The sequence below is a fragment of the Dreissena polymorpha genome, chromosome 5 (genome assembly GCF_020536995.1).
Source record: "Dreissena polymorpha isolate Duluth1 chromosome 5, UMN_Dpol_1.0, whole genome shotgun sequence".
NCBI lineage: Eukaryota > Metazoa > Mollusca > Bivalvia > Myida > Dreissenidae > Dreissena > Dreissena polymorpha.
Genome location: NC_068359.1, coordinates 77,742,589 through 77,814,677, shown reverse-complemented (window position 1 = coordinate 77,814,677; position 72,089 = coordinate 77,742,589). Strand labels below are relative to the sequence as shown.

At 35.4% G+C, this 72,089-nt stretch overlaps 3 protein-coding genes across 12 annotated transcripts in view; 1 reads left to right on the top strand and 2 right to left on the bottom strand.

The window, feature by feature from the left end:
- Positions 1 to 1,390: 1,390 nt before the first annotated feature.
- On the bottom strand, positions 1,391 to 2,308 carry LOC127881933 (complement C1q-like protein 3). Its single transcript, XM_052430160.1, has 2 exons — positions 2,002 to 2,308; positions 1,391 to 1,856 (listed from the first exon to the last, which is right to left on the bottom strand). The coding sequence occupies exons 1-2, from the start codon at positions 2,237 to 2,239 to the stop codon at positions 1,438 to 1,440; spliced, it is 657 nt and encodes a 218-aa protein (XP_052286120.1). The 5' UTR covers positions 2,240 to 2,308; the 3' UTR covers positions 1,391 to 1,437.
- A 9,213-nt stretch (positions 2,309 to 11,521) lies between these two features.
- Positions 11,522 to 61,242, top strand: LOC127882060 (ubiquitin carboxyl-terminal hydrolase 5-like). Of its 5 annotated transcripts, none has more exons than XM_052430468.1 (20): positions 11,522 to 11,618; positions 16,656 to 16,770; positions 17,854 to 17,979; positions 19,801 to 19,971; positions 20,285 to 20,391; positions 22,565 to 22,800; positions 23,171 to 23,265; positions 31,494 to 31,687; positions 33,831 to 33,902; positions 34,387 to 34,459; positions 37,358 to 37,480; positions 38,285 to 38,438; positions 39,593 to 39,650; positions 40,133 to 40,255; positions 41,495 to 41,583; positions 52,975 to 53,091; positions 53,839 to 53,985; positions 54,710 to 54,840; positions 57,689 to 57,812; positions 60,977 to 61,241. In XM_052430468.1, the coding sequence occupies exons 2-20, from the start codon at positions 16,675 to 16,677 to the stop codon at positions 61,147 to 61,149; spliced, it is 2,409 nt and encodes an 802-aa protein (XP_052286428.1). In that variant the 5' UTR covers positions 11,522 to 11,618; positions 16,656 to 16,674; the 3' UTR covers positions 61,150 to 61,241. The 5 variants fall into 5 exon arrangements, with proteins under 5 accessions (XP_052286428.1, XP_052286427.1, XP_052286425.1 ...); XM_052430467.1 differs by lacking the exon at positions 11,522 to 11,618 and adding an exon at positions 15,895 to 16,000 and having other exon boundaries at positions 52,975 to 53,076; positions 60,977 to 61,242; XM_052430465.1 differs by lacking the exon at positions 11,522 to 11,618 and adding an exon at positions 15,895 to 16,000 and having other exon boundaries at positions 60,977 to 61,242.
- Positions 61,243 to 67,525: 6,283 nt separating this feature from the next.
- Positions 67,526 to 72,089, bottom strand: part of LOC127882432 (G-protein coupled receptor 157-like) — a 68,446-nt gene continuing 63,882 nt past the window's right edge. The window contains exons 1-6 of one of the 6 annotated variants that reach the window (XM_052431066.1): positions 71,434 to 71,594; positions 70,841 to 70,897; positions 70,196 to 70,425; positions 69,629 to 69,847; positions 68,966 to 69,180; positions 67,526 to 68,774 (exon numbers count right to left, since the gene is read on the bottom strand). In XM_052431066.1, the coding sequence (XP_052287026.1) occupies positions 68,271 to 68,774; positions 68,966 to 69,180; positions 69,629 to 69,847; positions 70,196 to 70,391 (1,134 nt within the window). In that variant the 5' untranslated portion in view covers positions 70,392 to 70,425; positions 70,841 to 70,897; positions 71,434 to 71,594 and the 3' untranslated portion in view covers positions 67,526 to 68,270. Of the gene's footprint in view, positions 68,775 to 68,965; positions 69,181 to 69,628; positions 69,848 to 70,195; positions 70,426 to 70,840; positions 70,898 to 71,433; positions 71,600 to 72,089 lie in introns of those variants that run through there. The other 5 variants (XM_052431068.1, XM_052431065.1, XM_052431067.1 and 2 more) reach the window with 5 other exon arrangements.

Below are 72,089 nucleotides of genomic sequence, written 5' to 3'. Positions count from 1 at the left end.
TTATCAATATAAAGCTTTTGATGACAAACTTCTATACACGCCAAACTCTGTGAAAAGGCGCCGTTAACACCAAAATGCTTTACATTGACCGTTCTTATGAGGTGATCCCAGCTTTGATCACTGTATGTTTATATTTGGTTTTCATTTAAGGTAGCGCCACTAAAATGATTTTCCGCGATTTCTTATAAGATTGAAGAGCCTTATTAACTGTTTACTTATGGAGATCCAATTTAAGCAAGCACTAATGTGAATAAGTCGTGGACGAGTGGTTAAGGCGATAGAAATGTTCTGGGATCTTCCCGCGCAGGTTCGAATTCTGCAGACAACGCATACTTTTTTATTGTTAAATATGTTCCAATTATTATGCACAATCTTCAAATTTTTAAATTAAAACAACGTTATTGCTAAATTGGGTGATTTACTGCTGAAAATAATAATTATGCATGTTTCATTTTTATTTTTATTTCAAAAAGTAAACGGTAAATCTGTCTATTTCTTGGTATTTTTGCTGTATTTATAATGTATCTATAAAAACTAAATTCAAAATATTACTTACATGATAATGTTTATTTTTATAACAATTTGGTTTTAACCAACCCAATTTCTACTTGGCTGAAACCACGTACATTTCATGACGCTCTTTCATAGATAACAAGTTATAAAAAAATAAATGTAAAAGAATACTTATTTCATCTGGTTTAAACTTAATTGCATCTGTACACACCGACTGCATGTCCATATTTTAAATCTGGATGAATTATGGAACTTTTATATACCCCAGGGGTGCAAATAAACTGGACAAAAGCCGAGCGTGGGGGTGGTTTTCAACAAATCAGTATATTTTTTAAAAAAGCACGGAAAGCCTACCTAAAAATTTGCATGTAGTTCAGTGAAATGATGCTGATTAAGAAAATAATACATTCGATAATATTTGGATAGGTGTTCATTACAGTGGCGCTACCTTAAGTAAGTATTGGATTAGAACAATAATTTCTCTCCTGATAGAGTGTTTGGAGTTTCGTTTTTTGTTGTTGCTTTTTAAAATATTTGTATTGACTGGATCTTGAAAGAAGTCATACAAAAATTGTTTAACAATGTTGAAGCCATACTTTAAGAATTTAAGCACTTTTGTTACAGTGAGAACAGTGCGTTAAACGTCATTGTTACTATAAAGTTACTTTTTATATAGCATATGGTCATAAAGGGGACAAAACAAATACAAGTATCTTTTTTTTCAAGAAACAAACTGTATATGTTGAACGACTTTCACAATGTAAGAGATATAAGGATATAACCATCGTTTATTTTTTTATGTACATGCATACATCACATCATTTCGCGTTAGTTGTATCTTGCTTTGTAGTGCTACATATAATAAAGAAGCCATTAATCAAGCTTTAATGTTCCATTTATTTGTCTCTCGCGATATATAAGTAATTATTCGTAAAGATAAAATCCTGAAAACGTTGTGGATTTCAGGTCTGGCCAGCCTTGAAGAGAATTTCCGGACTCCCGAGAATCTACCGCGACCCAGACAGCCTGTCCTTTTCTGAGACGAGCCAACACGGTGTTGCTTCCCATAGCATTGCCAGCGGATGGTACAAACACCACGTTCGAGTACAGCTGCCCGTCAACGACTAATTTTAACCATTGGCGGTGAGGTCGATGATCTTCAGCGGTAAATGTAAGGAAATAGACGCCATTCAGTGGGACAGTGAATACGCCCGTGTGAGGGTTGTAAGCGTTCCCTTCATTTAAGGTAACGCTCTGAAATTGAATGGTGTGGTCTGGACCGAGGTTTGACAGTTCACTATTCAACCATGCGGAAAATGCGATTGTACCACTTATTTGCCGCTCTGAAAAAAGGCATTCGTATTATTTACTTAACTATTAATTGCATTTAAAGATTTCAGATTGTAATATGAAAACATGTATTGGATGGACTTAAAACAATCAATACGTTCGTAAAAGTAATTAAATAATAATGTACATTCCACGTACTTGAACTGCTGTGCTGTTCGTTCTTCGCCGCTTGGTCTAGTTTGGATTCTAGCGCACTTAGACGAAGACTAAGCTCATGGTATCTAGCATTCTCTATCTCAAGGTATTCTATTTTCTTTTTCAAAACTTCCACTTCATTTTTAAGTTCCTCAACTTCGGCTCCAGTTTCAGTGGGCCCGTGTGAATTACAAACCCAAGAAACAGCAGCAAGCAACGTGATTATAACTACGCGATTCATTGCGTATCTATGAATTATCAAACGGTGGTTCCACTCGTGTATGTGGTTCTTCCCAGTGCTGATAAGAGAATCGACCAAGTCATGGCATAGTTTGCCCTTTGCCCTTTTCCTTTTATACCAAATATAAATGCTATGAACATGTAGTTATCATTCGTCTGTCACGTTAGACCAAACAGTTATTTGTTTCCACTAACATATACTTGTTCGCTTGCCTATTTACGACAAAAATGTATTTCCCACTTAAACATGGGTTTACAACGACTTGTAGAAATTTAGTGGTAATCTATTTTGAATAGTTTTTCTAAATTTTATTTTAGTTAATTAAAAGATATTTGAAAGAATAATATAAAATGCAGCAAATAGTATTGACCGGTCGGGTTATTGGAAACAAAAAATGTTTTACGCCTTGTGCTTCCATGAACGACATAAATGTCTGTAAATTTTGAAACTGTGTGCAAAGAGTCAAATATCAAGCAAATAACGTGCACAACTTGCAAAGTAAAGCATGTTTGATAAGTATGTAAAGATAAGTATAAGATAATTACAACCACTGTAAAAACCTACTAAGATTCTATCAAATACAATAAAGTAATAATGGATGTCGTAAGATTTGAATTAAGCTTCTGGCTCAGACGTATTAGAATTACCTGTTAAGTGGAAAGGCAGTTTATCAGTGTTTTTTGTCATTTACTTGCCACGGCAATTTTAAGTCTTAAATAAGAACAAAAGGCCAAACATTTAACACTTGATTTTCAACAAAGTAGGAGGATAACAAACAAGCTATATATCGACAAGGAGCAGACTGTAGATCCAGATATTTTCTTTACAAAGGCAACACGCCCGATATGTAACATTTTACGTATCTTTAAAGTTACAGTGCTGTATAACATATAGCTACCGCATACACAAGAAACAATCGAATTGCAGCATCCAATGTTTGTAAGGTCTGGACTTATTTGATTTATACTTGAATTGAGGTACATCTGTTTAAAATCTGGACAACGAGGCATGACACAACAACATATACGAGTAGTTTTCTGACTTCATCCATTCCATTCATAAATGCCTATGGAAAGTCCGATCCTACTAAAGGTTGATGTTGGTGAGGCAGTGCGCAGTCTGATTGAAGGAAATTCTCCGGGAGTAGACAACTTCTCTTCTGAGCTGATTAAGCACGGAGGAAAGGCAACGACGTCAGCAATAACTGTATTATGAGCTGCAACAGAAGACATGAAAGGAAAAAAAGTAGCCGAAGGAGTGGACCACGTCTCTCGTGATCCCTCTACCAAAACATGGCAACCTAAAGCTGTGTGAGAATTACCTTTCCATCAGTCTAATAAGCCGTCCCAGCAAAGTTATCATACGCATCATCCTAAACCGACTTAAAGTAAAGCAAAGGAACTGCTGGCGAAAGAACAGACTATATTCAGAGCTGTTCGAAGAACATTTGAACAAATCTTTGAACGAGTCTTTATTGAGAAACACCTGCAACAACAAAGTGAGCTCTTCCACAACATCATCGACTTCAAGAAAGCTTTCACCAGCGCGTGACATGATGGACTATGGCAGGTTCTGAGAGGATTAAACATCGATGGATGTCCGTCAGTGATGGGTGCTCTTCTCCGTGCTGTTAAAATTTTTTCTTGAAAATATAATGCAGGAGACCCTCCAAGACCATCACGCCTCGATCTCCAACTTGATATTCGCGGATGGGATTGACATCATGGGTAAATCAAGCAGTGAACTTCAAGACAAGCAACAAACTCTATAAACGAGCAGTGCAGATATCACCATGAACGGCTAATCGTGTTTGAGAGCAACCCTATCCATCTGAAGGATGGTACCAGTACCGTTGAGGTTCAAATAAGAATTGCCATGTCGACGGCGGCGATGGTCAGACTAAGCAGGTGTGAAAAGACAGCTTCATCAGCTTCACCACCTCCTCGTTGTCGCCTTTCTACTGTATAGCTGCGAGACGTTGACAATTCACGCTACCACATAACGCAGGATACAGGCCTTTGAACACAAGTGTCTTCGAAGGACCTACGTGTACGTCCGGCACATGGCAGCAGTACTTGTTGGCCCACAAGAACTCCGCATGGCGACCGTCAACAACGAAGTCCGCTTGGTTTGGACACGTCAATATACACGACTCTCTGTGCAAGACTGTTCTCAATGGCCCGCTAGATAAGATCGCCGTCGAGGCCGTCAGAAGAAAAGTTGGATGGACAATGTGAAAGAGTGGACGTCCCTACCGATCAATGAGCTACTCCCAGCAGTCCACAGTAGACCTGTGTCGTCGATGCTGGGCAGTCAACAATAAGGCAAAATAACTATTTATGTCATTAAGAAAAATATTTGTATTGCACTAATCGATATTTGGTAGGTCATTTAGTAAATATATATTTATTTTAAAAATAAATAATATGTACTTATTCCTAAATTGTGACCCACATAAATGACAAGTTTACTGCGACACAGATTTAACTTACGATAACCAACAAGGCTCGAAACAGATTTGTACTTTTTGTGGGTTTATTCCTGTAAGATATTTTATAACTATATTTTACTTAATCGCATTCAAGCGCCGAAAAGCTATATACGTTACATTTATTGGGACTTTTGCTCATCAAATATCAATCTTAATTAAGTGTATCGTGATGTTTATCCTACAAAGACAATCGCATAGTCGGAACCAAAGCTATATTTATATTACAAATAAATTACCTTGTGAGAACTGGTAGACACAAAATCCGCCTGCATGTTACGGTTTAAATAACGCGTCGTTTAATTGGTTGAAAATAAGTACGGCATTGGACACGGAACTTAATTGATGAATAGGACATTTTTTAACCTAATAACCCACGCAATTCGAGAAGCATACCTTTAATTGAGTGAACGTGGCTTTCGACGATGAATTAATAGTAACACAATTATCTTATTTATTAATAATATATTATGCGCTCAAGATGTTTCGCAATACCTGAACATGCGTGTTTTTTTAATTGATTATATACTTACGTAAATCAGTCTACACGGTATACGCCTTGTTAACTAATGTGTGCGTCAGGTCTTTCGCTAAATCTTACATGTTTTGAATTTCCCCTCGATAATTTTATTTACAAAGCAAAAATATAACACGTGTTTATTCCTTTTAATATATTCTTATGGTATTTTGTTTTCAGAAAATCATCGTGAACGCTACCTAGAAACGGTTCGGCTATCTCCGTTAGAAGATTGCTGGGTTACACATATGAGAATCGCTGGTCTAGATTCCTGTCCTAGCCAATTAACTTTAGTGGACAATGTATTGAAATTCTTTTTCGGCCATTTCCCCCTACCTCAGTTGCCAGCTCATGTGGTAAGCTTACGCAATTAATACTGGTAAAAAGGTTGCAATAGAAAAATTGTGAGTAAGTTCAATAACCAATGAATTATAAGTGAAATACTTAAAAAAAAGAGACCGAAATACTAATTAAATCCCAGCTTGAATTACCCCTCCCCCCCCACAAGCTTTTCCACTATAATGTACTGATGAAATATCGAGTTAAACCGTTTTTTTCGTAGATAATTGTGTTGAAACCAGAACTTCACTTTTGTAAAGTAAAGATCGTATACGAGTAGGGTTGACGATTGTGAAAACAAAACTTGTTGTGTTTTCACAAAAATGAAATGAACATATCTATTTAAAAACAAGAGGATTTAAGCAATTCTAAATCAAAGATTAATAAACCTAAATAAACTAGACACATGTAAATAAAATGTTTATTAAATACAAGCGTATGGCATTCATTTTACCCCCTGCAAAATAAACTAGGTAGACTTCAACAAACAGCTAGTTTTCATCATGATAGGATCGTAAAACATTTTTGTTGGAACATCTTTTCCAGGGTCCATATAATGATTTCATCCAGGGACACATAGAACAGTGTCGACTTAACGTGATTTCGATCTTTTATGTTTATGCTTTGTGTAAAATTGGTAAACTACTAAAATGAATGCTAACATGCTTCACATAGTTCCTTATATTCAAGATTAATAGGTTATTAACAAATCATTTTTTTAATATCTAGAGTTACTAACAGCTTATCAGTAAAATGTACAGTTAATGGAGTATAAGGCTTGATTGGTCATTGTCGGCTCGGTTACAACTTTAATGTACCCCGTGTAATCTTTCATACCCCTGGTACGGAAAATATACCTAAACGTACACGGGAAGTATAACGCTAAATTGGTCGTTGTCGCCTTTTTTCAAATTAATTGTGTTCAAAGTTATGTCAATATTCTGTAAAATGGCCTCTACCCAGCAAACATAGAACGTTGAATAGACGTTGAAAAGACGTTGTACCATGACGTTGAATGACCGTTGAATTTTGGTTGTAAATGAAGGTTTTTAACAGGTCATTTTATGACGTTGATTCAACGTCATATTACAACAAAAATTCAATCATTTTTCAACAAAAATCCAACCATTCTACAACCACTTTGCAACCAAAATTCAATCACTTTGCAACCAAAATTCAACCACTTTGCAACGTTATTATTTAATGTATGGTTCGCTTAACGTTCGCGAAACGTTGCAGAATAACGTTAACCTTAAACGAACTAAATCTAATTTTCATATTGAGGTTGAAAACCAACTCTTTATTATACACAAGTTTATTGCATGAATGTAATTTATACAAATACATATCATCGCATTGTTGTTCTGTTTTGTCTTGAAATCGGATCTGTACGGATGTCTTCCCAGTTGTCCTGGAAGTACAAAAAATAATCAGAATGACCAACTGTTCTTTTTTTTAATAAAAAGGAGAAACAAGAGGGCCATGATGGCCCTGTATCGCCCCACTGTTTTTTATGCGAAAAAAAAACGTGCAATGCGCATGGGTTGATATGTACTCATTCTCAAGCATGTGACTTCCTCTTTCTATCCCTCGTCCCACTGGGCGCTTAAAGATGGAAGGGTGAGCATTTATATATGGAAAAAGTTACTACCGTGTTAACTAAACAGACTATAAAGCCCGGGAATTGTTGCACAGGTCCTTTGCTTATAACGTAGGTACATTTATCTCTCTAAAAGGTATTGTCGTTCTTTCTATTTCACATATTTTTAGATGCTTAAATAAAATCTACGCATTTGATTTGAAACAGATTCACAAGACACATATGAATCAAATTGCCTTAACCCTTTACCAAACGACACATTTTGGACTTTCCCAATTTGAAAGAGGTTGCAGACGACAATTAAATTGTAATGGAATCTGAAGGAAATGATCAGGTAGGGAAGAAATAATTGTGATAAAAGGAGAAATTGCTCATCTTGAGCAATTTCTCCTTATATCACAATTATTTATAAAGTCGTCAGCTACAAACCTGTAAAATCCTGTTAGTGTTTGGTAAAGGGTTAATAATCTCTGGTTCCTTCTTAAGAGCCTTTCACACATTTATAACAAATACAATAGTAGCATCTTTCTTTGTAAAGAATCATCTCAAAATATAACAAGGGCTGTTTGTAAAACATGCATGCCCCCCCCATATGGGCTGTCAGTTGTAGTGGCAGCCATTGTGTGAATACGTTATTTGGCACTGTGACCTTAACCTTTGACCTAGAGACCTAAAAATCAATAGGGGTCATCCGCGAGTCATGATCAATGTACCTATGTAGTTTCATGATCCTAGGCGTATAAGCTTTATTGAGGTATCCTTCGGAAACCATTTTACTGTGTTAAGTCACCGTGACCTTGATCTTTGACCTAGTTACCTGAAAATCAATAGGGGTCATCTGCGAGTCATGATCAATGTACCTATTTAGTTTCATGATCATAGGTGTAAGCCTTCTTGAGTTATCATCCGGAAACCATTTTTCTAAGTTGAGTCACCGTGACCTTGACCTTTGACCTAGTGACCTGAAAATCAATAGGGGTCATCTGCGAGTCATGATCAATGTACCTATGAAGTTTCATGATCCTAGGAATAAGCGTTCTTGAGTTATCATCCGGAAACCATTTTATTACTTCGGGTCACCGTGACCTTGACCTTTGACCTAGGGGTCATCTGCGAGTCATGATCAATGTACCTATCAAGTTTCATGATCCTTGGCATAAGCGTTCTTGAGTTATCATCCGGAAACCATTTTACTATTTCGGGTCACCGTGACCTTGACCTTTGACCTAGTGACCTGAAAATCAATAGGGGGTCATCTGCGAGTCATGAACAAATTTGGTAGAGGACTATTAGATATCACTACATATCAAATTTAGTAGCCATAGGCTCTATTATTATGAACAAGAAGATTTTTAAAGTTTGCACAAAATAGGCCTTATTTAAGCATATGTTCATTTTTGTGACCCCGGGCAGGGTAAAATTTGTCCCAATGGGCATAATTTGAACAAACTAAGTAGCGACCTATTAGATGTCACTACATACCGAATTTGGTAGAAATATGCCCAACAGTAATGGACAAGAAGATTTTTAAAGTTTGCACAAAATGGGCCCAATATAAGCATATGTTCACAAAATAGGCCTTGTATAAGTAAATTTTCAACATTTTGACCCCCCGGGGCAGGGTCAAATTTGACCCCAGGGGCATATTTTGAATAAACTTGGTAGAGGACTATTAGATGTCACTACATACCAAATAGGCCTTGTATAAGCACATTTTCAATTTTTTGACCCCCCCGGGGCGGGGTCAAATTTGACCCCAGGGGCATAAGTTGAAGAAACTTGGTAGAGGACTATAAGATGTCACTGCATACCAAATTTGGTAGCCCTAGGTCCAATGGTTATGGACAAGAAGATTTTTTAAAGTTTTTACAAAATAGACATTATATAAGGAAACTTTCAATTTTTTGACCCCCCGGGGCAGGTTCAAATTTGACCCAAGGGGCATAATTTGAAGAAACATAGTAGAGGACTATAAGATGTCACTACATACCAAATTTGGTAGCCCTAGGCCCAATGGTTACGGACAAGAAGATTTTTAAAATTTTCACAAAATAGGCCTTGTATAAGCAAATTTTCAATTTTTTGACCCCCGGAGCAGGATCAAATTTGACCCCAGGGGCCTAATTTGAAGACACTTGGTAGAGGACTATAAGATGTCACTACATACCAAATTTGGTAGCCCTAGGCCCAATGGTTATGGACGAGAAGATTTTTAAAGTTTTCACAAAATAGGCCTTATATAAGCAAATTTTCAATTTTTGACCCCCCCCCCGGGCCGGGTCATATTTGACCCCAGGAGCATTATTTGAACAAATTTGGAAGAGATTCCCCCCAGGAACATTTTTGAGAAATTTCATCAGAATTGGACCAGTAGTTTAGGAGAAGAAGATGTTTAAAGAAAAGTCAACGCACGGACGGACGGACGCACGGACGCACGCACGCACGACGGACACAGGACCATGACATAAGCCCCGCTGGCCTCTGGCCAGTGGAGCTAAAAATGACAAGAAATACATGTACCGCATGAATAACACCAAGAAAACATACATATATGCGTCATATTGAACATACACATAATTATATGAAACCGAATTTTGTATCATACATGGTAAAATAATCAAGCGCTACAACCTTAAAATTTTTTTAATGTATTTTAGGGCTGTATCAATTCAAAAGTTATTAACTAAATTTTAAATTAACCTACAAGATCAATATTTTAATCATGTCATGGCCAACAAACACTTTTTATAAACTACATTTTACATAATTATATATTTCAATTTAAGAATTTAATAAAATTGATTAATACAAACATGTAATTGAAGTAAAGATAAAATTTTGAGTTTTATTTTTTTTTTCAATTAACGGTGAATTCGGATTGGTGTTCGAAATAACGGTGTTGAAGTGTACATATTTATGTTTTCACGTAATTACGTGTGTTTTCAAGAATGTTTTCAACAACAAATTTCTACCAAAAACTGACTTCAAGTGAACGTTAATTTATTCAAAAGTGGTACGAAGTCTCCATGGTACGAGTTTCCGAATTTGAATTTAAAACAAATGCATTATGATATCAATTTTAATATTACAAGTCGAAAAAAAAACAATAAAAACCTACCTCGCAAACAATTGTTAATCGTCTATTGTAGGTTCCAACTTTTCTTATTATTGAACAAAAATGTTTACATTCAACAATAACAAAGTTTGAAAGTCCAATAATGAATTAGCCAGTATGTCAGTGAACAAAGGAATCGAGTGGCGCGCACGCGGGGGATCTGCTGGTTTAGATTATAAGGGAATCGCTTTCTATACATAGATGGTGAGGTCACTACATTATTTTCAGTAAGACCGGTGTGTACACAATGAGAGAATCGCGCTTGCAAACATTCGAAGCTACACAAACGGGTCAAAAATGAAAATCAACTTATAAGCGTATTTTGTTTAAAAAAACACGTCAAATTCTTTATGCAAACATATTTAATGTACATGTTTATATTGCGTTATTTTTATACATTCTTATAACGTTTGCAGAACGTTAGGAACGTAACGTTGAAATTTCAATTTACAGGATTGTTACACTTTTAAAGTCATACATCATAGGATTGTAGAAATATACTGTTCAAATGTGACTTTCATAACATATATTTCATATAACTAAAATAAGTTACGAATACTGATAGTTGGATTTTTGTTACAACGTTCTGAAAAAGTTCTGTGTGATCATAACCTAAATAAACTTAAGCGTAACGTTATTTGAACGGTACATGCTAGCTAGGTAGACATTTCTTTAACATAGTTATTTTATGACCAAAACACAACGTCGTATAGATGTTTTTTCCAGACGTTGTTTAAACGTCGCCATTCTAACGTTGAATCAACGTTGTATTTTGGTTGCCGACGTCGCGACCGAAATTCAACCAATATTCGACGTCTATTCAACGTCTGGTGTTTGCTGGGTATATTATCGAAACGCCTACTCAAAACACATGCCGAGGCAGCTTTTGTTCAAAGAGATTTGGCGGGCATAAAACTCGGGCACAGTTCAAATGAGTCGGGTACATGTTAGTATATCTTCTGTACCGGGGTACATTTACGTATACTTAAGAGTAACCGGGGTACATTTAAGTAGTACCCGAGTCGACAATGACCAATCGAGCGTTAATAAGATTCTGAAATATTAAATTTTTTTAAAGAAAAAAGACGCAAGCTCTGGAACAAACTGCTAACAACAACATTCATTTAACAAGTGGAAAACACCATAGTAGAGGATACCGCCAGATTGTTAAGTATGCAAAGAACGGGAACCAGAGCACATGGGATTCTATTTCTGAATTTAGTGTTTTGCAACCTGAATAAAAACATTCAAGGGAAGTAATTAGCCGGCGTTTACGTTTTTCCTGTCAAAATCGAAACATTTCTGTGATTTTGAAATAAAGTAAGTATAAGGTTTAGAAAACCACAACCTTAAGTGTGTGTTATTTACTTTTAAATGAGGCGGAGCTCACATTTCTGTATGCCGACATATTCGTCGAGTCAAACTGACGCCAGTCATTTTTTCGGTATCGGAATTCGTTTGCCGTTCATCGGATTCGGAGATTGGGGAATTATTTCTTCTTGAATGCTTTGAGCTTTTATGAGCTGATACGTACAGCTAAAAGTTCTTCGTGTTATGGGAATGTGATTTGTTTTCCTTCTTTATAAAGTACCCATAGAAGGTATTTTCCCAATAAGGAAAAACTACCAAATTTCTAGTCCAACTTGTTGACGCTCTCAAATATTAAGCTACTTTTTATACTGGTAATATTTGGACTTCAGAAGAATTTAGCCCGTATAAAAAGTATCTATAAATTCTTTGAGCGTCTTATAGATAAGACTACCAAATTTCCTAGTTGCAATAATCAAACTCCCAGCTATAGACCCTCTGGGTCACAGGGAGTTGCAACTGGTAACAAGCAATTTATAGAAACATGCCGTCCTGATTCAAGGCGGTACTTTAATCTGTAATTTTAGGAACATAAACTAATTTCAAGCATAAATAAACACAAACAGATCATAAATGTATCACTTATGCGCGAATTAAAACAAATTACCTGATATGGTGTGCTCGCATAGTAATGATATTAATCCAAAGATTCAAACATGTCAATGGTTCATGAAAATGTGTAAGTTTTTGCAATGGAAAAAGCCAAGTATTCCCAATTCCAAATATGCTATTGACTTTCTCTGGAATCCTCCGCATGTCTAATCAACCAATCATAATAAAACGACTTCCTCAGGAACCTCTGTAAGATATAACAAATTTTCAATTCAAAACTTTGGCTTTCGGTTTGATAATGGTTTTTGTGTGAAGTTATTGTTTTGAGTATTTCTCTACAAATTACTCGCTAATTGATATCGATGATGACAGGTTTTGTGTTTGTAAAAATGTAATAGGTTGATTAAACTCGATTTTATAGACATACAGTTAAGTCCGGTAATCTTGCGCGTCTGGTAATCTTGCGCACTTCGCATTTGCGAATCTCGCAGACCACAAATGGTTTTCTTTAGTGATGAAAGATGGAATTTCACATTTTTAATAATTAACGGATTTAAAAGGTACGTAAAATTCGATCATAATTACATTTAAACACAGGTTGCGTCATGCATCTTAAACACTGGCCCACTTACGAAAATTTCGAAATGAATCACAAATTCCCTGCAGTCTTTAGCGTTTTCATACTTTAAATTAAGAATTCATACATCCAACGTGTAATTTAGCATTCCATTGCACAATATCCGATCAATTATGTTTTTTTTGGACATGAAAATATATCGCACCAGACTGACATTGTCAATTATTTCTGGTAGTCATTATTTCCGCCATTCTGTCGAACCAATTTGGTATGATCTCCGCATGCGCAATGGCCAAGTTTTGATATTTTCTGTAAACTATGTAAGCATGATCGTGGTAAAATCAAACCCGTTGTGCATAAACTTTTTTTTCACGCATACCGGTACTTTTTCATGAATTGTACACTATCACTAGTGACTATATTATTTGTTGATATGTAGTGAACAAAAACTGCACTAGAAATCCACATTTAATTTCAATGGTTTTACAAACTGATTTTAAAAATATTTTTCTGGAATGTTTTTTTGTCAATAATTGGACACCATATGTCTACAATTTTGCCTAAACGAGGTCATTACAGAAAGTGCGCGAGATTACTGGACACTGTGATAGTTTGAAAATGAGGTGAGTCATGTTTGTTTTGAAATCAAATCGGACAGTTCTTCACTGAATTAATCAGATATTTTTGTGTTAATAAGGACATAAATTTCATAATAAATTTAGATATTATGTTGTCAATTTATAAAAGAACATATTTTTTAACCAATTGACCCTTAACTGCACAAGATTACGGGACAGCATCGTACGTGAGACGTATTTTTTTACATGGAATTTTGTTTTATCAAGAAGAACGCTGAGCTGTACATATGTACTCTTAAAAACTCAGAGCATTCAAGAAGAATTACAAAATTTGCTTAATTGCCCTCTGAAAAATTCACAAAACAAACAAACAATTTTTGTATAATTCACCCCAAAAGTGCATTATCTGCAAGTGAACAAATGAAAAGAGCACTGAAACTGAACATTTGAAGCCAAAATGCATGTTAATGAATATTTGAATAGGTTTGTGCAATTTATATAAAGCAATTTAAAAAACCCATTATTCCTGGTTGCAATAATTCAGCTCTCAGCTTTATAAGAGACGCCGTAGAAAAAATTATCAAAGGCTCTTGGAGTCCGTTTAAATGGACTACATTATTCCCAATCTGAAGATTTAAGGACACGAATTTTCCCAATGTCAGGGGTTTTCACACTAGTTTTCCCAATTGAGCTAAAAAATAACTGTAAAGCCAAAAACCGTGTAAAAAGTGTCTTTTGTTTGTCAATTGTAAATAGCATGGGTTCCTTAATATTACAACTAACAAGGCGTTAAGTTTTAAGGGATCATTATTTTACTCTAAATTGTAATTATACTAATAAACAGACCGGACATTATCCTGATTCAGCCTCAGGATTGCACCAAAGAGCTTGACTCCAAAGTACAAACACGTAACACTACACATGTCTTTCTAATATCATGTGTCTTAGACTCTTTCGTACTATAAGTAAATACAACAATTATACAATTTGCATTTCCGCATAGATGATAACACGTTAATACAAAATGTTCAAGTGATGGATGATCATTTAAAAACAACATATTATTATAACATATTGTAACTAATTTAATAACTTCAGGGAAATACATATAAAGGTAGTTCACATTTAAAGGGCGCCAACTTGAATGCAGGGCTCGACACTAACGGTGGTCCATTGACTCGGGGTCAGTAAAAAAAGGGAGAACCAGTGAAACTAGAAATTTGGTTGATTCGTCGGACCAGTTAAAAATCCTGAAAGACTTATTGTGAAATACTGGTGGAAAGCTGTTTTCATCAATAAAACAACTTTAATTGTTAATAATAAACCAATTATTTCATCATTATTTTATGGGCCAACTTGAGACGGGGATAAAAATAGCAACATATTGGAAATTTCAATTTTTCTAGATGCCCTGATGACAAAAACCTGTTGTCGCATCAAAAAATCGATTTGCAATCCGCAAATGTCTCCAGTAAATGTCTCCGGACTTCACTGTGATTGATACACAAATTAACATAAAATTCTAATCGTTCTGATCGGGAAATGAACAAAATGGTATTTATTATTTTGAAAAAGCAGCAATAATCAGCATTTTATTGATCTTAATGCCACCAGAATATACTTTGTTTACCGTAAGAATTTATACTGGAGGGCGCCGAATAATGTTTTGATATTGCGGGAGAGTAAACCTGCGTATTTTCAAGATTTCAAGTTTTCGAGATGTGGATTTTCATTCCAGGGGTCGTTGAACCTACGCCTAAAAACCTAAAACTAATGAAGAGAAGCTTGAAGTACAGCGATAATATGAAAGGGATATTGAGATAGTTTAGTAGATAGTGTAGTTTTCTTTTTATAAATGCACAATACATTGTGTATAGTTCGGAAATTTAGTTGAAATTTAAGTAAAATAACAGAGAAATTGTCAAACCACTTGAAATCTTGGAGGACCAGTAATATCTGAAAGCTGGTGGTCCTTTAGGTCAGAAGGTAAAAATAGTTAGTGTCAAGCCCTGGAATAAAGGGAGGAAACCAGGCCTACTACACTATAAAATTAAGTTAAATCAGCCGAAGACATTGTTAAAAACATCACACCTGTCAACGGCATGGACATCAATTTGTGTGAATATGGTGGAGTAATGCTCATAACAAAAGCTGAAGTTTTCAATTTATCATTCAATCTTTAGCACAGAGGTTCCGAAGAATGTTGGTATATTATGATGGACTAATTAGACACAGTATCTATCTTGCGGATGATTCTTGTGATAATGGATGTATAATTTTTGCATGTTTTCAAATTCTTAATAATCAGCATAATAAAAAAAAATTGTTCATTTCAAACTTTTTCATGAATGGTTGAGATGTTTTCAACTAGGATTATATTAATTAATTAAGTATTCTGCAAGCACACCATATCACATAAGTTGTTTAAATTTGAGCATTAGGGATATAGTTATGATCTTTTTGCGTTTTTTTTATGACATAAAATAGCCTATGTGACTCATATAGAAGGTTAAAGTGCCACTTTGATTTTAGGCAGGGAGTTTACATGAAAAAATTCTTTGTCGGATGCTACTCCCAGCCGAGCGACCAAGAAAGTTATTAGCTGGAAGTTGGATTATTGCAACTAAGTAGGGAATATTTTTCAAGTTAAATGTCTCACCAGTTTTTTGTTTTCTTTTTAAAATTTTGGAAATAATATATTGAAAAAAATAACCAATTGTTATTTTTTTTAATTTTCTTTTTAGTTTTATTTAGCAATTCATAGGATTCTTAGTTTAGTAGGCTGTCCATTCATGATGTAAATTATCCTGGAAACAGATTTATTAGAATTCAAAAAGACTAATAGAGGAAAACAGCTGATTTTAAGGATAACTTTTACTCAATGTCACTGATAGTTGTATGAAATTTCAAATGGTAGGTTTCATATTAGGCAAAAATTATTGCATTTAATGGTTATTTGCTGAGGGAATATATCATATTTTCAGAGCTATAAAATAAAGAACCAGAATAAATAACAAACCACCAAAGATCTTTTTGATATTATATGGGGTTGGCATATTCTTATATTTATTCAGATTCTTAATTTGTTAGTGTAGTCTGATAATCAACTGTGAAGTATTAAATACTATAATCTGTCTTCCAATTTTGAGAGAACAAACATATCCTGAATTTGCATTTGCCCAAGTTAAGCTGTACAGGATAATGTGATTTGTCTGTCTGTCAAATTATTGGTAAGTCAGGCACACGATTTAAACGACCCATTTGTCTTTTATCTCATTACAGAAGTACTTGGTCAAGCACCATGTCCGTCTTCAGGCCCTACTTTGGGAAAATCCGAACACCACAGGCCGGTGATAAAGTGTACAAAGATGAGTGTGCCTTTTCGTTTGATAACCCAGTAAGTAAATGAAATTTGTAAAAAAGATGTTAGCCAATTTGCTTTACATTTATAGCAATTACAACTGAAAGGGTTTGTTTTCTAATTATTTTTTAATATCATGCCTTTTTACCCAGAATTAGTCCAATACTACTGGATATCTGCTCCTCTTTGCTTCATTACTGTTAAACACAGCTTTACACACAGTATAACTGACTACATGTAATAATAATAATGAAACTTAGGATACAGCAAGCTTTCATGGAGTTCTAGCTTGGTATTGCATTTGGGGGTACAATGTAGATGGTAAAAGCTAAGATCAATTGTTACTTAAAAAAGAAAATTATTTCTGTTAAATTGAGTTTTAGCATAGGTATTGCACTGAAATGTTGTGAAAAATGTGCAAATAATACTAATAGTTAAAGTAACATTTGTTCAAGTGCTTTTTATTAGAACAAACTATTTATAAAAGTTAAGTGAGCTCTGTTTACTATAAATGGAATTTGTTAACAACATTATATAATGAAGTAAAATTAGTGGCAAGTTTTTTTATTACATGTATACACAATTTAAAAAAATAAATACAATTGTGGCAATTTATTTTTTTTAGAATTATTATGGAGCACTTCATTTGGAAAAGTCAATTACAATGTACCAGTAATTGGATTTTGGATTTTGAATTTCAAACATCAATATTTTTTAGTAGGCCTTTGAAATCCAAGGTTAGTTGGGTTATCAGATTCATTTGTAGGCCCCCACCGATTGAGAGGTATTAAGCATGTACTTTTCTGACCATATGTAAGTACATGTACAAAGAAAGTCCTTAAGATCATGTTTTGGACTATTCTTTAACTTCTGGGTAACTCGCTCAAATAATAATGTCAGTTAATGTCAAGAAAGGAATTTTTGCTTTAACGAGTTTTGGGCAGAAAAATGGCCCTAGAATACATAGTGTATATTCCTATGTCCTAACATGTGTTGGGGGGGACATGACACATTTATAGTTTGATTAGATTTAAAAATTTCCTTTGCAACTAAGATTTATATTTTAAAAAGTGACTAGAATACATAAAAATACAACAACTATTTTTATTCTTTCTTAAGGAGAGCGAGACGGGGTTGTATGTATGCATGAATACATTCCTGGGTTTTGGCAAGAAACATGTGGAGAGGTATTTCAAGAAAACAGGCAATAGAGTGTTCCTCCATCTCAAACGGACACGCAAAGAGGTTTGTTGATTTCATTAGGCCTAGTATAGTTACAACTTCTTTTACTTTCACATATAAAAACTATATTTTGATTGGATAATGTGATCACATAACGTGTTTTTCATTACCCATTGACAACACTCTGTTTGCAAATTTAAGCTTAAATTTTGCATGAATGTACTATTATTTCATAAAAAAGTTGCAAATGAATGTCAGTATTTTTCGCAAATCTCATATGCATTGTTTTTTATTTGGTCATTAGCAAGGATATACCCTTTGTGATGATATCATAATAATTTGTTACTGTTACATTAACCCTTTCCCCATAAGAAGCAAAGTGAAAATGGCTTTTGCAACCAGCATAAAACCACAACAGCCTAAGTGTAACTCGCAGTCTGTTCAGGTTTTATGATGTTTGCAGCTCATCAGTATCTAAGGGTTTGAAATGAAGCTTTTAAAACTCGAATCTAGTAAGAAAGGTCTTTAATTAAATTGAACTTTCTAAGGGACCACAAATGCGTACAAACACGTATCTTAGTGGTAAAGGGGTTAATTAATATATGCACAGTCCCAGTATGTAAACCCATGCATTATGTTCAGCATGACTGCATTTATCAGCATATTCAGGCAGCAAGGTCTCAGTGTCAGGTACCATGCTTGCAAGCTGTATCAATGGATAAGGGATAAACAAACAGGAGAAGACCTTGCACCTTTTTGATACAATTGATTTTTATACCCCCCGATCGAAGGATCGGTGGCATATTGTTTTTGGCTTGTCTGTCTGTCATTCTGTCCCAAAACTTTAACCTTGTTTAAAGTTTTGCGATAACTTTTGCAATATTGAAGATAGCAACTTCATATTTGGCATGCATGTGTATCTTATGAAGCTGCACATTTTGAGTGGTGAAAGGTCAAGGTCATCTTTCAAGGTCAAAAGTAAAAAAATACAATCCAAGGGAAGTAATAAGCTTTAAAGGGGAGATGATTTCTTAAACTGCCAAATGATATATTTGTTACGATTGATTTGTATGCCCCCGGATCGAAAGATCGGGGGCATTTTGTTTTTGGTCTGTCTGTCTGTCATTCTGTCCCAAAACTTTAACCTTGGTTAAAGTTTTGCGATTAATTTTGCAATATTGAAGATAGCAACTTCATATTTGGCATGCATGTGTATCTCATGAAGCTGCACATTTTGAGTGGTGAAAGGTCAAGGTCATCCTTCAAGGTCAAAAGTAAAAAAATACAATCCAAGGGAAGTAATAAGCTTTAAAGGGGAGATGATTTCTTAAACTGCCAAATGATATATTTGTTACGATTGATTTGTATGCCCCCGGATCGAAAGATTGGGGGCATTTTGTTTTTGGTCTGTCTGTCTGTCATTCTGTCCCAAAACTTTAACCTTGGTTAAAGTTTTGCGATAAATTTTGCAATATTGAAGATAGCAACTTCATATTTGGCATGCATGTGTATCTCATGAAGCTGCACATTTTGAGTGGTGAAAGGTCAAGGTCATCCTTCAAGGTCAAAAGTCAAAAAATACAATCCAAGGGAAGTAATAAGCTTTAGAGGGGAGATGATTTCTTAAACTGCCAAATTATATATTCAAATTTTATTTCAAAGCGGCGCAATAGGGGGCATTGTGTTTCTGACAAATACATCTCTTGTTGATGTTTTTCACATAGACTAGTACTACAAGTAGTAGTGTATGTAAAGCAGAGATTATATTTTTCCATACAAGAATGTCAGTTGGGCTCTATCAGGAAGTTTGTAGACATAAACAAATAAAAGAACATAAAAAGATATAAAAAAAAAGATTAAAAAATAAAACCATACACATTCCAGGTAGTGACAGAAGATGCGCCTACAGAGAGCAAGGTGACCAAATTGGCCATAGGAGTGGAGGGGGGCTTCCAGACAGATGAGAAGAAGATCAAGTTTGAGGAACACAACTCGGTCGTGGTTCTGCCTGGCTGGGAGACCTTCTCCCTTCCTAATCAAGATTTGCCAGAGATAGTGAGTCTAGGAAACTTACAAAAACTATAGATTTATTTATTTATATTTTTGTTGTTTTGGATAATCTTAAAGTACCTCTGATTCAAGTACCGGGTACGCAGGTTTAAGTTACAGGCATGAGTATGTGTACTTTGTTCTAGCAAACCAGCTTACGCCAGAGCAATTATATGAAGATTAACTGACCCTCAGGGTGTTATGGATTTTAAAAAGTCAAAATGAACACCCAAACACAATTGCAGATGGAGAATACACCTATCACATGGGACTTTCATGGTTTAAATATTGTGAAATCTTGTAAATCTGGTAATTTCAGGTTCAGATGTCGGTACGCGGGTTGCTGGCAGCGGAAGATGCCTGGAAGATGGCAGAGGCAGCTGCTATGGCTGGGACATGGGATGGAGAGAAGAGGCTTGTGTCCAAGTAAGCATTGGGCTGGAGTATGGAGAAATATAGAACTATGGGGACCACCACGCGTTATCTATTTTGTGAAACATTTCAGTATTTCCATGCAGTTACATGAAGGATTTCTGGATTTTTCATGGATGTTTGTATGTTTGTCTATAGAGAGAGACTTATTTGACAAAGTACTTCTTCTTTGTAGGACATTCAAACCTGCATGAATTGTTCTCTAGAAGTTTTGCATGTGTTATTTGTTTTGGTTTAATTATGTTTTTAGCTCCACTTTTTGAAGAAAAATGAGAGCTATACTACTCGCCGACGCCATTGGTTAAAGTTTTGTATAAAGTCAAATAACTTTAACACTTTCAAAGATAATTAATTCAAACTTGGTTTACTTCTTTATGTCAATGAGACAATTGTGTAGGTCAAGGTGCATACAAGGTCTATACTTAGAAAATTGAAAATTTTGTAAAGTTTTGTGTTTAGGTCCACTTTATTCCTAAAGTATCAAAGCTATTGCTTTCATACTCGCAACACTTACTAACTAGCATAAGGGGACTGTGCAGGCAAAGTTATATAACTCTGACTGGCATTTTGACAGAATTATGGCCCCTTTTATACTTAGAAAATTGAAAATTTGGATAAGTTTTGTGTTTTGGTCTATTTTACTCCTAAAGTATAAAGGCTATTGCTTTCAAACTTCAAATGCTTTCTTACTATCATGAGGGTACTGTACCTTGCAAGTTGAATTTATTTGACCTTGAGATTTATGGTCATTCAAAGGTTAAGGTCAAATAAATTTTGCTTAAATTGCAATAACTTCTTTATTTAGGTTCAGATTTGATTCATACACAGAGCTCCAGATAAGCATCGTTTTATCGTTATTACAATTTGTTTTTAAAGAAAAATGAAAAAAAAAATCAAAACCCATCATATCAAAACGAATTAAGGCAGACAGATCCGAATTATGACCGGCAGTTTGATCGTACGGAATTTCTGAGTTCTGCGCTGCGAAAGTTAAATGATAACGAGATTTCTGATACCGGATCCTTGAATTAGTTAATTGTAAACAAAAATATTTGCATTTCTGTTTACGCTCTTCTGTTTACAAAATTAAACATGTCAGCTGCAAAGCCTGGACGAGTTCAAAAGAAACTTCATTCTGCGACAGCGCCAAGTACACTTGGTTTCATTTCGTGGCGAGAACAAAGTCCAAAGTCTATTGTTGGCAGTATATTATCTAATATAGTGTCAAAAGCGGTTGATGAGGTGGTTTTGACAATCTCCAAACCCAAACATCGCGGTATCACGCAAAAACAGATCTCGGCATGGACAAATGACTTTCCCTGGTTACAGTTGAAGGCTCGGATGCTGATATTCATTGGAAATGTTCTTCTTGTATTAAACACAATGTGGCGAGAGAGGGCTTTTAAATCCAGAAAGGGAACGGTATGCACACAGTAGCTCATGCAAAGGTCAATGGAGTTAAAAGTTCAGTTTGTTATTATATATTTTTCATTGAAAGAAAAAATAACTCATTGAAAATGGTGAACTTTGGAAACAAACTAATTGCAAAAAAAATCTTGTAGTGAAAACTAATTGACCCGAAACCTTATCTGGAGCTCTGCATACATTGACAAAACAACACATACCTGACATACCACAATGGACTCCACCCAAACCCAAAGACATATTGTTTTGTTGTCGTGCTAAAACCTCATCATTGGCTCTAAATTCAAAGTGCTTCCACCTACAACTTCGAAACTTCATTTGTAGATGCACCTTGATGATTTCTACATGCCACACCCATTTTGGTGTCACTAGGTCAAAGGTCAAGGTCACTGTGACCTCTAAAAAATAATAAAATAATAATCTGACAAGCTTTCATTTATTCAAAACTGCACCCGTAGCCGAGCGTGGCAACCGTTATGCGTTGCTCTTGTTTTCATTTATCTTGTTTGTATGAAGATGATTTGTTTATGCAATAATAGCAAAAAAGCACATCTTCTCAGACATGATCATCTGCGGGCGCTCGAAAAATCCATTCCTGCCCTCGTGATTTTTCGAGCGCCCCCAGATGATCATGCCCACGAAAACGTGTATTATCACTATAATGATTAATAAAAGCAATGTTGAATATTTAACTGTAAAACAATTTCATTCTAAGGATAATAGTCTAGGCAATACATTACAGACATGCAGAGAACCTGCTACAGCTGGACAACAGTGTGAAAGTTCCACCCACAGGCTGGAAGTGTGAGAAATGTGAGCTGACCACCAACCTCTGGCTCAATCTCACTGATGGCTCCATCTTGTGTGGGCGCAAGTTCTTTGATGGGACTGGGGGCAATAACCACGGGGTTGAGCACTACCAGACTACAAGATATCCACTGGCTGTGAAGCTGGGAACTATAACACCAGATGGTGCAGGTGGGGGATGTTTTAAGGGCTTTGATGGTTGTATTTGATGAAAATTTGTGTGCAGTTCTTAACATGATTTTAATCCTTTCCCACTTAGATACATAATTTTACGCATTTGTAGTCACTAAATCTGCATTTAGGTTTCGAAAAATGCACATAATTTCTATCAAAGCATTTTTCGGGGGCATATGTCATCTTATGGAGACAGCTCTTGCTTTTGTATTGCACTAATAATGTCACCTTTGCAACTGAACAGAGGGACTAATTTCCAAAAGGCTAAGGTCTGTGTATCATTTGTGTAAATAACCTTGAGAAATTGTTTGTAAAAGAGCTGGTTATGGTCAAAATAAAATAGAATGAGACTGAAATTTGGTTGCAGATGTGTACTCATATGAAGAAGATGATATGGTGGATGATCCCTTCCTGGCAAAGCACTTGGCACATTTTGGCATCAATATCACATCTATGCAAAAGGTATCTCAAAATGTTCTTTAATGTTGCATTCTGAAGTTAAAAATACAAATTATTTTTAAAAGTAAATTGGCATCTCTTGAAAATCTGAGAAGTGATATTTTTCATTTTAGGACATTTATAAATTGATTGCATGAAAAATATCTTTTGTTTCAGATAAAAATATAAATTTCCAAATTGAAAAAAAAGCCAGAAACATATGGATTTTTGTTTCCAAAGCAGTTATCAGTGATATTTTTTCTATTGATATGTGAACTGAATTAGAAAAATATTTCAAACAGAGGCACCTTGATTTTGACCTGAATCCTAAAAAGATTACTTAAAATGCAACAATTTTTCTATGAGCAATAAAATTAGTATAAAACGGTTTCTTTTATACCTTATGATAAAATATGACATTTCTACAGTGAAATAACACCAGTGAAAATAAACAAATTGTTATTTTCACCGATGAAAATAACAAACTTTCAGAACTACTTTTTCTATTTTTAGATAATCATAAATAATTTTATATATATTTTCTGTGATCACAAGTGAATTTAAATTGACATTCCACTGAATCAAACAATTTTTATCCCCACACTTTTTAAAAAGCGTGGGGATATTGTGGTTATCGCCTCCGTCCGTCTGTCCGTCCATCCTGGCCACTATCTCCTCCTACACTATAAGCGCTAGAACCTTGAAACTTACACCCATGGTAGCTATGAGCTTATGTGCGACCCTGCACTATTTGGAATTTTGATCTGACCCCTGGGTCAAAAGTTATGGGGGTTGGGGTGGGGCCAGGTCAGAGATTTTCACTCATGTTTTTATGTTATTAGCTCGACTATTATACATGTATATATAATATACATAGAGGAGCTATCCTACTCACCCCGGCTCCGGCATCTGATTTAGCGTTAGGGTCGGCGTCAGCGTTAGCGTGCAAATCTTAAAGTTTTCGTACTACCCCAAATATTTCTTTGTCCCTTGATATATTGCTTTCATATTTTGCATACTTGTTTACCAACATGACCCCAACCTATAAACAAGAGCAGACAACTCTATCAAGCATTTTGTCATAATTATGGCCCCTTTTCCGCTTAGAATATGCAGCAAATGTTAAAGTTTGTGTACTACGCCTACTATTTCCAATGTCCCTTTACATATTGCTTTCATATTTTGCGTACTTGTTAACCATCATGACCCCAACCTATAAACAAGAGCAGACAACTCTATCAAGCATTTTGTCATAATTATGGCCCCTTTTCCACTTAGAATATGCAGCAAATGTTAAAGTTTGCATACTACCCCAACTATTTCCAATGTTCCTTTACATATTGCTTTTATATTTTGCATACTTGTTTACCAACATGACCCCAACATATAAACAAGATCAGACAACTCTATCAAGCATTTTGTCATACTTATTGCCCCTTTTATACTTAGAATATGCATTTTATTGATAAATCTATGTTAAAGTTTGCGTACTACCCCAAATATTTCCTTTATCCTTTGACATATTGCTTTTATATTTTGCATACTTGTTTACCAACATGACCCAACCTATGAACAAGAGCAGACTACTGTATCAAGCATTTTTAGCTCATCTATTTTTTGAAAAAAAATTATGAGCTATTGTCATCACCTTGGCGTCGGCGTCGGCGTCGGCGTCGGCGTCTGCGTCGGCGTCGGCGTCGGCGTCCGGTTAAGTTTTGCGTTTAGGTCCACTTTTCTCAGAAAGTATCAATGCTATTGCATTCAAACTTGGTACACTTACTTACTATCATGAGGGGACTGGGCAGGCAAAGTTAGATAACTCTAGCGTGCATTTTGACTGAATTATGTGCCCTTTTTATACTTAGAAAATTGAAAATTTTGGTTAAGTTTTGCGTTTAGGTCCACTTTTTTCAGAAAGTATCAATGCTATTGCATTCAAACTTAGTACACTTACTTACTATCATGAGGGGACTGGGCACGCAAAGTTAGATAACTCTGGCGTGCATTTTGACAGAATTTTGTGCCCTTTTTATACTTAGAAAATTGAAAATTTTGGTTAAGTTTTGTGTTAAGGTCCATTTTATTCCTTAAGTATCAAAGCTATTGCTTTCATACTTGCAACACTTACTAACTACCGTAAGGGGACTGTGCAGGCAAAGTTATGTAACTCTGACTGGCATTTGGACGGAATTATGGGCCCTTTATACTTAGAAAATTGAAAGTTTGGTTAAGTTTTGTGTTTTGGTCCACTTTACCCCTAAAGTATCATAGATATTGCTATCATACTTGGAACACTCGCAAACTATCATAAGGGTACAGTAAAAGGACAAGTTGCATAACTCTGGATGTCATTTTTACGGAATTATGGCCCTTTTTTGACTTAGTAACTTTGAATATATGGTTAAATTTTGTGTTTCGATCCACTTTACTTCTTAAGTATCAAGGCTATTGCTTTCAAACTTCAAATACTTTCATGCTATCATGAGGTTACTGTACCTGGCAAGTTGAATTTTACCTTGACCTTTGAATGACCTTGACTCTCAAGGTCAAATTATTAAATTTCACTAAAATTGCCATAACTTCTTTATTTATGATTAGATTTGATTGATATTTTGACAAAACTACTCTTACCTGACATACCACAATAGACTCCACCCAAACCATCGCCCGTGCCCCCCCCCCCCCCACAAACCCCCCCCCCCTATTTTTTTTTTTTTTTTTTTTTTTTTTTTTTAAGATCATCTCACAAATGACCACCACACCCTCACACTATACCCCCCCCCCCCCCACCCCCTCCCCAATTTTATTTTAAACGGTTAAAAAACAAAACTATTTATTTTGATTATTTTATGTTTGAAATACCGTCCAACCATCGCACCCAAGAATCCCCCCCCCACCCCCCCTCCCCCCACCCGAATCCCCCCCCCCCCCCCTATTTTATTTTTTTTAATTTTTTTAAGATCATCTCACAAATTACCACCACACCCTCACACTATACCCCCCCCCCACCTCACCCCCCCCCCATTTTTAACCAGGTTTTCCGAAGGAAAAAACTGGTTATTAGATTGGCGAATGCGGGCGGGCTGGCTGGCTGGCGGGCTGGCTGGCTGGCTGGCGGGCTGGCGGAATAAGCTTGTCCGGGCCATAACTATGTTGTTCATTGTCAGAATTTAAAATTATTTGGCACATTTGTTCATCATCATTGGACGGTGTGTCGCGCGAAATAATTACGTCGATATCTCCAAGATCAAGGTCACACTTTGAGTTCAAAGGTCAAAAATGGCCATAAATGAGCTTGTCCGAGCCATAACTATGTCGTTCATCGTCAGATTTTAAAATCATTTGGCACATTTGTTCACCATCATTGGACGGTGTGTCGCGCGAAATAATTACGTCGATATCTCCAAGGTCAAGGTCACACTTTGAGTTCAAAGGTCAAAAATGGCCATAAATGAGCTTGTCCTGGCCATAACTATGTCATTCATTGTGAGATTTTAAAATCATTTGGCACATTTGTTCACCATCATGGGACGGTGTGTCCCACGAAAGAATCACGTCAATATCTCCAATGTCAAGGTCCCCACGACTAAAAATAGATTTAAAAAAAAAAAAAAAACTTACAAAGGGGGTTAATTTTTTTTGGTCATTTCAAAAGTTCAGTTTGAGTTTTCTCCCTTTATCAGATTTTTTTTTCACAATGAAAACCTGGTTTTGTGACAATTTTGTCCCTTGTTTTTTATGAAACGGTTAAAAAACACAAATATTTATTTTTATTATTTTATGTTTGAAATACCGTCCAACCATCGCACCCAAGAATCCCCCCCCCCCACCCCCCCCACCCCCCCACCCCCCCCCCCCCCCCGCCGATTTTTTTTTTCCTTTTTTTCGCATTTTTGGAAGAAAATGTAATAAATGTCCACACCCCCACACAATGCACCGCTCTTCACTCCACCCCTCCCTCCTTTGTGATTGAAAATGAGAGTCCCTTCACCTTTAAAAAGAAAATAGATGAGCGGTCTGCACCCGCAAGGCGGTGCTCTTGTTACATAATTATGGCCCCTTTTACACTTAGATAATTGAACATTTTGCTTAAATTGCCATAACTTCTTTATTTATTGTCACATTTTACTATTACTTTGACAAAACAACACTTACCTGAATACCACAATGGATTCAACCCAAACAATACCCCACGCCCCTACCCAGAATCCCTTCCCCCCCCACCCCCCCCCCCCAATTTTTTTTTTAAACACATCTAATAAATTACCCCACCCCACATTATACCCCCCTCTCACCCCCATACCCCCCCCCCCCCCCCCCCCTAAAAAGAAAAAATTGTTTGTTTTTTTAAACATCATCTTATAAATTACCACACCCCACATTATACCCCTCTCTCACCCCCCCCCCATTTTTTGTTCTCCTTTTTTTTATATTTGAAAAATCGTCTAATAAATGACCCCACCCCACATTATACCCCCTCTAAACCCCCCCCCAAAAAAAAATTAATTTTTTTCCTTTTTTTTTATTTTTGAAAGATGGTCTAATAAATTATTGAATATGAACAATTTCCCTATGATGGCTTACGTTATAATGTCAAGCACTCGAATAGTCGAGCGCACTGTCCTCTGACAGCTCTTGTTTTACATTAACTTCTTCATTTCTACACCGATTTACTTCAAATTGATACTGAACATCTCTTATGACAATACGGTCAATCTCAACTATGTATGGCCCCATTACCAACCCTGAGGCGCCCCCGCCCACATAGACCACGCCCACCCAAAATTGCCTTTTACTATAACTTCTTCATTTCTTCACCGATTTACTTCAAATTGATACTGAACATCTCTTATGATAATACGGTCAATCTCAACTATGTATGGCCCCATTACCAACCCTGGGGCGCCCCCGCCCACATAGACCACGCCCACCCAAAATTGCCTTTTACTTTAACTTCTTCATTTCTACACCGATTTACTTCAAATTGATACTGAACATCTCTTATGACAATGCGGTCAATCTCAACTATGCATGGCCCCATTACCAACCCTGGGGCGCCCTCGCCCACATAGACCACGCCCACCCGAAATTGCCTTTTACCATAAATACTTCATTTCTACACCGATTTACTTCAAATTGATACTGAACATATCTTATAACAATGCGGTCAATCCCAACTATGCATGGCCCAATTATCAATCCTGGGGCACCCTCTGGGTCAAACATACAGCGTGGGGATACGCGTTGGCCTCTGCCGCGCCATTTCTAGTTATTTTTATTTTATGCTTTTTCACTGTTTATTTACATTGGAAAAGAGTTTAACTGGAGAATTTCGCTGGTACATGTATAATAACATCAATCTGTAACACTAATGACATATATTTGTGTTTTGAAATGTATTGAGGCACGACATGGGAGAGAGAGACAATTTTCAGCGAAAAGGAAACAGCTATTAATTATTTTCTTGAAAACGGGGCATAAAAGAAACAGAAAATTTATTCATGTCAGTGTAAGATCGTTTGTTATTTCACTTGTGATCATAGAAAAATAATATTTTCTATGATCACTCGTGAAATAACTGGGGATGGCAATGAATACCGATTTTGGTATTCGATTATTCGGTCATCCTTCCAAACGAATATTTGGATATTCGGTCAACATCTGTTGAAAAAAGCAACGAAATCAACTTTGTTTACCGTACCATTACTAGATATGAATTCTACTTTCGTTTTAACTGAAAGTTCACCGGAAGTGACTAAATATTGACACAGCGTTGCCGTCGCCTATTTGAAGTTGATTTTGTTGATTATTTTTTATTAGATGTTGATCAAATATCGGACATTTTCTTCATTGAAAGGGAGATGGGTAGGGGAATCGAGGAATTGGAAGGTAGGTGGGTTTATTCTTGCGGGAATGTAACGGTACCAGCCACGTCTAGCTTTCATGGTTGATAATGTCAAAAATTTCAAAACGTTCATATAAATTCGATAATTTTGGGTGACTTTTGTTTATTTTGATATTGAGACTGTTTATAGCTAGATGTAATTGTTCAAATTGAATGATTAAAACTGTTTTTAAACTTTTAATATTGTACATATTGGGCGAAATAACAAAAACATTTCTTTAAGTAAAGTACCTGTTTGAATATTGAGTAATTTAATAAAGTTTTGACCTTACGATACACAAATGCTCATAAGAGGTTCAGTAAATTATTTCTAAAAGCTTTTTTTGATTGGACAAGGTGATTGTAACCATACAATACGCATTTACTCAATTTAATTAGAGCAAAAAAAAACATTTTCGATTGGAGAACGCGATTTACGTCAATCAAAAATCTTTTGCATAAGTTCTTATTTGTTTTTTACACCAAGTCGGCTTTTCCTTTACTCATTTAATCTTTGATCATTTTAAATGTAATTCGAGTCATGAGATCAAGTGCAGGTCGGCATTTTAATTGCCGATGCGATTTGCACCTATCATACTTTTGACACAAAGGGACTGTCTTTGGTCAATAAAAATTTCCTAAAGGTAGGCAATTAGCAGGATTTATGACATGTGTACTGTCATCACCATAGCGACACATTATCGTGACTACCAGAATAAACACCATGAGATGATGAACAACTTTTTTAGCCGGATTTTTTTCGAAAAAATCTCGGCTTATAGATTGATGTTGTCGGGCGGGCGGGGGGGAGGGCAGGGTGGCGGCGTGCTCGAAAATGTTAAAGTTCTTATTTCATGGTATAACTTTGGTATGCTTGGACCTAGAGTCTTCAAACTTGACATGAAGGTTGGCCAGGATTAACAGATGACCACTGGTCATTTCAAGGTCATTCATTTGAAGGTCAAGGTCACTGTGACCTTCAATATAAAAAATGTTAAAGTTGTTATAACTTTGGTATGCTTGGACCTAGAGTCTTGAAACTTGACATGAAGGTTGGCCATAACTAGTTAGTAACCACTGGTCATTTCAAGGTCATTCATTTGAAGGTCAAGGTCACTGTGACCTTGAATGTAAAAATGTTAAAGTTCTTATTTCATGGTATAACTTTGGTATGCTTGGACCTAGAGTCTTCAAACTTGACATGAAGGTTGGCCAGGATTAACAGATGACCACTGGTCATTTCAAGGTCATTCATTGAAGGTGAAGGTCACTGTGACCTTCAATATAAAAATGTTAAAGTTGTTATAACTTTGGTATGCTTGGACCTAGAGTCTTGAAACTTGACATGAAGGTTGGCCAGAACTAGTAAGTAACCACTGGACATTTCAAGGTCATTCATTTGAAGGTCAAGGTCACTGTGACCTTGAATGTAAAAATGTTAAAGTTCTTATTTCATGTTATAACTTTGGTATGCTTGTACCTAGAGTCTTCAAACTTGAAATAAAGATTGGCCAGTACTAGAAGATGACCACTGGTCATTTCAATGTCATTCATTTGAAGGTCAAGGTCACTGTGACCTTAAATGTTAAAATGTTAAAATTGTTATAACTTTGGTATGCTTGGACATAGAGTCTTCAAACTTGACATGAAGGTTTGCAAGCACACTTAGATGACCACTGGTCATTTCAAGGTCATTCATTCTAAGGTCAAGGTCACTGTGACCTTGAATGTAAAAATGTTAAAGTCCTTTTGGAGTGATCATAAGGCTGTCTGGATTTCTGTGTAGGTATGTGAAAGCAAAACAATAAATAGTATTATTTCATCTAAGTTTATTTTCTTACATTTGATAATGAAATTGATGGAAACTTCAAACAATATGTTACTAATTTGCTAATAAAAAAATTGAGATCAAACTTTCCTAATTGTCAATTCAAGTTCATATTTGTGACCTTAAATGTTATTGTTGTTCATGTATATGCATGCATTCAAAACATAACACAAGGTTTGCTCATGCCTTGAAAAGTACTTACATTTCATTTTGACCTTTGAACAATATTTCAGTAATTTAAGTATTGCATTGACAAAAACACGAAAGGTACTTTCCTGTCATTTAAATCAAAAATCCGGCTTCAATGCGGTCATCTCCGACCGCGGAACTCTTGTTTAAAACAATGTTTGAAGCAAATTTCACGAATACAAAGTCTTTGAAATTACTCGATTTTATATTTTTTCTTCAGAATATTCGATTCGTAAAATACTATTCGAATATTTGGTGCGGGACCGAATATTTGTATATTCATTGACATCCCTAGAAATAACAAACGATCTTATACTGACATGAACAAATATCCTCCATATCTTCTTATAGACAGAGAAGACGATGATAGAGCTGGAGATAGATCTGAACCAGAAGGTGGGAGAGTGGGACGTGATACAGGAGGCGGGCAGCAAGCTCACCCCCATGTATGGGCCTGGCTACACGGGACTGCGTAACCTGGGCAACAGCTGCTATATGAACTCAGTCATGCAGGTCGTGTTCACGATTCCAGATTTCCAGCAGAGGTGGGGTGTTTTAAAGTATCTACGCTCTATTGCATTGAAAGCCTTAGGCTTTTTGAATTGCTCTTGGGTCAGTTTCCTTGATAGAACTAGTATTTGGTTTCCTGTGGGAAACCAGTGTATTTGTGGGAGATTTAAAGAGGTTGATGCCTTTTGATGTGGTGTTAAATTTGCTTTGTAATTTCCAACAAGTGGATTTTGTATTTATGTAACATTCCGGTACAAAGAAAACTGCTGTTTGTCTGTCTGTAGACACAAGCATATCTGTTTTAGTACTCCTATACTTGTATAGTGTTTTTTCCAGGCTGTTTTAGCGTGGCGAATCGCCATGCCCCTTTTTTGTAGCGCCACGTTGCCCCTTTCAAAGCCATTTAGCGCACGCTGCCCTTTCATAAGGCCGTCGCCCTGCCCTTTCATGAGCACCCGCTGTTTTCTGCCCTTATTGATAACATCTTAATTGCCCCTTGACCAAGCTTCTTAGCCGACTAGTATCAGTTTATGGCCTCCGAGGCAGCGTGTTTGTGAATTAGTCATGCGTGAATAACCCCATGTCAGTATCAATCGATATGTTATACCACTAATCGGTCGGTCTAGTGTACTCCCCGAAGATAAAATCGTGGACTGTTACTTTGGAGACTTTTGATGAAAAGCTCGATGTTATCCTCGGGGCAATTGTGCATTTCATACATAATTTAGTTATATCAAAACATATTTTTACCCATAATTACATTTAAGAACACAAAAAAATTAATTATGTATCGATATCGTCTTTAAGATAATTAATTATTGAATTAATTACTTAGAGGTAAACTAATTAAACAAAATGCGAATCGCGTATTACTATTGGGCGGACGTATTAGACGATTTTACGCTGCTATGCGCACCTGTCGCTTACATCATTTGACATTTTGACAACATGGCAGATATACAGAATTAAATTGTGACTCTGCAAACATGGCAAATAACGTCGTAAACGATCGAATTAACGATGGAGATTATAAATTCCGAAGGAATAAATGAAATGTCTGTGATAATAAACGACGAATAAAATGTTTTAGATAGCAACAGCATACTTATTTGTAATCTACTCAGTGGGTGTATCATGCAACGAGTGCTTGCATATTGTTAGCGATCAGTTTACTCACAATATTAAACATCTGACAGGATTATCGTTAGAAATGGGATAAGACAAACATGGTTTCATTTATATGTTATTGGATCTGTGTATAATCAGATTCATATGCATATATTGCTTTATTATGTTTGTCATGCTGTACAGTGTATTGAAACAGCATGGAACTTAAATGTACATTACAAGGTAAATATATTAATATAAATAAAAGTAAGTTAAATACATCAATTACTATATACCATTAAATGTGCTTGTTTATATTTTATGTTTTTCCACAACTGCCTCTGATGCGATTACATGTTTCTCCCTCATTCAGGTATTCACGGAACGTTTTTGCTATTTTTTGCCTAAACTGCGCGCTAAAATGCCCTTTTTGAAAGTAATGCGCCATGCCCCTTTGCCCTCCTGGGAAAAACACTATTGTAAATAATCAACTTTTAAAGTTAACTTGCATGGATGTGTCGTTTTGAAATGAAACTTAAGTCAAGCAATCAATTACTGCCTTTTTTAAAAAGGATAAACAACCTGTCAATCAAATCTTTTGTGAGGTGGTCACTGGTATGTTGTCATAATTAAAGCCACTCAACTTATTTGGCATAGTAAATTTAAGTGTAAATAAGAAACATATTTTATCTATGCCAATAAGAATATATCTGGCGGTTACAAGGTAGAAATCGGTCTTTTTTGTGCTTTAAAACATAAAAATAACCGCTTTTGTAGAAATGAACGTTTACGTCTAGAAATCCTACTTTTGGTTTAAAAACCGGTACCGTTTTAAAAATAATAAATTACTTGTTAACTACGCTATAGATTAAATGACAATTTTGCACACTTTCAAATTGCATCTATATGTATTGATTAACATGTATTTCATTTCAAGGTCAGAGGTTTTTAGGCCTAGTTGTTTCAGGGCATGGAAAAAATTAAAAAATGGAATTGAAGTCTCTTGCAAATATGGATAAGCTGTTTTTGGTTGATTCGTCTGTTGTTAATTGTTTCTTATTTCTATTCTAGATATGTGACTCCAGTAGACGAGATCTTTGACAATGCCCCTTTCGATCCCACATCAGACTTTACTGTTCAAATGTAAGTAACTTATTACTTGTTATTTTTAAGACGGATGTCACTGTTACAAGAACATTGAAGATTGTTTCTTCTTGACGAAATTTATAGGATTTTGATGCACATTTGTTAAACTGACATTACATTTGAAAAAAAAAAAGTTTAAGACAATGATTGTGCATTGTTAGTATTGCTTAACATGTACAAGACAGAAAACACAATACATCTTTCCGTAAATCTCTCTGTTCTTCTACTTATATTTTGCATGTATGAGGCATGTCAAAAGTAGTGTTTATGCCATATGCGGCCAGCGTAGCGCCAGACCATCTTGTGCATTCACGCAGTTTGGTCAGGAGTTACCCTGTCCCCTAATGAGACAGCAAAGCTACGGCAATGCTGACCACATTTGACACAAGATTTTGTGCACGATGTATGTCATTTGATACTGGAGTGGTCTTTAGATCTTGTGTTTGAGTACAATAGCTGAATGTATAACATTTGTTTTCAGAGCAAAGTTAGGCCATGGCTTGTTGTCTGGAGATTATTCCAAACCACATGAGGGAGGTGATGAAAATGTTCAAGTAATAAAGCATACTACCTTCTTTTTATTACAGATTAATAATGAATACATTTCGAAACAAAAAACAATTCTTTCTGTTTCACCTTTTGTTGATGTACATTTTTTTTGTTTAAGTGTATACATAACAAATAATCAAATGTTTTATTGGTTTTGAAACAAAATTAAAATGACCATGAGTTTTTCACCCCCCCCCCCAAAATCACAATCTTCATAATTTGGAAAATGTGCATGGTGAAATGTTCAGATTGGGAATTATGGGTCTTGTAAATTGCTTGGTATAAATTGAACAAATCCAATTTAAACAAGAGTGCCAAACTGTCACAAGATACGCCCATTTGAAGGTTTTGGACAACTTGATAACTTTACCATGACCCATATTTGAACTTGACCTACATATCATCTAGACACTACTTCTGACCAAATTTGGTGAAGATTGGATGAAAACTTCTTCAATTAGAGAGTGGACACCATGCTAAATGCTTGAAATGCACTAAGTGACCCTGTGACCTAGTTTTTGACCCTGCATGACCCATATTCAAACTTGACCTAGATATTTTCTAGATACAACTTCTGACTAAGTATGGTGATTATCGGATGAAAACTACTTCTATTACAGAGCGGACACCATGCTAAATGCTTGAAACGCACTAAGTGACCCAGTGACCTTGTTTTTGACCCGGCATGACATATATTCAAACTTGACCTAGATATTGTTCAGATGCAACTTCTGACCAAGTTTGGTGAAGATTGGATAAAAACTACTTCAATTAGAGAGCGGACACCATGCTAAATGCTTGAAATGCACTAAGTGAACCTGTGACCTAGTTTTTGACCCGGCATAACCAATATTCAAAATTGGCCTAGATATTGTCTAGATAAAACTTCTGACCAAGTTTGGTGAAGAACGGATGAAAACTATTTGAATTAGAAAGCCGACACTGCTGTGGACGCTGCCCGCCCACCCGCCGCCAAGGTGAAACTATAATATGTCCTGTTTTTTTAAAACGGGCGTATACAAATATATTAACATGCATTTTGCCTTATCATGTTCAGTTACAGTGGTAATTTTTTGTTTTCACTTGCTGATAATGTACCTATGAAACGGCAAAGATAAATTTTTCCTTCCTTTTGGGAATTTTTCAGAAGGCAATATGGAATTGTGTAGTTTTTCCTCAATTGGGAAAGTACCTTTTATGAGTACTTTAAAAAGAAGGAAGCAGTCTGCACAGGCTAATCAGGGATGACACTTTCCACATTCATGGTATTTTTTTAGAGATGGCATCGAATACCTATATCGGTATTCGAGTATTCGCAAATCCATTCAATCGAATATTGAATATTCGCATAAAACGGCTGGATATATTTAACTTCTATTACTCAGTTTCGTATTTAGTAGGGATATTAAATATAAATTGACACAGAAATACAATTGAATATACAATTGTTGTGTTGAGAAATAGAAAGAAAATGTAGCTTAATTGTAAAAACAAACTTTGAAAAAGCCTATTTAGGCAAAATATATCAGAAAAGAGTGAAACTTGTTCTGTGTTAACTTCCATTGTTTTGTAAGTTATATCCGTTTGCTGTATACGAGGCTGTTTATTAACGTTGCTATCGAATAATTGTATCGCTGTCGGCTAATACTATGAATGATACTGTAATTGGGCACAAATAGAAGGAAAAACATCATGTCATAGAATTTTATTTTTATTTGAAATTTCAAAGGAACGATAGCATGTACGTTTATACATGTATAAAGAAACATATCAATAAGGAATGCAAAGTACACCAAATATTCAAGAACAAATATAAGGAAAAACATCAAGTCATAGAATTTTATTTTTATGTGAAATTTTAAAATAACGCTATCATGTACGTTTATAATAAGAAACATTTACTTTTTGAATTTATATCATTTGTTAAATTTGAGTAATTCACATATTTTAACGTCTGTTCAAACTGTGATCACAGAAACTAAATTATTATTCGCCAGTCAATTAAGCCCTTAATTGGCACCTAATTGACAAACAACAGTTCGGGCCCTTTCTTAGAGTGTGTATATCGAATTGCGCAATTTGAGTAATTCACACATTTTAATGGCTTTTCATACTGTGATCACAGAAACTTGAATATTATTCCCCAGTTAATTGAAGCCGTTAATTGACACCCCATTGACAAATAACAGTTTGGGCCTTTCTTAGAGTGTGTATATTGCATTGCGCAATCAACGCTGATACGGGTCGCATTATCAGTTTGACACGAAGAATGTCACATCAAACATGTTAATCCCGAATGATTTCGGGTGCCAATTAGTAAGCGGCTCGCATGTCATTAAATATTAGGGCATTGACGTTTGAACAAAAAAGTGCGAATATCAATTCTGTTATTCTGACCATTCAATCTAATATTCGAATAATTTTGTCATCACTATATTTTTTGTTTCAATGAAGCCTTCTCCCAGCTAAATTCCAGTTAAGGTAGGAAGTGTTGTCACTGATTAGCATTGAAGACTGCACTAATCTAACGAAGCTTTATGCACATGAATTTTACCCCGTTATCTCAAAGCGCAACTCAATTTTGATTCCATATTGGTAGGGCACTCTCATTGACTGCCTGCACATTTGAGTCGCGTTCTGAGAAAACTGGGCATAATACATGTGCGTAAAGTGTCGTCCCAGATTAGCCTGTACAGTCTGCACAGGCTAATCAGGAACGACACTTTCCGCTTTATATAACATTTTTCGTTGAAATTAAGTTTCTTCTTAGCAAAATCCAAGTGAGGTGGAAAGTGTAGTCCCTGATTAGCCTGTGCGAAGTGCACAGGCTAATATGGGACGACACTTTACGCACATGCATTATGCCCAGTTTTCTCAGAACAGGACACATATTGGTATTGCAGGCCCCACCTGGTATCCGTCCACAGATGTTCAAGACCCTGATAGGCCGTGGCCACCATGAGTTCTCCACTAAACGACAGCAGGATGCACAGGAGTTCTTCCTTCATCTTCTCTCTGAACTGGAGGTAAATATGTGGTCAAGTAATAGACATATTCAGGTTGTGTTTTTGCTTCATCTTTTCTCTGAACTCCAAGGTAAATATGTGGCCAAGTAAAAGGCAGATTTGGTAAAAGTAGACTTCTCTGCATAAAGTGTTAACAATAAAGTTGACATTTTCAGAGCAATTATTCCTGAAGAGCCGTAAATTGTTTTGTTAGGACCAGTCCAAAGTTGACTGTATAGTTTTGAAACTGGTCAGATGACATTTTCTCTTACTTTTCTGATCTTGCGTTTATAGTCTTATTGCATAAATTCCATGTATTTATGATACATCTATGATATATCTATCTATCTATATAAATTTATATCTGACATAAATTAGAAAATCTAGGGGTGTGTTGATTGTTGCACAAAATACAAAATCAGGGTATTTTTCCTCACCATGACAAGGTCCAGTATCAAATGAATGCACACCATTCTGATTGAGAAACATAATGACATGTAGTGGTCCTATATATCATTCCATCCTTGATATGTAATAACATGAGTCGTGTTCTGAGAAAACTGGGCATACTGCATGTTCGTAAAGTGTCGTTCCAGATTAGCCTGTGCAGTCTGCACAGGCTAATCAGGGACGACACTTTACGCTTTTATGAACTTTTCGTTAAAATGGAGACTCTTCTTAGCAAAAATCCAATTTAGGCGGAAAGTGTTGTCCCTGCTTAGCCTGTGCGGACTGCACAGGCCTATCAGGGACGACACTTTACTCACATGAAGTATGCCCAGTATTTTAGAACACGACTAATATCATTAACCTGTACAATTTCAGAGGTACAACCGTGGCAGGTTCAACCCCAGTGACTGTTTCAAGTTCCGTGTGGAGGAGCGGGTAGAGTGTTCGGTCTCTAAAAAAGTGAAATACACGGAGAGATATGACTTCCTGCTGCCTCTTCCTGTACCCATGGAGGCAGCTACTAATAAAGGTATTAGTGGGGGGAGAATGATTTTACTTCAGAATAGAATTAATAATCACACTGGTAAAACAGGCTTCATGTATGAGTGTAAGGTGTTGCCGCAATTTAGCCTGTGCAGTAGGCATGTGCTAATTGTGAATAACACTTTCCGCTTTTATTGTAGTTTTTGTTTCAAGAAAGATTTTTCTTAGCAAAAGTCCAGCTAAGGTGGAAAGTATCGTCCCTGACAAGCCTTTGTGGAATGCACAATTTGGGACGACACTTTATGCACATTCATTTAACTCCTAGTTGTTCCAGAACGAAACTTAATTGTATTGAACTTAGATATGATTTAGCCTTTTTTCAGCAAGTTTCCTGGTTTAAGTGCTAATATTGCTATTTCTTGCTGCCGTTCTCTCCTAAGGCAGTTTACAGCTGACATGGTTTGTGCACTTAGTACTTGTAAATCAGATCATCCAAGAAAGTTCTATGAGTTCTATAGTGTTTCCTGTGGCTCCTGTGGCTATGTCCAAATTGGAGTATTTTTTATGAACATTAAGATTAAAGATCCGTTAACACAGTTAAGTGTACTGCTCCACATAAACTTTCATTTTTGCACGCTGTCATTTCATATTGTTTTTCTTGCTGAATTGCTAAGAGCAAGACATTCCACTTATTAATAACGTTATGATAATTAGTTAAAACTACTTCATGCTTCCGACGCTGCCCAAAACCAATCTGCCATTAGCTTGTAAATGTTCTGATATCGTCGCTGGGATACGTGTATATTGTCCAACAAAAAAAACACAAGAATTTTGTATCTCATTTAATCAATGTTAGCAGACCACATTAAGTATTAAAATTTTGGCTATTGCTATAATGAACACTGATGTTTTTATGGTAAAATGTTATTTTACGAAATATTTAACAAATTATTTGTTGATTGTAAGTGTTAATGGGGCTTTAAATAAACAATGCTTTGTAGTTTAATACTTTGCGATATAATGTTTTATAAAACTAGCTCAAGGTGTATAGCCTCAAGGGTAAGGGAAAATGACTATACTAAAATTTTAGAAACCTTATAATTCTTCCATTTTTTCTTAAAAAAGGAGACTATTACGAGAAAAGCTTACACAATTTTTTGTTTAAGAACTGAAATTTATAAGATGATGTCCACTTTTCAGAAGCTGTGTTGGCATGGGAGGCTAAGAAGAAAGAGATGGAGAGCTTGAAACGGACCATGTACGGCAATTTATAATGAAATAGTGGTAGCATGTAGTCCTAATGGTTTTCAAACACTTTTTGTGCCTTAACATTATGTTGGGTGTCTAGGGCTATATTCTTCACTAGTTATGCTAAGCTTGTAATGTGTATTAGAAATATACATGCATATCCAATGCTTTCCTCTTTTTTACAACTTAATAATTGCTATTTTAACATTGTTTGCTGTGTCAACATAAAAAACATTCATGAAACATGCAAACAAAGTTTGCGTTATTATTGCAGAATGTATGGTCTGGTCATATCAGAAACTACGTAATCGAAAATGTACCCAAACCACTGTTGGCCATAGATAAATTTATAAAAGTCAGAATTAAATGCACTGAAAATGTGTTTTGTTAATTCCAAATTTATTGGAAAACATTTTGCCTTGATTTTCCTAAAACAGATACTGCTTACCAGTCCTCTCATTCACGGATGCCAGTTTCTCTGTCTTTCTGTAGAGATCCCAAGGACATTGTGCGGCCCCATATCCCTATGCAGTCCTGCCTGGAGATGTTTGGAGCCACGGAGGTGGTGGAGGGATTCTACAGCAGTGCTATCAATGGCCATTGTGCTGCCAACAAGTACGCCTAGCATTAAAATTATATAATAAAATGAGCCTTATTCTGGATAAACTAGGCTTAGTGCCTGTGTGTAAAGTTTAATCACAGATTAGCCTATGCAGTTGACACAAGCTATTCAGGGTCAACACTTTGGGCTTTTATGGAATCTCTCATTTTAAGAAGGTCTCTTCTAAACCAAAATCAAGTGCAGGCGGAAAGTGTTGTTGCATACTGCACAGGCTAGTCTGTGATGACACTTCATGCACAGGCATTTAGCCCAGTTTTTCAAGGACATGACTCATATTGATCTGTCACTTTTGTTGTTCAGGTAAGTCTGCTTTCATGTGTAAGACAGTGCTCTTGTTCCCCATGTCAGCAAACATGTTTTGCATGCAGCAACATCAACGCCACTTGTGCAGCTGACAAGTAAACCTAGCTGTTACAACACTGTTGCTTAACAAGCCACTTGATTATTGGCTCCCCCTTTTTATGCCATCAATACCACTTGGATTCACACAAGAAGGTGAAGCTGTGACAATGGTATCATTATTAATATTATTTGCAGTTGATGGGTATAATAAAAACTATTACACTCCTAGGATAGTGTTGTGAACTAATAACTAATTATGAGGTATGGCATCACTATTCGAGAATGACAATATTGACTAAACCTCAAAATGTGCCTTAGATATTTATTATCCCCAGCCAAATATGACTGAATTAACATTATAAAATATTTTTTCAGACTGCTGTGGCAAATCTTAATAAATTAATTTTGCACATGTATCAAGTTTTGTTTTCAAAGAGTGCAACGCAGAAACCAACTGGATGCAAAACACAAAACATAATGAAATAAGGATATGAACTTGATTCACCAACCTATAATGATAAAGGCAAAGTATTGTAGGACAAAACCTGTTTAAATGCTCATAAGTCTCTAAAATTTCAGACAGAATTTCAAAAGCTGGACAGAAAACATAATTTCAAATTGAAGACATACTTAGTTTACATGACTCCACAATGCAGACAACATGATATCACATTGGAGACAGCATGATTTCACATCACAGACAGCATGATTTCCAATGGCAGACAACATGATTTCCAATGGCAGACAACATGATTTCCAATGGCAGACAACATGATTTCCCATTGCAGATGTTTCACATTGCAGACATTTCACATTGCAGACATTTCACATTGCATATGTTTCACATTGCAGACATAATATCACATTGCAGACGTGATTTCCCATTGCAGACAGACTCGGCTGCTCAGCTTCCCAGATTACCTGGTGGTGCAGCTTAAGAAATTCACTGTGGGCAATGACTGGGTACCCAAAAAGCTAGGTAAGGCATATGGATAAAGATAATAAATTTGTTCAATTCTGCCTGCTAGCTCAGTTTTGTCCATTGGAGAGTGCTTAGGTACAAAGTAAAGAATCTTATATTGGTTGTGTGCTTATTGGTCATTAAATTATTTCTTTTATCCCATTTTCAACGCGACATTGACGGTATAACACCTTATGGAATATACTAGCCTGTATTCAACACTGTGGGATATACCTGTCACGTGCCCTGTCATGTGCACGGACTACTTTTTACTTTACCACTGAATGATTTTTCATAATTAATAAAGTCAAGAAAACTTTAGCTTCAAAATTATATGACCTTCAACCTTTAAATCTAGTCATATGACATAATTTTTTGCCATCCGTATAATGAATCAGCTGATTGATGGCATCATAAAATAAAACTTATTGCGTCATTTTCCCCACGATTTATTATAAACGCGACTTATTTCACATGTACATGTACTGTATATTGACATACGGTATTTGAATTGTCAATTTATCACATTTTTTTCCTTATTTCGTGTAATGTGCATTGTTTATAATCCATGCATATACTTTTGACATTTAAGAATGTACAACAGCCATACAAATATCGCACAATTCATAAATAATCTGCAATATTTGCTATCCGATTTAATTCACGTTAAGCATAGAGCTGTGTAAAGTATAAGATGGTTAAAATAGCACCACACTGGAATTCGGAATGTCCCATTTTGTACACAGGTATTTATCCACTGATATATCTGTTGTGTAATGGAATGTTTTCCATTCTTTGTGTATTTATATATTAAATTATTTTCTTGTACACAATAAGGGCATTTATCATAGACAAATAACATTGTGCAAGTTTAAACATAATTATGTTTGTATGCAGAAATCTGCAAATGCATCCGAGTTTACCAACGGCTATTATTTAATGAACTGCTCCAGTTCATTTTAACAGCAGTAATGTTCATAGAGTACATGACGTAGCGTGTGACGAATAAGAAAGTTTAACGAATTCATTTGAAAATAGTGATAGGATGGCATAAGGGTCTTTATTTAACTATGCTAAAATAATTATTACAGACCCTAGATGCAAAATCGCCAATTATTGAGTTAAATGGATTATGAGATGTATTTTAAAGGATAATTAAAGGTAAGATACTAGTTCGAAAGTGTTATGGTTTTTGTTTGTACTTTTGTCGTTAGTTGCAATAATCCAACTCTCAGCTATTGACCCTCCGGGTCCTGTACGTATGTCCTCATAAAAGCTCAGAGCATTCAAGAAGAACTACTTTTGTCGTTCCCTGTTTTCGGGGAAATGATTTTAATGCGGGGGCCATTGATGCATTGGATCACACACGGCATTCCCATAACATTATATAAAAAAAAACACGTTCTGCACGCCCTTAAATTCGTCGTCCGAAGTCGGAAAACAAATTGCCCTGCATATTAAGTCAAATTAAGTGTCAGTCGCTGCAATTGTCTGTTTACTCGTCGATAGTGTACATGTAGAATCTATGTTGACATCGACATCATTTTGTCAGGAGCTGAATCGCCGCCATATTGGATTTTGATCATTTTCTTTCGAAAATAAATAGAGAATACTAGGTTAGCATTGAATACAGAGAAGTTTATGTTGCGAGGCTTAGAACGCCAGGAGCGCGAGCCTTGGCGAGCGCTTTCGGTGTTCGAGCCGAGCAACATAAACGTCTCTGTATTCAACGCTAATCCTAGTATTCTATTTACCCATTTGATTTTTTCTTTCAACGTGACATTTAATATAACTAGATCTAATAACCTTAGCCTAACAATTATTTTAATAAATTCTTAAAAATCGCTTAAAATCTAACGAATGTAACCATGCGTAGTGATATAAATGTATTTGTTCTGGTACGCAAAATAGTCTTTAAAAAATTCACACACAAACTGTAAAACTAGTAAAAATATCACCATATGCCTCGATTCAATTTTACGCAGCATGCGAATTGTAACACATTACGACCGCGAAAAGAAGATTTAACTTGAATATAATTCATTTTATTTTCGAAAGAAAATGATTAAAGTCCAATATGGCCGCGATGTCAACATAGATTCTACATGTTCACTATCGACAAGTAAACAGACAATTGCAGCGACTGACACTTAATTTGACTTAATATGCAGGGCAATACATTTTCCGACTTCGGACAACGAATTAAAGGATGCGCAGAACGTGGTTTTTTTAATATAATGTTACGGGAATGCCGTGTGTGATCCAATGCATCAATGGCCCCCGCGTTAAAATCATTTCCCCGAAAACAGGGAACGACAAAAGTAGTTCTTCTTAAATGCTCTGAGCTTTTATGAGTACATACGTACAGGACCCAGAGGGTCAATAGCTGGGAGTTTGATTATTGCAACTAACGACAAAAGTACAAACAAAAACCATAACACGTTCGAACTAGTATCTTACCTTTAATTATCCTTTAAAATACATCTCATAATCCATTTAACTCAATAATTGGCGATTTTGCATCTAGGGTCTTTAATAATTATTTTAGCATAGTTAAATAAAGACCCTTATGCCATCCTATCACTATTTTCAAATGAATTCGTTAAACTTTCTTATTCGTCACACGCTACGTCATGTAATCTATGAACATTACTGCTGTTAAAATGAACCAGAGCAGTTTATCAAATAATAGCCGTTGGTTAACTCGGATGCATTTGCAGATTTCTGCATACAAACATAATTATGTTTAAACTTGCACAATGTTATTTGTCTATGATAAATGCCCTTATTGTGTACAAGAAAATAATTTAATATATAAATACACAAAGAATGGAAAACATTCCATTACACAACAGATAAATCAGTGGATAAATACCCGTGTACAAAATGGGACGTTCCGAATTCCAGTATGGTGCTATTTTTACCATCTTAAACTTTACACAGCTCTATGCCACAGGTGGAAGTAACGTACCCAGGATAGTATTTTATATATATTTTTTTAGGAGCCCAATATATTCAAATAAATATATAAAATCATGTTTAATGAGAAAAATTTTGACAAAGAGCCATGAAAAAAAATCCCCACCCTCTATTATTGGAATCATAACAAGGTTATTAACTAGAATTTATCATAGACCTGTCTTCGCTGGCCGCAAAAATGTCAAAAGTAGCTTTAATCAAAAGCATCCATTGATCCTCCTATGGGCAATTGGACAACCTTTCAAAAAAAGTTCACTTCAAAAAACTCTGTCCAGCCGTTAACTCACAGTTGGTCGATAACCAAGCAATATTTCCAGTCCGTATGTCAACCCGAATAAATCTTCGACAGACTTTCAAACAATATTTTTGAGTTTTTGCCCCTTAATCGATAGCTCGCGTCCTATTCCTTTGAAACAACGAAGCGTGTCAAATAATGCATGAATATGCAACCACTTACCCCTAAAAACTAATTCCAAAATGTTATATTTTCTTTGCAACAACTGTTTGAACTCTAAATTTGATTTACTTGAAAACGAAAGTAGCTAGCGCTCTTGAACCCGGCTTAGCAGTGAATTACACTGACAGAGCCAGGCACATAAATATCCAATCAACAACAACAACGATGTTTTAATAAATGTAAATAAATGAAAAATACTTATCATTCTGATTGTATTGGAATAAGTTTTGAGGGGTAAGTGGTTGCATATGCATGCATTATTTGACACGCCTCGTTGTTTTAAAGGAATAGGACGCGAGCTATCGATTAAGGGGCAAAAACTCAAAAATATTGTTTGAAAGTCTGTCGAAGATTTATTCGGGTTGACATACGGACTGGAAATATTGCTTGGTTATTGACCGACTGTGAGTTAACGGCTGGACAGATTTTATTAAAGTGAACTTTTTTTGAAAGGTTGTCCAATAGCCCATAGGAGGATCAAGGGATGCTTTTGATTAAAGCTACTTTTGACATTTTTGCGGCCCGCAAAGACAGGTCTATGATAAATTCTAGTTAATGACCTTGTTATGATTCCAATATCAGAGGGTGGGGATTTTTTTTTCATGGCTCTTTGTCAATTTTTTTCTCATTAAACATGATTTTATATATTTATTTGAATATATTGGGCTCCTAAAAAAAAATATAAAAAACTACTATCCAGGGTACGTTACTTCCACCTGTGCTCTATGCTTAAAGTGAATTAAATCGGATAGCAAATATTGCAGATTATTTATGAATTGTGCGATATTTGTATGGCTGTTGTACATTCTTAAATGTCAAAAGTATATGCATGGATTATAAACAATGCACATTACACGAAATAAGGAAAATGTGATAAATTGACAATTCAAATACCGTATGTCAATATACAGTACATGGATATGTGAAATGAGTCGCGTTTATAATAAATCGTCAATTTTTTTGGGAAAATGACGCAATAAGTGTCATTTTATGATGCCATCAATCAGCTGATTCATTATACGGATGGCAAAAAATTATGTCATATGACTAGATTTAAAGGTTGAAGGTCGTTGAATTTTGAAGCTAAAGTTTTCTCGACTTTATTAATTATGAAAAATCATTCAGTGGTAAAGTAAAAAGTAGTCCGTGCATGTGACAGGGCACATGACAGGTATATCCCACAGTGTTGAATACAGGCTAGTATATTCCATAAGGTGTTATACCGTCAATGTCGCATTGAAAATGGGATAAAATGAATTATATTCAAGTTAAATCTTCTTTTAGCGGTCGTAATGTGTTACAATTCGCATGCTTCGTAAAATTGAATGGAGGCATATGGTGATATTTTTACTAGTTTTACAGTTTGTGTGTGGATTTTTTTAAGACTATTTTGCGTACCAGAACAAATACATTTATATCACTACGCATGGTTACATTCGTTAGATTTTAAGCGATTTTTAAGAACTAATAAAAATAACTGTTAGGCTAAGGTTATTAGATCCAGTTATGTTAAATGTCACGTTGAAAAAAAATCAAATGGATAAATAGAATACTAGGATTAGCATTGAATACAGAGACGTTTATGTTGCTTGGCTCAAACACCGAAAGCGCTCGCCAAGGCTCGCGCTCCCGACGTTCTAAGCCTCGCAACATAAACTTCTCTGTATTAAACGCTAACCTAGTATTCTCCATTTCTCCCCATAAACTTGATTTAAAAAGTGCAGTTGTCTGAAACATTAACTTGCATAAGTTTGTGCACTTAGTACTGGTCAATCAGTTGAGCCATTAAAAAATTTTGTAGATTAACTAACTACCAGTGAAATACTGAAATACTAGTTAAACCCCACAATCGTGAAAAAACATTCATAGATATTTAGATTAAATAGTAACTTAATGCCCATAAAAATCTTTTGGCAATGTCAATATTAATTCAGTTTCCAAATGTATGCAACTATTGATAAAAACTGCCTTTCTTTATCTAAATACTGAAATACTAGTCAAATCACATAATAGTAAAAAAACAAACAAATTTTCATAGATATTTAGATTAAATTGTAATTTAATGCCCATAAAAATCTTTTGGTAATGCCAATGTTTACTCAGTTCCCAGATGTAGGCAACAATTGATAAAACTGCTTTTCTTTTTCAAAAAAAAAATGCAAACACATTTAAGGCTTTTGTATTAAGATGAGAGTAATTGCAATTCATTTTGCCAGAAAGAGTACAGTGGAACCCCTTTAAACCGGACAACCCTGGGGCTGAGAGCAAATTACGGTTTAGAGAGGATTCCGTTTTAGAGGGGACATTGACTATCTAACTTTCAGAAAGTCAATTACATAGCCTAATGTGGAAAAAAAACACTTTCAGCAAATTTTAATAGTTTATTTACATATGTCAGCAATATCAGTCACAACATAAATCAAACAGTGCACCCTGAAAAACAAACTTTTTTATTCATGTATGCATTTGTTAGGTGAATTTGCTTGTTTCGCACGATATCCCCATCGTCGATTTTCCTACCCTATATTTCTCTGACAGCATCTTTAGTGTAGGTTTAGGGAACATCCCTGACTCTTTTACCAATTTGATTTTGTCTTGTAGAGACAATTCCACGCGCATTCGCTTAGAAGAAGGTTCGGACATTTTTAGCTCATCTATTTTTTGAAAAAAAATTATGAGCTATTGTCATCACCTTGGCGTCGGCGTCGGCGTAGGCGTCGGCGTTGGCGTTGGCGTTGGCGTCGGCGTCCGGTTAAGTTTTGCGTTTAGGTCCACTTTTCTCAGAAAGTATCAATGCTATTGCATTCAAACTTGGTACACTTACTTACTATCATGAGGGGACTGGGCAGGCAAAGTTAGATAACTCTGGCGTGCATTTTGACAGAATTATGTGCCCTTTTTATACTTAAAAAATTGAAAATTTTGGTTAAGTTTTGCGTTTAGTTCCACTTTTCTCAGTAAGTATCAATGCTATTGCATTCAAACTTGGTACACTTACTTACTATCATAAGGGGACTGGGCAGGCAAAGTTAGATAACTCTGGCATGCATTTTGACAGAATTATGTGCCCTTTTTATACTTAGAAAATTGACAATTTTGGTTAAGTTTTGTGTTTAGGTTCATTTTATTCCTTAAGCATCAAAGCTATTGCTTTCATACTTGCAACACTTACTAACTATCATAAGGGGACTGTGCAGGCAAAGTAATGTAACTCTGACTGGCATTTTGACAGAATTATGTGCCCTTTTTATACTTAGAAATTTGAAAATTTGATTAAGTTTTGTGTTTAGGTCCACTTTATTCCTACAGTATCAAAGCTATTGCTTTCATACTTGCAAGATTTATGAACTATCATAAGGGGACCGTGCAGGCAAAGTTATGTAACTCTGACTGGCATTTGGACGGAATTATGGGCCCTTTATACTTAGAAAATTGAAAATTTGGTTAAGATTTATGTTTTGGTCCACTTTACCCCTAAAGTATCATAGATATTGCTTTCATACTTGGAACACTCACAAACTATCATAAGGGTACAGTAAAAGGACAAGTTGCATAACTCTGGTTGTCATTGTTACGGAATTATGGCCCTTTTTTGACTTAGTAACTTTGAATATATGGTTAAATTTTGTGTTTCGATCCACTTTACTTCTTAAGTATCAAGGCTATTGCTTTCAAACTTCAAATACTTACATGCTATCATGAGGTTACTGTACCTGGCAACTTGAATTTTACTTTGACCTTTGAATGACCTTGACTCTCAAGGTCAAATTATTAAATTTTGCTAAAATTGCCATAACTTCTTTATTTATGATTAGATTTGATTGATACTTTGATGAAACTACTCTTACCTGACATACCACAATAGACTCCACCCAAACCATCCCCCGTGCCCTCCCCCCCCCTCCCCCCCTCCCCCCCCCTCCCCCCCCCCCCCCTATTTTTTTTTTTTTTTTTTTTTAAGATCATCTCACAAATGACCACCACACCCTCACACTATACCCCCACCCCACCCCCCCCCCACCCCACCCCCCCCCCAATTTTTTTTTTTTTTTTTTTTTTTTTTTTTAAGATCATCTCACAAATTACCACCACACCCTCACACTATACCACCCCCCCCCATTTTTTTTTTAAAACGGTTATGTTTGAAATACCGTCCAACCATCGCACCCAAACCCCCCCCCCCCCCCCCTCTCCCCCCCGATTTTTTTTTTTTTTTTTTTTTTTTCGCTTTTTTGGAAGATAATGTAATAAATGTCCACAACCCCACACTATGCACCCCTCTTCACTCCACTCCTCCCTCCTTTGTGATTGAAAATGAGAGTCCCTTCACCTTTTAAAAGAAAATAGATGAGCGGTCTGCACCCGCAAGGCGGTGCTCTTGTTAGTCTTAGTTATCTTAATTACCAATTTGAAAATCTAAATGACTATCTTAATGCAACTGCACCAATAACTCTGCAAATCACCATTTTATATGACACTTAATTAGCAATTGTAATGAACAACACAAAATTAAATATCATTAAGATTATTAAAATTTAGCACGGCTTCCTACATCAAAAACAAAACACACTAAAGGACTCTATGTTTGTTATCAGTAATTATAATCAGTATTATCACCTCTATTGATCGATATGTACATCACAGGACAAGTATCTTTAAATTGTTTTGCAATTTTTACAGTTTGCAATTTTTTCGACCACCTTTATTAATTTCACGCGTCTTTAATCGACTATTCACAACTTTTTGACACGAGGTCTATAGTGTAATAAAACGGCCCTGAGCGGTTTAAAGAGGTACAATTGCGTATGGAATGACCCAATTTTGATCCAAAGAATGACCGGTTTTCGGAATTAAGGGGATTCCGGTCTTGAGGAGATATTTTACGCATTGTTTTATAGGGGGAAAAATGGGACCGGACAATCTGTCCGGTTAAGAGAGGATTCCGGTATAGAGAGGATCCGGTTAAGAGGGTTTCCACTGTAGTAACTTTTCATTAAACAACTATACCAAGCTTAAGTTACAACTAAATGTGAAATATACATGGCTCAATTACTCACACTTAATACAAAAATAGAATCCACATAGCTTGAAATTGTACAAACAATGCTATGTACACTTAAATAGAAATTTATAAGCAGAACTGGACTGCAGGTTACAAGCAACCAGTCAGTCACAGGCAGTCATTCCAATCCTGTAGACAGTCCAGTGGGTTCAGTTCTCTCCCAGGAATCAAGCTCTAGTAGTAGTTCTCTTACCCCGTCTATACATGAGAATTTTCCACCTAGCAGACCTGTACGCCAACGTTGCCCACAAGACAGGTTTGGGGTATGGCAATTTGCACAGACTGCATAGTATTTTGTTTAATGTATCCATTTTGTTTCAAATTTCAGATATTCAAGTTTGGTGTTTTGTAACCTCTTATGATTGCATGTAACCTACTGAGTCCAGTTCTGCTTATAAATTTCTATTGAAGTGTACATATCATTGTTTGTACAATTTCAATATATGTGGATTCTATCTTTGTATTAAGTGGAAAGTTGAGCCATGCTTGTTACCATGGTTATATTAACATTTTTCAACAAGATACAGAATATAGTATCCTTTTGTATTCTGAAATCATTTAATTGTCATTTTTGCAAATTTTATTTTTGCAAGGATTGATCTTACATGTTTAAAGATCAATTTCTACTTTATTTGGAAAATATCTTTGAAAAAAGGTGTTATATATTGTTATAGATGTCTCTTAAATTGAAAATAATACTAAATATTGTACAAAAATTGTATCATTCTTAAATGAAAATGGTGAAAGTTTGTTTTTTTGTTCAGTGATTTTGAACAGACACCATATTAACTATTTGCATTTGTCTATTTCATTTAAATAATATTTAATATGGGAATTTTTCATTTGAATTGTATGAAAACCATAATTGTATTGTTTAAAACTTTTGTTTGTTTGTGCATCAGATAAATTTGTTTAAAGTTTTTATGAATTTTAAACATTTTCCAAGTTTGTCTTTTTCATTTGTTACATTTTTTCATGAGTTAGTCACGTAACGTGGGAGACAACTCTTCTAAATCTTGCATTTAAATTTAACAGTAGTTACTCCCCTTTGACTATTATGTTTTTCATAATAGTACCATGTTCTTGTGTGTTTCATTTATGTGTTAAGTGTTATTCGAGGTTCGATGTTGTTTTTAAGCATAGGTGCGTTTACGCACCTATGCTGATGGTATATACCACATTTCGAAAATCCACATCGATTGGTTGCCCTTTATGAAGCCTTACCTGATAAAAAATCAGACGAAATATCTATTTAATTTAGTATATGGTCATTCTTACAAAAATTTTTTGGAAACATTTTTCTAACGTTTTCTTCCAAGAATATTGCTGACACCGTTTTTAGTGAATTTTTCTAAGACCGTTTTATGTTAAAAAATCTTCTTATAACCTAAAACAAATTTCGTTCGTAAAACAATTCTGTCTGCACTATAAATCTCAATCTCCTACGCAGTGGCCTCCCTTATACTAGAAGTTACTGACCGGGCTAAGCAAGGGAAGTAACTGCTGTGAGGAGTTTCTATAAAAATCTGCATTCAGAAATCTGTATTCATAACTCAATCTGTTGTTCACCTCTGCATCTAATGCTTACCACAAGTTTAACGACAAATTCTTGACCCAGACGAATAGGGTAGCGTCTATTTTCATTTGTGAAAACAATAGTTCGATACAGATCTGTCCGTGCTTAAATTTTGAAAGGCTTGGGTAATTATTGTTCATAAGCGTTTCAAACACTGATGTAAATGGAAAGATTATCTATTTAAATAGTCGGTAATTGTTTGAAATTATTGATTTGAGAAATTCGCGGATGGCGATATCGAACTACATTATACCACGTGACGCCATTCTTCCCTGTATCTTGCACCTATGCTTTTAACGCCATCGGCGCTCTCGTTTTTATAAGGCCTGCCCTATTTATCTTTCACTTAGTTCGTGCCTTCTATTAAATTGTAATTGTTGTAATGTTTGTAATTACAAAATATTTATTTCCTCTCCTGGGAATAAGTTTTTTTTTTTAAGATTAAATGTCTGGAGACATTTTGAAGAAGGGAGGGACTGTGTAGGATAGGTCATCCTGTGTTACTGTATGTGTCTATGTCTCATGTATTAGGGTTTATGTCCCTTGTCTTGTATGTGTCCATTTGCTTCTCTTGTGAGATTCAGTCCCTGGTCCTGTGTGCGTCCAGCCATGTACTGTGATGTCATACTTGTTTTGTCCAGTGAGAATGTGAATTATCAAATAAACAAGATTTGTATTGGTCAGTTCCAAAACCCTTGCAAAATTCAGTGAAAATTACTGACCATGCTTTCCTTTGCTTCTAGGCTGTCGAAAGACACACTTGTTTTAACACTATTGCTGTGTTTTCTTTATCTACCAACCTGGTGAGTTTGAAATTATTTGTATTTGCATCTATTTATTTGTCTGCATTGCAAATATATCAGTATATGAAATATTGTACAGCTGTATTTGTGTTTGTAAGTTCGTGGCGTGTTTAAATTATGTTATTTTGTTTGTACTTGTAGGTTTCTGTATTATATATTATATATATATGTATATAAATATATATATATATATATATATATATATATAATTCCCGATATACTTTCGGGCTCATAAACATCTGAACCTTGGGTGGGCGTTAGTTGTTTCCAACTCCTACCCCACTACATACATAAAAAAATATAAGATGTTTCAAATAAAACTTCATTAAAAATAAAACAACAATAAAGATACTGCTTTGTACAAGTCAATCAACTTTGAATTATGTAAATACAAAAATAATATAAGCAACTTAATTCAGTTATTAAAAAACAGTACATCAACATATTATATAAGAAGCTACTTATGTCAGTTATGAGAAAGACAAACATTCATTCAAAGATTTACTTATGTTTGTTTATGTCCTTGTTTCAGATATATCTCTAGACGTTCTTCAAGACCTTGATCTCACTCCACTACGGGGACATGGTATGCAGCCAGGGGAGGAGAACCTGCCTGAATCAATGCCTGCAAACAGTATGTGCCACATAGGTATTTTTGATGGGCGTTTTTTGGTTGCAGCTCAATAACTCACCAAGTTTTCATCTTATCATCATCATTTCTGAACTTGTTTGTTGGCATTAAAAGTAGGCAAATTTTAATAATCAGTCAAATGTCTTTAAGCATTTGGAGTTGTGGTCATCGACTATCTCAAATTTTGGCTCTGTGATGAATTTAACTCAACCAGTTTTCATCTTATTGGCAACAAACTTGCTGAAAATCTGAACCATTATAACAAGTGTTTCAACAGTCTCCCTAACTTTAAGGTCAATTTTTTTTCTTCAAAACAGCTAGAAAATTTCTGTCTCAGCCTTTACTTTGCCATATATTTACGGCTTTTGAAATAAAGTGGCTAAACATAAAAAATCATAAAATGATGTGTCACACATTAAGTTTCTGACTGAACCTAAAAGTTCAAAGTCACACTTCGAGTTCAAAGGTTATCAAAGACAAAAGACATATCCCTAATGACCATTATGTTGAGATGCCCAACATGTGAAACACGTTTCTCCTTATATCAAAGATCAATGTCACACTTAGATCGGACTGTAACTTTGCAATTCTAAAATAACTTACATTTAAAATTGTGTTGTTCAAATTTTATGGACATATGGTTTTAAGTGCACACTTTGGTGCATAGAGTTATAAGGAGGGCATTTGATTTTATGCTTTCTTGTTGCTGATTTGACTGTGCAACTAGTGGAAAATAATAATTTACTGTTCAATTGTGTTTTGTAGCCAGTGTGAGCCTGGATGAAGTGATGGTGTCCCAGCTGGTAGAGACAGGGTTCCCAGTGGAGGTCTGCAAGAAGGCAGTGTTCAATTCTGGAAATAACGGCTTGGAGGCCGCCATGAACTACATTATGGAACACATGGACGACCCAGGTGAATTGAATGTGTAGAGTTTGTTGTGTTTCATGTTTTTTGTGTGAACATTTATTATACCATTACAACTGGGAAATTAAGAATGTGTTGTTGCTTAACATATTGTCAACATGCATTAGATTAATAGTTTGTGGAGAATTCTTGGTATCTAATGTTTCTGTTTTGTAAAAATAATCAATAACTGGGAAATTAAAAGTTGTTGTCTCATGAAACATGGACTGTTCAGGTAAAGTCATCTAGGGTATGTTGCTTCTGTTTTTGTTAAAAATCATCTGAACCCTTTATACTGGGACTCATAATTTTCTGTCTCATGAAAAATGGAAGACCCAATTACAATTGGTGTTGATTTCTTAAATCAAGTGCTGTTGTTTTTTCGTCACCTACACCCTTAGAAATAAACCTTTTTCAGTCTTTACATATGTCTCTAGACATATCTGATCATGTTTTTTGCTATTAAAATCATTATCTAATTATTCACACTAGTATAAATAATCCAATTAACTTTTATCGTGGGCGAAAACGATAATTTAAATGTCAACTAATACCAAGCACAATAAGAATCTCGAATTTCATGAAGGTGATTCAGACAGCAATATTGTACAATAAATTAATATTCAAAATGAGGATCCATTTGTAGTCTCATCCATGAAATCCATAAGCATTTATACCAGACAAATAAAAATGAGATTACAGAAGTATGTGAATTTAGTTGTGTGTTCCTCAGATTTCATGGGGACTCCATTCGTGCCTCCAGGGTCAGAGAGGTCAGAGTTCAAGGCCAATGAGGAGGCAGTTGCCATGGTGATGTCCATGGGATTCACAGCTGCCCAGGCAACCAAGGCCCTCAAAAACACAGTAAGCACTGAACAATGTGTTTTGAAATTGGTTATAACAATGTGAACTGGTAAAGTTTTTAATAACTTTCCATCACAGCTCCTGGTTTATGTTTTTAAGCCACATTTAATAAACTTATTTGTATTAAACACCAACCTAATATTTTTAATGTTCTTTAGAAAACAATCTTCAAAAAGTTGTATAGCAGTGATAGAAATTAGTGGTTGCCTGTTTGCCCAAGGTAAGTAGATTCAGATCTGCCTGTCTGGGCAATATACTGTTTTAAGTCAGATTTTTACCTGTATATATTGCATATTTATATTTTTTATTTTTTCCTGGATCACAATCTTGAAGGAAAACATGTATTAGATATTATCTTTAACATGAAGTTCTTGGATAACAAGAGGTCTTAGATTGGGTATTATCTTCTATATGACTTTCTAGGATAACAACCTTGAGTGAGCTTATATACTTGGATACTATCTAAAATATGACTTAACTATCTAAAATATGACTTGATAATAATGTTTAGATGGTTTATATTGGATACATTTCTACAATGTTGCTTTCTATGCTAACAACCTAGAGAGGGCTGTAGAGTGGATATTATCTACAATATGACTTTGCAGGATAACAACCTAGAGAGGGCTGTAGAGTGGATATTATCAACAATATCACTTTGCAGGATAACAACCTAGAGAGGGCTGTAGAGTGGATATTATCTACAATATGACTTTGCAGGATAACAACCTAGAGAGGACTGTAGAGTGGATATTATCTACAATATGACTTTGCAGGATAACAACCTAGAGAGGGCTGTAGAGTGGATATTATCTACAATATGACTTTGCAGGATAACAACCTAGAGAGGACTGTAGAGTGGATATTATCTACAATATGACTTTGCAGGATAACAACCTGGAGAGGGCTGTAGAGTGGATATTATCTACAATATGACTTTGCAGGATAACAACCTAGAGAGGGCTGTAGAGTGGATATTATCTACAATATGACTTTGCAGGATAACAACCTAGAGAGGGCTGTAGAGTGGATATTATCTACAATATGACTTTGCAGGATAACAACCTGGAGAGGGCTGTAGAGTGGATATTATCTACAATATGACTTTGCAGGATAACAACCTGGAGAGGGCTGTAGAGTGGATATTATCTACAATATGACTTTGCAGGATAACAACCTAGAGAGGGCTGTAGAGTGGATATTATCTACAATATGACTTTGCAGGATAACAACCTAGAGAGGGCTGTAGAGTGGATATTATCTACAATATGACTTTGCAGGATAACAACCTAGAGAGGACTGTAGAGTGGATATTATCTACAATATCACTTTGCAGGATAACAACCTAGAGAGGGCTGTAGAGTGGATATTATCTACAATATGACTTTGCAGGATAACAACCTGGAGAGGATTGTAGAGTGGATATTATCTACTATATCACTTTGCAGGATAACAACCTAGAGAGGGCTGTATAGTGGATATTATCTACAATATGACTTTGCAGGATAACAACCTAGAGAGGGCTGTAGAGTGGATATTATCTACAATATGACTTTGCAGGATAACAACCTGGAGAGGGCTGTAGAGTGGATATTATCTACAATATCACTTTGCAGGATAACAACCTAGAGAGGGCTGTATAGTGGATATTATCTACAATATGACTTTGCAGGATAACAACCTAGAGAGGGCTGTAGAGTGGATATTATCTACAATATGACTTTGCAGGATAACAACCTAGAGAGGGCTGTAGAGTGGATATTATCTACAATATGACTTTGCAGGATAACAACCTAGAGAGGGCTGTAGAGTGGATATTATCTACAATATGACTTTGCAGGATAACAACCTAGAGAGGGCTGTAGAGTGGATATTATCTACAATATCACTTTGCAGGATAACAACCTAGAGAGGGCTGTAGAGTGGATATTATCTACAATATCACTTTGCAGGATAACAACCTAGAGAGGGCTGTAGAGTGGATATTATCTACAATATCACTTTGCAGGATAACAACCTAGAGAGGGCTGTAAGGTGGATATTATCTACAATATGACTTTGCAGGATAACAACCTGGAGAGGGCTGTAGAGTGGATATTATCTACAATATGACTTTGCAGGATAACAACCTAGAAAGGGCTGTAGAGTGGATATTATCTACAATATGACTTTGCAGGATAACAACCTAGAGAGGGCTGTAGAGTGGATATTATCTACAATATGACTTTGCAGGATAACAACCTAGAGAGGGCTGTAGAGTGGATATTATCTACAATATGACTTTGCAGGATAACAACCTAGAGAGGGCTGTAGAGTGGATATTATCTACAATATGACTTTGCAGGATAACAACCTGGAGAGGGCTGTAGAGTGGATATTATCTACAATATGACTTTGCAGGATAACAACCTAGAGAGGGCTGTAAAGTGGATATTATCTACAATATGACTTTGCAGGATAACAACCTAGAGAGGGCTGTAGAGTGGATATTATCTACAATATGACTTTGCAGGATAACAACCTAGAGAGGGCTGTAGAGTGGATATTATCTACAATATGACTTTGCAGGATAACAACCTAGAGAGGACTGTAGAGTGGATATTATCTACAATATGACTTTGCAGGATATCAACCTAGAGAGGGCTGTAGAGTGGATATTATCTACAATATGACTTTGCAGGATATCAACCTAGAGAGGGCTGTAGAGTGGATATTATCTACAATATGACTTTGCAGGATAACAACCTGGAGAGGGCTGTAGAGTGGATATTATCTACAATATGACTTTGCAGGATAACAACCTAGAGAGGGCTGTAGAGTGGATATTATCTACAATATGACTTTGCAGGATAACAACCTAGAGAGGGCTGTAGAGTGGATATTTAGCCATGCTGATGAGTTGGACAAGCCCATGGAGACTGAGGACCAATCAGCTGCCCCGGCCCAGCCCCAGTGTAGGGATGGCAACGGAAGTGAGTGTTGTAGACTCTCAGTCAGTTAGTTATCTCTGAAATATTACTATGTGTTTAGGTCACAGTGACACATATGTGCAATATTATTAAATATTACCAATGGCAAGCAGAAAGAGGCAGATGTTTATTCAGATTTTCTAGAAATAACAATTTATTTAAAAACTGTTCATTTTGCTTTGCTTTGGCAAAACTAATCCTTATTGAAATAAAAACACGTGAAGCGTGCATAAAGAATGAGATCCATTCATCAAATGTTAAGGTCATGTTAATAGGTTAAAGGTGAAAATCAGTCTTATTTTTACTGAGAATGACTTGGTTTTTCATTGAGTTTCTTTTCTTTAAGTCTTTATAAGCCAGGCCATGAAGAATATTTCCAGAGCCAGACAATCCACTAGCCCTTTACTTTCTAGCCCTGCTTCTCGTTTTGATGACCTTTCTTTCTGTTCCCTCTCCACCACCTTGCAGATATTTTAAAATAGAACCCTTTTCCATGCTGAGTTTTCATATTTCAGACGAACTTTAACTGAAAGACACGCTTGATTTACAAATGGTTACAATATGGTATTTTTTGGCTAAGGCTTCTGATCATGAATTATTCTGTTTATTAATAATTGTTTTTTTCTGTTTATTTTTAATTAAATATAAGAAGTATTATAATGAACCAGTTATCTATTATTTTTTATTGATATTTACATTAAAATGACATTATATTCTTCACGGAATGACCAATATATTTAAGTGATTTTTTCACTTTTAATCGATTAGCTAAGAGCACTGACACCTACGAAAAGAGCGCAGCCGATTTCGAGAATTATTTTTACTGTGCCCGTGACGTCGTTTTTCATTGTCAAAACGAACTTTCAGTTTCTTTGTGTACTAAACCTTTTTTTTGTTCGTTCGAAAAATTGTTCGCAATTTGTATCAAAGAGGAAGGAGTTCTGGAACTGAATATATATTTCTCAACTTCAAAAACAGCACTCGCCTGGTCAGTCAAGTATTTTACAAACTTTACTCGCCCGACCGTCAACTTCACTTGCATATGCAAGCATTCGAGTGGATTCTTTGAGGCCTGTGAGCCATATTTCATTCATGCATTAGATATTCAGGTCAAATGTCATTTTGAGACTTCAAATTAGAAAAACTCTTTTATGGAATGGAATCGGTTTTATGACTTTATTGAATGTTAGTCTCAACATAACGAAATGTTTTGGTCCTAATGAGGATTTTCAGTAACAATGTCAAGGCCATGTTTAGAGGTCAAGCAGCTTCATGAAGCATCCTTAGGATCTATAATATTCTACCAGATATAGCTTATTAGTCCCCTACCAGTGAAACAGAAGGGGACTCACGGTTTGCACTCTGTGCGTCTGTGAGTCTGTCTGTCACACTTTTCTGGATCCTGTGATAACTTTAAAAGTTTTCATATATTTTCATGAAACTTGAAACATGGACTTATGGCAATATAGAGATTATGCACGTCATTTCATTTTGTTCCTACGTCAAGAACTCTGGTTGCTATGGCAACAAATAGACTAGAAATATTGCTGAAAATGGTGGATCCTGCGATAACTTCAAAAGTTCTTCATATTTTTTAATGAAACTTGAAACATGAATATATGGCAATATTGAGATTATTCACGTCATTTCATTTTGTTCCTACATCAAGAATTCTGGTTGCTATGGCAACAAATAGACTAGAAATATTGCTGAAAATGGTGGAGTTTCACCAGTAGGGGACTTTTATTGCTTTGCAATAGTCTTGTTTGAACTAGAATTTTTACATGCCACAACACAAAACAGTAAGACAATGGCAACACATTAATGTAATGCCTGACAAATGTTTGGATTTTGTCAGCCATTATGTTTTCTGAGAAATCTGAGATGTTCAACAGTTGGAAGAGCAAAGTTTCTGACTAATTGAGTCGATAACTGACACATTCCAACCTAATTGGACAATGGCTTGAATGATACCTATGGTGTCACAGAGTCTATTACATGTACTGTGAATATAATTGAAATCTGTTCTTGTCCTGTCTCCATTCCAGTGTTAATAGAATAACATCCAATGTGATAGATTTAATAATGTAGCAATCTTGTTTAATACAGCAAACCATGCGAGAATTTACTTATTTTTATGCCCCCCTTCGAAGAAGAGGGGGTATATTGCTTTGCTCATGTCGGTCTGTCTGTCGGTCTGTAGGTCGGTCTGTCCGTCCACCAGGTGGTTTTCAGACGATAACTCAAGAACGCTTGGGCCTAGGATCATGAAACTTCATAGGTACATTGATCATGACTCGCAGATGACCCCTATTGATTTTGAGGTCACTAGGTCAAAGGTCAAGGTCACGGTGACTGAAATAGTAAAATGGTTTTTGAACGATAACTCAAGAACACATACGCCTAGGATCATGAAACTTCATGGGTAGATTGATCATGACTCGAAGATGACCCCTATTGATTTTGAGGTCACTAGGTCAAAGGTCAAGGTCACGGTGACCCGAAATAGTAAAATGGTTTTCGGATGATAACTCAAGAATGCTTATGGCTAGGAGCATGAAACTTCATAGGTACATTGATCATGACTGGCAGATGACCCCTATTGATTTTCAGGTCACCAGGTCAAAGGTCAAGGTCACAGTGACAAAAAACATATTCACACAATGGCTCTCACTACAACGGAGAGCCCATATAAGGGGGCATGCATGTTTTACAAACAGCCCTTGTTAAGATGTAATTTGATGCTTTCCAAGTTGTTTTCAGATATTTACTTCTATTAAGATTTCAATTTGTGCTAAAAGAAGGAAATAATCATTCATAGAACACCAAGCTAGTGCTTGAGTTTTGCCAAGCCTTGCTTAATAAACTAAATAAGTCTTATATCACTGACCTAGTATTGTCCATGTATCCTTAGAGTACAAGCTTGTATATTTTGTCAATCACATGGATACTTTGTATTCTCCATTTATCTTTCAAGCTCTAATTGACGGATGGGACAATTATTAATGAAAAAGCATGCTCTTGGCTGATTTTAGCAAAGTCTCGCTTAAAAAAGTCAATAATTCCTTTTTTAGACTGACTTTGTGTCCTCAATGTATCTTTTAGAATACAAGCTAGTAGCGTTCATCAGTCACATGGTTACCTTGTATTCTTGATGTATCTTTCAGAGTACAAGCTAGTAGCATTCATCAGCCACATGGGCGCCTCCACCATGGTGGGCCACTACGTGTGTCACATCCTCAAGGAGGGACGCTGGGTGATCTTCAATGATGAGAAGGTAGCACTGTCAGAACACCCGCCCATGGATCTTGCCTACCTCTACCTGTACAGGCGTGTCTGACCGATAGAGAGGCTTATCTGAGATCTGAGAGTCGGTAGGGGCGGGGCGGAGAATTGAGTTTTGGAACAAAGAGTTATTTGGGTTGATTGTCTATTGCAGATTTCAATTGCAGATTAATAAAAAAGTATTGAAGTGCTTTCCTTTATGAAGGCCTGCTGCTTGTTTAAGTTGGAACCAAGATTTGTTTTGAAGATTATTTTGCAGATGTGTGTTTTGAAAAGCCTTTAAAAGGCCCATTGCTTGTGCTGGTCAAAGACTTTTAAGTCATATGTAAATCAGCCTTTTTTGAAAGTCTGTTTAGGGCTTAAAAGTGTTAACAACATAAAACTGTTAATTTTTTAGTTTATTGTATGAGCTTTTTTAAGCTTCACTGCCTTTTCAATCAATGGTGTATATTCAATTCTTAAATGAAAAAAATAATGTTCACTATTAGGCAAATGAGTCTTATGTATTTGTAATAGCAGACAACTTAACACCTGAAGTGAAATGAACTTCAACAACATTCCTTAGTCTGAATATGACAAAATAGAAATTCCATGAGGTCATGAGTTGATTTTTTTTTTAAATTTAAATCTGAAGGTTATTTTAACATTGAGTTCCAATATTCATTTGTTCATTCAAAGACTGACCTTGCAAATGTGCGTTTCGTTAGCATTTATGCACTTAATTTTGGATATGTGTGCAATGTATTTTAATAGACTCAAACTCTTTGTTTTGTCATGTTTCATAGTTTTGATTTACTTAGATTTATGCCTAGTAAAACGATAAGTATAATTATTATCTGCAAATAAAAACAGATACAAAATAACTTTCTAAAAGACAAACTAGTTATAAATATAAAAACTGTCATATTTTCTTTCAAATTGGCAAAAATGACATTTCAGAAATGTATCTACGTTTTTTCTGTTGATTCAAATCATTTGTGTTTTTATTTTCAATAAACTTAATGTTTGCCTGTACCTCACAGCATCACATTGTGTTCTTGACTGTTACACATTATGTTAGCAATGCTCTGAGCAATTTGTTTTGTTTGTTGTAACATTTTAGGATTCTAAATATTGTCAAGTTAAATATAAAAAGATGAACACTTTTTTCTGGTTCTTTATTGATTTTTTCGTTCAAGATCTGTTTACTGTTTCATGACAAACACAACATAAGATGCAAATGTTAGGCTCATCAAACCTCTGTGTAATGTTTTGTAAATAGTGCGCATACCTTGTCATGGCAACATAAAAGATAAGATATTTTTGTTCATCAAATGTCGTTCTTTAAGAAACGCAATGTTCATAACAGAAGCCAATTGACACAATAAATGTATTGACTATCTTAAAGGAACCCTCATGTTGGGAATAGTTCTGAGCTGGTGCAGACATAAGAGTTTTTGATTGTCCTCAATGTGTTAGAAATTTCGAATTCGGACATAAGTTATTAAATAGAACTGAGGGATTTGAAACTCCGAATAAGGCATAGTTGCATCATCATGAGCATGATGTTAGGTTCCTATCGCGATGATATGGCTAATTGAATTATCTCTGTAACTACTACATATATTCATTTGAAACGTTACACATGTCTTTTGGATCATATTGGAGGTCATCGAAAAATGGCCAATGAATCTGACCTGCAATGTATGAGAAAAATGCCCATTACGTATTTGAAAAAGTTAGATTAACTTTTGCGTGCAATAGCTACATATCTCTATGTCTAAGACAGATAGCGAAACAAAATATGTGTTCAGTTTTATAAACAATCTCTTATCAAGACATGTAGGTTTAACATGCATTTAAACATGATTATTCCCTCTTTTGTACATAAACCAATAAAGTTAAGGTTTGCATGCGAGTTGAAATTCATTTGAGGTCATCGACCAAGCCCAACAAATTTAATATCCAATGTACTACTATCTGTACGTTTTGTACAAATTGAGCATACTTTTACTCCTATCCCCAGCTGACATGCAGTCCTAGCATTGGGTAGCACTAAGGTCCAGTTCGGTAAAGGTCAAAGTCACTTTTGCTTGTATATTAAAAAGTTTGCGCTCAATGTGTACAGTTTTGATGGAGATATTGTGCTGAAATTGTGTGTATTTTGCAGGCTTATAAAGTAAAAGATTGCATTTGGGGCCAGTCGGGTCAAGGACCCGCTTGATAACTTAAGTTTGGATTGAGGTATAGTGGTATTATTTTGTTAGCAGTTAGCTTGCATACAAAACTATGGTAGGATTGTATTTGACGAGAGTAATCAAGGACATCGTTACTTAAAATAAACAAGAAGTGTGTTTAAGAAACATAATGCCCCCTATTGCGCTTTGAAGACACACACCAGCTATTTGAGAGAAAAGTGTTTAGTCTAAAATCAGTTACTTTGTAGTTAAGACGCATACTATGGAGTTATAATTGGCTACTGGACTAAATTTAAATAATGAATACATCGAATGAATAATTTTCCGGAGAAGTATAGAAACCTACCAGGTAAGTAAAACAAACAGATACATTTGTTTATGCCATCACTAAAGCATCCTGTGATTATAGTACCCGCTCCATTTTCTGATTTCAGTAAACTAACGCGATAAACGATTCCGCGTTTTGTTAAGACTTACAAATGTTGACTAACTACAATTTAATTATTACATTTGAGTCAAAATACTTAAGTATAGAACCGGTTTGCAGTTCATATTGTCACATGGAGTTGTGACCCTATTGCTTAGTTCCCGCTATCACTAATCGGATAAGGATTAAATTGTGGTCGTTATATCGAACTTTTTTTGGTAAACTGGTTGATACATTTGTGTACGCCACGCGGAACCCATTGTCTATGAAGCAGACGTTAATCGCGACACGTTGAAAACAGTTTGATGACATCCCATGTTTATGGTTTCTGTCTGTTCAATACACCCGTTTATTGATGTTGCAAGAACTGTATTGCTCTTATTTCCACATAAAATGTGAACGAATTGAGGTACGTATTGTTGAATAAAAGTCTATGTACAGATATAAAGAATGTGTTCAAGTTAACTACGGTAACAAAACGCGGCGTATGTCCCAGCTGTAGCATGCAGCTCAATAATGAAACATCAATACATTTTCGACCGTCCTGGTTTACGTTTGGTAGTACTATCAGCACTTTAATGCCGTCCTGTAGAAGTAGTGCAATTGTATAAGCATGTTACATAGACCATGTACGTTTTTACCGGTTTGAAGTGTATTCAACTGTATTTAAAATTGTTAACAAAAAATTATTACGACTGTATTTGTGACAGCAAAAAAAACGGAATTTCTGATGAAACTTATATATTAAGCTATTTTATCATCAACGTACAGTGTCGTTGTCAAAAATAACGAATGTTTTATAATATTACAATTGTAAATTGTGTAACATTGACACATACATGGTGAGCTTTATAAAGATGCATTTTGTTAGACACTGTTATTGTAAATATACTTGATGCCGGTCGTCAATAGAAATAGTTTAAACATGTCAGATTAACAAACAATATTTAATTTTATCGAACGATTGAACTATAGTTTTGCAACAAATATGTTTTTGTCTGTAAAAAAGTTCTGGTGTTTCAATACTTATTAGTGGTATCGATAACTGATATTTGACTAGGCGGGTATCAAATGTTTATCAACACGATTTATATCAAAACAATTACATCAAAGGTTTATTCCCAGTTGTAAATCACGATTTGTTTCTTTATCAAGATAGTAGCCTTTAATAAGCACACTCCGATATAATAACAGAAGTGTACGAAGGTTGATAAGTGTAACAATATATTTTTTCTTCAATACCTTTGACCGAAAATGATAGAGCTGCATGCTATTGTGGCTACACAATCGCAATAGTATTATAGTGCATACATCGCAGAACATGTCATTATTTATGAAGACTATTTTTTGCACTCAAGAGATTTGGTTTAGCTTGTTCAAGTATGGCTTTGCTGACAGAAATTGATATCATTGAGAGTCGATAACCATCACTATTGCTCGTACGCGATTTAAGCAAAAACCATAGCATGATAATGTTTAAACATCATAATTTAAGTATGAAATATTTATCTTCGTGTTCCAGTTCATATCTGATTTTATAATTTTAATTATCAAGTATAAACATAAAAAGAAAGGGGGGGGGGGGCGATGCTCTTAAATATAACAATATTAACGAAGAAATATAAATTGCACTCATATGCACAGTTTATGAATACAAATACAGTATTTTTTCTTTAACAATTTTTCAAATCTCAATAATTACTACCGTCAGGTGACCTCGGTTGTATTAATGTTTGTATATTTTAAAACAGTTTGTAATGCATTAAATCACAACGTTAATGAGCAGAAGCAGCATTGCATTTACTGGGAATAATCAATTTTGCGTTAATGCATAATCGACGCAAGATGGTTCACGTTGAACCCTCGATTTATTCTCTCCAACGACAATTGACTGACTGATAGAGCTTTTCGCGTCCAGTATTCTCTTTGTCAAGAAGCTTTGCTCTTTCTGATACATCTGCAGATGAGTCCGATCGTTGGCTTTCATGTTCACTTGGACCAACGAAAGATAGGCTGGAAGAACTTTCGGGCTATTCAGGTGTTCGCTGGACCTTGCCAGAAAATCTACTGGTCATAGCACGGACAATTTGGACTCTAACCTCTTTGTCGAAAAGGCAGAATATAATGCAGTTCGATAACGCATATGAAGGATCACCAAACGCTTGAAGATATAATATCACCTTGTCGAATTGTTTACCTTGACGTATGTCGAGATGGCAGTTATTAAAAACCTAATGGTTCTCCAAATCTGAACTGCTAGCAATATTAGCGACATACATGGAATTCAAATCATCAGATCTCAAGTCTTGGTTAAAAAACAACAAATATTTGACCTTTCAAAGTGTGAGCTTTGTTTCATGTAATGTTTTTATATACATTTTACATATAATTATCATCAAAAGAAATAATAAAGAAATAATAAACAATAATTCAGTCGTGACGCAATATAACACGGAATATAATTTTGATTTGTAAATAAACAATCTCTGTATAATATTCGGGTTGTCAATTAACACAGTGAAAATCCATGTCCACAAACACATTTTGACAACGTGCTGATTAGCGAATACAATTACAATTTTAGTGTGAATGTGTAAACTCGTATTGTGGATGATTCAATATAAGACTGTACGGATATATAACGTATTGAATAGTTTATAACTTATTTCTGGTTTACATGTGTTGTAACGAGCTGCAGATACGACTATTGACCATACATATTTTAAAACCCTGCTGACGTGATGAAATCAGCCACACTCAGCACGGTGACCAGCTTCCCGGTAATATTACGTATCGTCACCATGCAACAGTAGGTCATCACGATGACGACAGCGCCGATCATTGACAGGACGCAACTGACTGCAGCCGTAATTAGAAAAGCGCTTTCTTCGACATCTTCGACATGGGGTATAGACGTATTCGTCCGTTCGTATGGAAAAAAAACATTTTCTATAAAATGTTGATTAATCAATGAATATTGTTTTTGAATATTGCATTATGTAACCATGTTTGTATTTGTTTATCCCACGACCAGTATATTTCAGCTCTCGCTTATGCCGAAGAATGCATACGTGCGAGCGACTGTCGACACGCGGTGTGTCCAACGGACTGCTATCTGGAATGCTACCATAGGCAGTGCACATGCACCCACAGTGAGCTAAATATTCGACAATATAGATCAAAATTTATAATTGTGGCAATTCATATCCTAAACCGTGTTGTGAAAATCTGCTGAATTGTAATACATTTATTTTGCATTTTACCTCTGGCATGTGTGGATACATCATACATGTATATTTAATTTTACTATATATAAATAAATAAATAAATATATATATATATATATATATATATATATATATATATATATTATATATATATATATATATATATATATATATATATATATTTCTGGTTTTCATTTATAAATAACCCGCGTTCTTGGTCGTCCCAGATAAGCCTCTTCAGTTCGCACATGATAACATGGATGGACTATTTCCGCTTATATGGAATTTGTTTTAATGATCATTAAGAAATACACATGAATATATGTGAATAGTGCTAACAAGTAAATAATTACAGATTATTTACTTTTAACGACCAGTTTAGATTAAATACTATGATAAAACATTCAGGAAGTGTTATTCTAAATCAAGAACAATTGTGATAAGTACTGGGCATTACAGTATATGAATACATATCAGTGATATGAGGAACTGATAAATGAACTGGCGGACTCACAAAGGTTTATCAACTGGACTGATAACAATTAAATATAAGTTGCAAACTAATTTATAAGTCATGATTTGATTGCTGTTTTTTTAAAAATAAGTTTCAAGTTCACAATTCGAGATTATAAAGACACGAATAAACAAAGCGAGCCTGATGAAATATGTCAGATATCGTTTTTACAATATCAGGGCGGAGATGTACAATACAAAAGAGCAAATTAAATAACTGCATGGTTTCGTAGATATACAAACAAAGTTGTATAAAACTTATATGTAATGAAAATATCAAGGTAACTTGACGCTTAACATTCAAAGCCATACGGATCTAAAATTATTCGTGATTGTTTGTACTTATCGATAATTACCATATATATCAAAATATATTTATCATATCATAAAATTATAAAAATCGGGAAGAAAACACTTTCAAAAATGTAATATACACCTAACCAACAAATTAACGACAATTGAAATCAGAACGACCAAGCTATAGATCCTATTTAATGTATTACATAAATTTTACGTTTACACAGGCGAAATCAAACAATCACTAAAATGTTACAAATTACGTTGTCATTACAGATTCTTGCCGATTCGCAATAATACCTACATTCATACGGACAACTCTAGAAATGTCACTTGACATTTTTATTGTTAACAAGCCTATATATTTGCAAACTTCGGTATTATAATGCTGATAATGATTAAGTTTGAAGCTGTAGATTTTGTATACAATAACACGCAGAACTTTGTACATATATTAAATAATGTAATAAATTACAAAATCAATGAAACTTTTGAAGTTATGCATGAAGAGGCTTCAATGCATCTGAAACACGTTCTACATTGAACCCTCGTTTGATTCTTTCCAACAATGGTTTACCGACTGATAAAGTTTTTCATGCCCAGGATTCTCTTTGTTTACAAGTTTTGCTCTTTCTGAAACATCTGGAATCTCTGAGGACGAGCCCGTCGATTGGCTGTCTTCAACACTTGAGTCAACAGAAGGCAAGCTTGAAGAGGCATCAGGCTCATTTGATGCACTCTGGGTCTTGCGGGGAACACAACAACTAATCGCATTGGCAATCCTGCCTCTTACCTCGGTGTCAAAGAGGCAGAAAAGAATACAGTTGAAGAACGCCTGTGACGGATCGCCAACCGCTTGAAGATATAGTAGTATAGTGTTTAGTAGTTTGTCATTCGTCGAGAAGGCAGTGATTAAAAACCGAATTGTCCCCCATATCCGAATGGCAAGTAGTACTAACCAGACATACAGAAAATTCCTATCGTCTGATCTAAGGTCGGGATTAAGTTGGTCTAAGGTGTGAAACCGATGGTGAAGATACTATAATTGTATAAATAAATAAAAACAATACAATGCTCATTTTTAGTCAAAATATATTCAGTTTTTTTTTTAAATTAAAGATCCAACATGCTATTTTGTATTGCTAACTTAATAACCTCGCAAAGTATAAAACTTGGTTTGATGACTTACTATAAAATATTAAAATAAAATACGAGTATTATTGACCTTACCAATTTCAATTTGAGGAGAATGTAAAATCCCGCTGTTAGAACATAACAACCAATTTCCCAAAACTTTCCAGTGAATAGCATATATAATAATGTTTTTGTGCCATTGTCCTCATCTTTGCATTTTACCCAGCACCACGGTCCGGTGCCAATTGTGTATCCGTGATTGTCTTCACGACCCAGCATATCATGATACAAAGCAACTGCTATCACGACGCCTATATTAATATAATACATTTTCAAATGAATTAGTTATTGTACACCATACTGATATTGTAAATAAATTATTTTACTATGATCCGACAACAGCGCAAACATAAATCTTTCATAAAATACAGTTACGTACTTATTTATGTTTTGTATTCGGGTGCAAGTAGCGTTCGCTATTGAAATTTTAGTATCATCATAATCATTTTCAAACACTTACCTCTTATAATGTTATTCGAATCACATCATGCCATAACCATTTTATGTTAATATAATAAAACATTTACTAAAGCACTAACCTAAAGAGTTGTTGTTCATACTTTAAAAATGTTAAGCTTTAAGTCCATAATTGCATATGCTATATTTAAAAGTTATATAACAATTATGATTACTGTGACAGTGAATTCAATTTGTACAAATCTGATTTTTCTAGCAAAATATATAGAAAGCCGAGAATACCCGGAATCATCCAGGACACAATATTTGTAGCTATATAAAATCTTTTTCCAGGAACGGCCTCGCGGTAGATTGCAAAGAACAAATATGCAGCAATAGCCACAGTGAGGAAAAACGACACCATGCTGGAATATGTGGTAACAGCGCTTTGTACACGACAGAAAGTAGTTTGGTTGAACAAAACCGATGGGTATTTGTTTACCACAATAGCTGACATGTATCCTGCAAATGACAAACATGAAGATGCTTAAAAATGAACACTAAGAAATATGCATGATTAACTATTTTTTTACAAATCGTTATACACCCAAAAGCTCCTCAAACAACTACAGCAATATTTACATTTGTGAAAATGGTCTGGATTCTGATGAGTTCTTTAGACACATGTTTAACTATGACGCTGCATTATGTTAGTGTGATTTGATGAAATAAACATTAATTAGATATTATATGGATACTGCTAAGACTGATCTTAAAGAAATGTTCTGCATTTCATTGGTGAAGAAATTGTCTATAAAAGTTCTCTTAAATTGCATAACCGGCTTCAATAAATATTGATATCTGACAAACCCGCTGACGTGAAGAAATCTGCCACACTCAGTACGGTAACCAGCTTCCTGGTAGTATTGCGGATGGTCTCCATGCAACAGTAGGTCATCATGATGACGACAGCGCCAAACATTGACAGGACGCAACTGACTGTAGACGCAATTTGAAGGTTCTTGCTATCGTCTGTAGCGTTCTTCGTATTGTTTGGACAAAACATTTCGTCTGCATACAATCACAACAATTGTTGATTTCTAAAAGTATTATTGTTATCTGTAAGCATGTTGTTATAGTGATTCTCTTATAAAATTAATTCAAATAATGTAAATACTATCAATATATTTCTGCATTTAATAAATCAAATTAATACTTTGTCTTATATTTCAAGTGGTAAGACTTATTTTAAGAAAAAATAAATTTCATGTTAAAGGAATAAAAAATCACCGCATCAATATAGGGCGAATGCGAAATGTAAATAATAAATCAAAATATATATACATGTATATATTGTTTTCTTCAGTGTGATTTTTTTTTAAATGTCTTGTAGCCTACCATAAGCAGAGTAATTCGTACCGATGACTGATGATGCAACTGTGTAGATATTTCCCATTACTATCTTAAAGCAGTGTGATTTTACACAAACACCTTTTTTAAAACAAACACAATTACCCGAAAATTCGTTCTCCACTATTGAATTTTACCGTCGTGTTGAGAGTCGAATATCACCTGAATACATGTGTGAATGTGTTTTGTATGCTCAACACAATAACATATATTTAAATTGTAACAATATCAAACATGCGTATGTGTAAAGCTTTAAGCGGAATGCATATAAACCTCAATGTAAACGCTAGACCTTCAAGTTCGCGTATATACATGTATAACTGAAAGTTCGTAAATTGTACCAGTCAGTCCTGGAAAAATCACCGGCCATGTTAATGGCTAAATAAACATATGCCGTTATCGTAATCATAACTGCAAAGGACACATCTACATCGTCATTGTTCAGTGTTTATTTCATAAAACATATTTGATTGAAATTGCGTTAAAAATCGATCATGCTTTTCGAATTTGCAGTACGTAGTATATCGCCCACTACGGACTTAAATAGAGTATGTTTAATATGACAGCATACCTGTTTAAGCACAGTGAATATATCAACATATATACACGTACATGTACTGGTAATATACGCAAGCTTAAGTTGAGATACATTGAGCCAATTTAACCCATCATTGAAAAAGTGAAAGATACCTACATACCTTTATGTAGTCCTTATATTTATTTCAAAATTAACAAACAAAATCTTACGGTGAACTTGTTTTCAATGAATACGTCGAATGCATATCTATTTAAGGTTGCAAACGTTTCAATCGCACGCCGCATAAGTTATATCTGCACTTTGAATCATGAATCACTGTCACATAATTACGGAATCCGGATAGTGTATTCTATATTCTCGCCCTTCTTTTATCAAGGGTGACACTAAACACACGAAGCGATACACGATATTTTTCGCGACAGTCGCGGCGACGCACGATATATTTAACACGATATATCGCCCTTTTTTAGGTAGCCCAAAAGGCGATATATCGTGTTAAATATATCGCGCGTTGACGCGACTATTGCGCAAAATATCTTGCGTCACCGCGACTATCGCGAAAAAAATCGTACATTGTACGTCGCCGCGACTGTCGCGAAAAATATCGTGTATCGCTTCGTGTGTCTAGTGTCGCACTTGATGAAAGAATGGCAAGATTATAGATGGCACTATCCGGCTTCCGTACATAAAAGCCAAAGTGATAGTCTATTTTTCTAGTCTATATTTATCACGCCTCTCAATGTTGAAAGGTCAAGGCACGATGCATGATGGTGTTTATCCATATGATGTGAGCTACATGGTACTTGCAAAGGATAA

Excerpts from the sequence above, each read along its gene's own strand:
- LOC127882060 (XM_052430465.1), top strand. The coding sequence starts at position 15,939 with ATGCTACTCCCAGCCGAGCGACCAAGAAAGTTATTAGCTGGAAGTTGG. Across the intron at positions 19,972-20,284 it reads ATCAAGATTTGCCAGAGATA|GTTCAGATGTCGGTACGCGG; the intron begins GTGAGTCTAGGA and ends TGGTAATTTCAG. Across the intron at positions 53,986-54,709 it reads GGAACACATGGACGACCCAG|ATTTCATGGGGACTCCATTC; the intron begins GTGAATTGAATG and ends TGTGTTCCTCAG.
- LOC127881933 (XM_052430160.1), bottom strand. The coding sequence starts at position 2,239 with ATGAATCGCGTAGTTATAATCACGTTGCTTGCTGCTGTTTCTTGGGTT. Across the intron at positions 1,857-2,001 it reads CGAACAGCACAGCAGTTCAA|AGCGGCAAATAAGTGGTACA; the intron begins GTACGTGGAATG and ends GCCTTTTTTCAG.